Source organism: Leuciscus leuciscus (genome assembly GCF_965113295.1).
Source record: "Leuciscus leuciscus genome assembly, chromosome: 24".
Lineage (NCBI taxonomy): Eukaryota > Metazoa > Chordata > Actinopteri > Cypriniformes > Leuciscidae > Leuciscus > Leuciscus leuciscus.
This window is the reverse complement of record NC_138723.1, coordinates 16349248-16412584: the sequence shown is the minus strand read 5'-3', so window position 1 is coordinate 16412584 and position 63337 is coordinate 16349248. Positions and strand designations below refer to the sequence as shown.

Sequence of the window (63337 nt, the reverse complement as noted above, 5' to 3'; positions counted from 1 at the left end):
TGATCAATTTAATGAGACCTTTCTGAATAAAATTATTTTCAAAATCTATACTGACCCAAAACTTTTGAACGGTAGTGTAAATTAAAAGAAAAAAGTTAAATAGCCTACTTATGTGTAATTCTGAAGTTACAACCAAATCAAAATAAAACCACTATCAACATTCAAATGTGAAACTTACTGCAAGACCACCTAGTGAGAGAATGTCCTTTTAAAACACCCTGGGGAAAAGATATGTTAATGAGCATTTGCTTTCAGTTTCATTTGAAGTTCTTAGAATAAAGATCTACCTTACTGTTACTGACGTTAAAGGAAAATAAAAATCTTGAATTTCACAAGGCTCATTTAGCCCAATGTGAGAAGGAACTGAAATCACAGAGGATGGAGTTTAAGTGAAAAACAAGTGTGAGCTGATTGGAGCTTATATAACTGGGTGAGCAGTTGTTTTTATCCCTCTTGGTTCGTTTGATGTGCTCATTTTGAGCTCAAAGCTTGAAACTCTCAAATGAATGTAGTTTATCACGTAGGCTTTAAGTAACCTGTGCCCAGTTCAGGATTATGATGCAAAGAAGTGAACCTTGTCAGTAAACATTTGACTTTAGTCTTTAAGTAACTTCTAGTCAACATCTGTGAATGGTTCCAATTTCCAATCAAAACTATGCTTTGTTTGGCAAAGATAATATGCTGAACCCCATGATCAAGCGTTTACTCTTCACAGTGATAAAGCAGGAGAGGCATTGATCACATACTTGAAACAGGCCATTAGCTCACTATAGGAAAGAATGCAAAGCTCAGTCAAATAAACAAGCTCATTGACACATTGTTTCTCTTCCATTACTCATTGGTTGTTTTAAGTGAATAATGTGCCACAGATCAGGAAAATAGATTAATTTTAATAGCTTATTTATTCAAATATATCCTGCTGTAAACAGTTAACAGACTGTATGTTTAACATGTGTGTGTGTGTGTGTGTGTCTGACAGCTATCAGTCATACTGATATAGTCTTGCTGATTAGGGTCATCAATACAATTTTGTTATGCAATGATTTATTCGAAAACACCAGACTTATGTTCCTGCAGCAGTCTGATAGGTTGTTTGTAGAGAATAGTTTCATGTTTGTATCAAGGTTTTTAAGTTGATTGAATGTAATGCCTATGAGTAATACCCAGTCACTGTAATACGCACCCTGTCAGTGTGGGTTTAAGGGAACTCTATTCTGGTAAATAGGCTAACAGGAGGGCGACGTGTTTCTAACAGTCTGATTAACACCCGGTATCTCCTGTAACCCGGGTGACCGGGAGTGTACTGATTTTATGACACGAACAAAACAATAAACCGCATATTTCTGGCAAAAAAAATAAATCTTGTAGAGCGGAGGATTCTTCAATTAGGGGAACTTTTATGTCCCCAGGTTATACATTCATGTTAAAAATACTATATTATAAAATAAATAGTTTAGTATTTCAAATAATATTTATTGCACCACCAAAACATTTTATACACTAAAATCAGTATGATTTCCATTTTTAAAAATGTTTTCATCACTAATATTTGGCTTCTCAGGCCTTGTCCCCAACCCAGACTTTAAAACTTATCTGCTCTGAAAATGTGATCAAATGTTATCAGTTCATTAAAAAATCACAATATATGTTTAAACAGTAACTTAAAAAGGCACTTGATGCATAATTCGGGTTCATATCTGTGCAATTTGTGAATATTTTTAACAATTTAGTATTGTCCACAACAATACTGTCATTACCGCGACAGTCTATGATTACAACAAGGATATTTTTGAGGGTAAGACTTGTTTATGGCGTAACCATGGAAATGAAGACTAGCAGGGGAGCACATGTCAGCCATGAAAGAACAGTGATATTTGATGTCTGAAAAAGTAAGTAATTTAATCATGAATTCCTTCTGATCATGGAGTAGACTTATTCAGCGTCATTACCATAAATGCTGTAGCAGCAATATTTTGATAAATATATATATATATATAATCACATGATTTATGTGTATTTAAAGTTCTCTTTGTACTAGCTGTTGAGTGATGTTAGCAAAACCATGACCTAGGATATTTTTTCCCAAAAAAAAATAAATAATGTCATTACCGCAACACGTCATTACCAACACACAACTTATTGTGATGGTAATGACAAGTGATGGTGGTAATGACATGTTCTGTGTCACTATCTATATCATATTATGTGTTTATAAATTAAGTTAAAGAAGCATAATAGTGTGATTTTACAATGAAACTTAAGTGAGATGCCTTACTTCCTAAAACTATTTTTTCTTTTTTCTTTTAACCAGATGGCTCCCAAGAAATCAACTGAAAGGTCTAGAGATTATAGAAAAAAATTGAAGGAAGATCCTGTAAAATATCAGTAGTACATTGACAGAGAAAAGGAAAGATACAAAAGAAGAAAAGAAACAGGAAAGCTTAAAGTAATCTCACAACTTTCAAAACGGGAGCAAAGACAGAAACGCAAACAATAGAGAGTTAACCAAAACAATAAAAGGGCCCACTACAGCCAACGGAGCTTCAAACATAGATGTGCCTCTGATGGTGTGTTTTTTCTTTGAATAGGTGGATGAGTCTTTCATTAGGCTTTTCATGTAGCACCTCAAGATTGAACATAAAACAGTTTTAAAGGTATGTTTGCTGTAAATTAAGCAACGTGGCGGTAATGACATACTGTTCTGGTAATGAAATTAAATATTGTATGGTTTCTTCATGATTGAAATAAACATGTTCAAGTTGATGGTTGTGTCATATTTATATATATCTCCTCACATCTGTCCATTTCTTTCAACAACACTCACCAGAAGTCATTATTTAAGCCTTTACATTTGCTTTATGTATCAGTGCACTTTTCATTAATGTCATTACCAAAACAGTATGTCATTACCGCCACGTTGCTTAATTTACAGCAAACATACCTTTAAAACTGTTTTATGTTCAATCTTGAGGTGCTACATGAAAAGCCTAATGAAATACTCATCCACCTATTCAAAGAAAAAACATCTAAAATTAAAGGAGAACTCTGTAACTCTAGCGAACTCTAGTCACTTCTTCGCTGATTTTCCCTTTTGTTGTCGCATGTTTTCCCCACGAGCTCCCCCTACAGCTGTGGGGGGGCGTATATTTCACAACACAGTCGTAAAAAACTCACTTGCGGCGGCCTCCTCCCCCTCTCTACCGCTGCTCATGTGCGTTTGTTTTGATCGGAGCAAGCCAACTGTATCGCGTGGAGCTATGTCTACCGAGGTGGGTAATCTGGTAATACATCATACATGCGTGTGTGTTTATGTCGAATTGCCGTAAAGCAATTTGTGTTTCGCGCTCGTTCTCGTTCTAGTTCTCGCTTCTCACGAGACTTCCAATTTCACTTTGCCGGGACGGCAGTGCGCAAGTTGCAAGGTTGGTTTTCCGCCTGGGAACGCTGGGGGGAGCGGGGAAAGTCACCAATATCACCAGAACAGGTTGTTTAACCATCCAAATGATTTCTAGACAGTTTTATTAAGTTAAAAAAGTTACCAAGTTCTCCTTTAATTTTCCAGAAATTAAACAAAAGTGTGCTTTGATGAACACAGAAAAACACATTTTGATGGTAAGAACAAGAAGATATATGTAATTGGCTGAATGGATTTTTTTTTGTTTTTTATACGTATTGTTGAAGGTTAACAATGTTTGCAAGATAAATGAGTTTAAATGAGCTCCTTGATACATTCTTTGCATTATGAGACTTTTTGATGTTGTGATGGGAATGACGTTTTGCAGTGCCAGTTGGCAAATAGATATAAAATACTCAAATTACATTTAAGCTCAGCCGTGGCCATTATTATATCTTTACATCAAAGCATGTAAACATTGTCTTGACATAATTCTAACAAAATTCAACCAAATTTCATTCATCAAAATGTAAGATGGCAAAATAGCCCCCAATTGAAGAATCACCCAGCAATGGATTGACGGATTTGTAGCTATGGCTTGTCGGTTAGGCTAAAGCAGAGCCGTTGAAAGGGCTAACGTTACCATTTTATTTTTCCAGTAGATGTGGTTTGTGAGTGAAACAGTATCGTGTATGAAGTAACATTCTTTAAAGTCACTATTTCAGACACTTCGAGCTGTTTTTGTTGACTTCTTAAGATAACACGTTGTTTCTTTGTTTTTGCAGTCTTATCTAGGCCACATTTTGCAATTCATCATAGGCTATCACCTCTTCTCCTCACAGTGACAGAAAAACAAGTTCATAATTACTGTAGGCTACGTTATACACATAGATAGTTTTATGTAGAATAATTACTTGAATAGCTGTAATCAGAGATTGATTCATCTTTATTCACCTTCATATTTCACTTCCCTGCTGTCTGGTCTAATCTGTCGTTTAGGAAATACTCTATAATCAATGAACTCAGTCGAAAAAAATTGATTTCAGCATTTATGATAAAAGGATCCCACCTTTACTGAGGGGGCAAATCTAAAAAACTACTTCCTACACTACGTCAAACCTAAATCACTCGCTCCTTCAAACGCACATCTGCAGGATCACCTGTGGACGGCCCGTGATTTTCCAGTGCAGCGCGAGACTCGCAGCTGATTGGCTGACAGTTATACTCAGCCTCCCGATGTAGCCAATAGAAACGATCTGATGCTTTCCCACATGAAACAGCTATAAATTCGACAGTCGCCCTGAAACAAATTCTCAGAAAGTGCCCGTAACTGCAGGAGAAAGAGAGAGGGGGGAAGCGAGAGCAAAGGCATCAAGGGGGAGATCACTCTGCACTAAAAGGCTACAGAACTTGTTTGCCTTTCTCTCAAAGGTATGTGTTCTTTATTATATTTTATTAATATATTTTGTATTTATATTATAATATTTTATTTTGAACAAATGCAGTATATGACTAGTTGGATTGTTACATTTTAACCCTCTGGTGCTCTTCGCGTGGCGGTTTTTTGTTTGTTTGTTTTTTTCAGTGAAAGGAATGTAGCCTACTATATTTAGTTTGATAATGTTTTTTTATTTATTTTATATTTTTAGGGGATTTTATGGTTCTACATTATATTTACGCACGTTATAATCCATTTATTCACGTTTTGAGCATAGACCTGAAAATTAAATTTCCAACTTAAACTGTCGTAAATATTGAATGTTTTAAAGCACAGACAGCACAGTTTAAATACGACACATGGTAAATTATTGCTGAAGTAAAAAAAGTAAAAAAAAGTGAACCTAAAAAAGTTTCTGAATTTTACGTTTATTGTTATGAAAAATGCACAAAAATACTATTTTTAATTTCTATATGAAATCTATATTTCCAAAAACACGTTTTACTCTAAAACTGAAAGAAAATAAAAGCCATAAATCTAAACAAGTTGTGCTCCAAATTTGAGCTTGAAATCTCAAAAAATAGCTTTCAGTAAGATTTTGTTTGGTTGCAGTAGGCTGGTGAAATTCGTCTCCCATTCATTTTCCGAGGAGCACAAGTGTGACTATTTTTTTCAGGACCATTTAACCTTTTCGAATCATGTTCATGATTTTTTTGTGTGTGTTCACATAGCAAGTGCCAAAACCGTTACCAAGTTTCGTACCATTCCGGTGAAGTAAAAAATTTTTATAAAAAAATAAACGTAAAATTTTCCAGTCAAAAATTACAGAAGAGCACCATAGGGTTTAGGATTATTCTTCCACACACAAAATCAGTTATTTTTCTGTTGCGTTACAAATAGTGATGCCCTTTGAATAATAATGCATGTGTGTTTGATATAGGCCTACAAGTCATAAAATTCAATTTAGGCTACTTTTGCTAAAGCTATCTTTTTGTTATTTTGCATCGAAACATTGTGTTGGGGTCTGTTGTAATGTGAATTTTTAAGTTTTGGCACCCCTCTCTGTCACTATTCTTGCACTGTAATGCAAAAGAGCCAACTGAGTTTGAAAGAAGTGATTTTGAAAGTGATATACATAACAAAGAAGGTGTGAGTCTCTGAAGAGCTCAAAAACTAAAAACTACACTTGAGTCCTTACTAGTGGGTTACCGTTACCTTTTATTATAAATTATGCATTATTCGTGTTAATTATGTTATTATCGGTCTCTGGGAGGTATGAAAAATAGTTACTGATTAGCTAATAACTACCACATTAAACTGATCACTATTACTTACTAATTTGTTAATCAGAGTTTCTTGTTAGTTAATAGTAGTAACTAGAATGTTAATAATACGTTACTCATTTGTTCCTGTGTATTTATTCATTAATGAAGGGAACAGTATTCTAAAGTGTTACCCTAAAAAAAATGCAGACTTATTTATAACAGAATCCTCACATGCAAACCTGGTCATTCCATTAAAACACACTTCTCTCTCTCTTCTTCATCCACAGATTGTGAGGTCTCATCCCACCAGACACTGTCAACCACCCTTTTCCTCTTATCTGTTTGCTTTCCTTCTCCCTGCAGCCATGGCACCCACTCTAGCCACAGCATTTGCCCGCCGCTGGTGGATGGCGGTAACGGCCATTATTGAAAATCTGCTCTTCTCCGCTGTTCTGCTGGGCTGGGGTTCCTTACTCATCATGCTGAAGTCTGAAGGCTTCTATTCATACCTCTGCATGGAACCAGGTAAGAGTCACACACATTCAAAAAGGGTTTATCAATCTGATGCCACAGAACCTTTTCAGAACCACAAAGAATGAGTTTATTTTATGTAAGGGTGTTTGAAGTAACCCAGAAACAAATACACTGCTCTGAAGAAGGAATGACACATCAAGAACAAGAACTCAAGAAACCTGTGCAGCAATTTAGAAGAGTCATTGAGGAACATTTAGTTCACATGCGTTGCAAGTCAAGCTTGTGATATAAAAGAATTGAAAGTAATGCCTGATTATGTTTTGTCTAATGGCCATATTGGCAAATTCCATTATTCCAATCTGATCTTGAAAGCTCACACACTGTGTCTGATAGTACTTGAAGGATCCTACTTTTAAAGTCACGTGTATTGTGCAGTAATCCGTCATGACAGTAGCGTTTTATGTGGTGTAACTGATTGCGCTCTGCAGCAAAACACTTTTGTGCTTAATTTCTCTAAGGAGGAAGAATGACATCTTCCCACAGGAGCCTCACAACCACAGACTTCCATTAAATCAGCTGGTATAGTCATGGTTGCACAGTAAAACACTGGAATGTAGAAGGATTTTCCACAGGGACCCTGACCTAATCAAGTGCACCTTTAAATCGAGAGGCCTACAACCCGTTTGATGTCAATTAAAATGTTTATCTTTTCAGTCAGTTCACCTCAGTCCTACTGGTTGGCTCATAATTGATTGATTGACTGGTTTGGGTATTGATTTGCTTCACAGAACATGTTTTGGTCTTACTGTGTAGTGTGTATGCTGATGACCCTTTTATCACTGTCTTGTTGTTACTCAACCACTTTGGACTAGATTTAATAGAACATGAGGACATTGAAACCTATTTAACCACAAAAGCTAGTTTGAAATTCCCAGGCAGACAAGAAGAAAAGGGGTAGAGGAGGGGCAGAAGACGAGAAAAAGAGTTGTTTGTGAAGGAAACCGTAGGAGGCTTATCGTTTGGGTAGATCTAGGAATACCACTTCTTCTGGGTGGAGTGGTGGGCATCTTACGTGTCTGTCTGTCTGCTTGGCAGGATTTTTTTTTTTTTTGCATGGGAAAGTGCTTATCGTTTCTTTTTGCTGCTGTCATAGAAGTTCCTGTTTTTTGACATTACTCAGCTTATTGCCTGTCCTTTCGGTCAGTCACATTATTGTGGCATAATAAGACTGTCTCAGCGAAAATCGTCAGTGCACAAGACAGTATTCAGCAATCTTAAAGTCCACAGATAAGACTCAAAGAACAGTGTCATGAGGCATTAGTCAGCATTCATTCTTCTTGACCATTTTGAGGGATGCAAAGCATTTGGTTTAGTACACTAACTTTGATTTCCAATCATGTAATCTTTAAAGTTGGCATGATAACAGTTCTTTATCACATTCAAGCTTTCTCTGAAATGAGGTTAGAGACAATTTGTACTGTGTGTCTGTTCCTTACATTTTATCAGATCTGGCCTCTAAACTAATGGCTATGAATGAAAAGAACAACCCCTCCTTGTTTTCAGTCCCTAATCTGTCCACAAATCATTGTATTAAATAATATGTTAAAATGTCTACGTTCCTGTAGGAATGTGTGTTTAGTGTCAGTACTTCGCCATTTCCAAAGTTTTAGGACATTTTAAAGAATTTTTATTAAAAAAACACCCAATTTGGATTTGTATGTGACACTCAGACTCACAAATGCATCACATGGCTGTCAGCCCATCAGAAAAAAGGTGAAGGATCAGATGAAAAATCATATTCAGATTTTCAGATCAGATTTTTCTTTGTGATTGCTATCTTCCCGGGTGTGTCCTGCAATATGCAGCCATTTGCACATTAATGTGGCCTACGTACACCATGTTTGGTGCATCTTTAGCACACACATTAGCATGGTTTAGGAAAGAAGCCAGAACAAGCCTCAGTCTCCTAGCAGTGGAGGTAAAACCCAACCTTTCCTGTATGGCATGAGAAAGTTCACGACCAGGTGCCAAACACGTCAGAACATTCTGCACTGAGTTCTAGAGCATGCTTGGAGTTGGAAACCTCCTCCTTTGTTGTGGAGGGAGGACACGTGTATCATCAGGATGACACTGGCACAATTGAGTGGCTGATTATAGCAAATTCACTGTTCCGACACCAATAACCCACCTAACAAAAAATATTTTCTACGGACGTTTATATAACGTTCTCATTAAATTATGAAAACTTTTTTTTTTTATGTTCTCTGAACATGTTATTAAAGACCAGATCACTTTGAACGTACGTTCCATTAACATTACTGGAGGAACATTTGTCCATAATGTTGAGAGAACCATGTCAGAACATTAGCCAAAGTTTTATGGAAATTCCCTGTTAGTTGTGAATGCCATTGTGATATCTTAAAGTTTTGAAAGACAGGTTTTGTCTAATTAACTCACATGTCTCAAAAGTGTACTTTGTTACCACATTTTGTGTTTTTCAGAGAAACATTCATTTATCACTCATCAGCAGTTAAGATGGAAAAACCGATTAGTATAAGGTCATGTCTGATTATCTACTTTATATGTCTCCAGTGAACCAGCAGCTATTAATTGAGTGTCACCTGGTTCAGTATCAGTAGTTTATATGTATGTATATGCGGTGTGAGATAATGTCGAACAGGATTGTACAATAGTCCAAAAGGACGATTATTAACATTGTTCCTGCAGCAGATCAAAGATAAAGGAAGAGCAAATGTTGAGAGCTTTCTCCTCTCTATCTTTCCCAGCCCTTATCTCAGGTTTTATTGAGACCACAGAATGGTGATTCCTCATTCCAAGCATTTTACTGCTGGGTAAAGGTTTATCTCAGACACTCTGGAGAACAGCTGAAAAGACCAGTTTAGACCAGATGTAATTCCAGGTTGATTTATGCTGGTCTATCCAAGCTGGTCATAAGCAAACATTTTCCAATTAGAAAACCTGGTAGGAACATTATCATAAGTAGGCCTAAATCATTTGAAGTACAAACATATGAAGTACATTTTGTCCATATATACACCATTTTCATTAAGCATGTTAAAGCGATAGTTCACCCAAAAATGAAAATGTTGTCATCATTTGCTTTTCCTCATGTCATTTCAAACCCCTATGACTTTTCCCCTAGTTAACACGAAATAAAGATATTTTGAAGAATGTTGGGGTCCAAACAATATCGGAGCCTATTGACTTTTATTGTATCGTTTGGAACGACATGAGTGAACGAACTTTCCTCAGGCTTCCAGTGTTCTTGTTGCTATAGAACTTTTACATCAACAGACAATTCCAAGTCTTGAGGCATTATTGGGGTGTCCTTACCTTCTGTAACTTTAATTCATGGACTGTTCCATCCATGGTGTTAACAAAAGGCTGAAGAGTGCATAAACCCCAGTCATTAACTTCAAGGACCTATCGAGAGGTATAGAAGTCTGCAGTGCGGCATCTGCGTGGTTGGACAGCCACCAGAATTACAAGTACCTGATGCTTACGTCACAGCATAGGGCTAACAGCAGGGACACACGTGACCAGTTTTTACACCAACATCTGAGTTTTCTCACTCTCTCTCTTTATCCCCATGATTTAGCAGAAATGGTGACCTGATGAGTAGTGAAACTCCAGCGGGTTGTATTTCAGGTCACATTAGCAGTGAGCTGGTTTTTGTAACATTGTAGCTGCTGGTAATAAATTACATGGGTCCCCATTAGCCTCTTATACCTCTCCTCTTCTTCTTCTTTCCTACAGGAAACATCTCAAAGGCAAACTTCTCGTTACCAGCTGTGCCTTCATCACTGTCGAATGATGCAGAGTTTGAATATGATGAGTTCCAGCCTGGAGGGGTGGAGATGGTCCCTCTGAAACATCCAGAGGAACACCTGAGGATGAACGGCTGGCTCATCTGTAAAGAACAGGATGAGATGCTGAATCTGGCCTTCACCGTGGGCTCCTTCCTCCTCAGCGCCATCACACTCCCGCTCGGAATCGTCATGGACAAATACGGTCCACGCAAACTCCGCCTGCTTGGAAGGTAGACGGCATGTGCTTAATTTCCAATATCATTCCTATAACAATCCAATTTTTGAATTAATATATAAATCTTTTGCACTGTGTAATATGGTAAGTGTGTATCCTAAGGTCACATCACAATACAGATGAATGACCAGAACATTTTCCATGATTAATTGACCTCTGAGTGTCAAATCCTCCTTTCCAGTGCCTGCTTTGCCCTCTCATGCCTAATGATCGCTTATGGAGCCAGCAACCCAAATGGTAAGAATGTCCTATATGCAATTTAGTATGAATTTATGTCTTCATACTTATTGAAACAAATAGCAATATGTCAATTTTCCACTAGGAACAGTTAACACCTGCTTGTTTTTTCTAGAACTGTCTGTTCTGATTTTCATCGCTCTGACCTTTAATGGCTTTGGGGGAATGTGTATGACCTTCACTTCACTTACGGTGAGTGTTAACTTATTCATGAATGTACACTTGTGCTTCATTTTTTCCACCTCTTTTGATGTGTTTGAATTTGCTTGTTGCTGGCTAATTAATAGGTTGTAACCGCCATAAACATTGAGGGGGATACGTTCCATATGATATTCAGATTAGCGGTGGCTTTTTCAGTGGTTGATTTTGAAATTGTAACATTTGTTCCCTTCAATCCTGCTACATCCAGGCTAGTTAGAAGTCTCTGTGTCTCTTTTTTCTCAATCTTTTGAGCTTCTCTCAAGCGTGGTGCAGTAAGTTAATCATTAGACCCATTTGTGCATCTTACTTCAGTGTTTTTCCTGCTGACTGGCTTTTGTCACTGCTCTGGCACCATGGCAGCATACAGTACTCCTGATTCAGTGTGCTGACCCTGTAAGATTAGCCTGCGGTTATCATGTGCTCAGAGGAACTATATGACCATGAACTCACAAAAACACTTACACCCAGAGTCCAAAATGTACTTTTTGCCACACCTCTTAATGTCCACAAAATGAGAAAGTTTTAAAACAACACCTGCCCCAAATACTTGCATTACATTGATGGCTTACAGTAATGCCAACATTTTGTTGATGATAATGCGAGTGTTCTTGTTTTGCCGTGTTGCGTCGCCTGCTTGAAGTGTACATGGAGTGGCAAAGTCGCATAACAATTGATTTTGGAGAATATCTTCACACCAGTTCTGTTCTCACAAAACACAACTCTTCCATCACAAAGCTGCTGATCACTCACATTCAAACGCGTTCTTACATAACAGGACACTCGCTGTTGCTCATCCACTTGTTGTCACAGGAACAAGGCATAACTGTGGGCTGGCTGCCCCAGTTTGGCCTCCAATTAGTCATAAAAGAGACTCAGATTCAGCCGGTTCAGACTGGGTGGATCATTCTTCAGTTCTTACAAACCTAGTTATTCCTCTTTTATTGACAATGAGGAACAGAAAGTAAGTGAAGTAAGAAAGAAGTGTGGATTAAGTGTTCAAAATATTTTGGGGCTAAGTTCTCATAGTCTTCTAGTTTTCTAGTCCTCTGTCACTTGCTCTTTCTCTTTCCTCTCTTTCAACCCCCAACCCCCAACCCCTCATTCTCTTGTTATAGTCAGTGCCTCGGAACCTAAACTGATTTCACTGTTGACTTGTGCTTTCATAAGCCCGTAATTGTTTGCTGTCTCTCCTTGCATCCTTCCATTTTTAGAGAAAGACTGTGGGTCAATTGTCTTCATGCTCATAGCAGTCACACAGTAAAAAGATGCTCTGAATAACCACAGTCTGAATATGATTTTTTATATTGCTATCGTTATGGATTATTTATATTATATTGTATTAATCAAATAAAGAAAAAAAGAAAATTTTAAAACAAAAATAAAATAAATTAATGTAAATATATATATATATATATATATATATATATTTATTTATTAAAAATTAAATATAGATCTAAACATGCTTTTTTTTTGCCAGGATTGTTATGGATTATTAAAATGTTATATAATTTTATATAAATTTATTTAACATTTACATTTATTTATATTTAGAATTATATACATTTTAAATGAATAAATAATTTATATATATATATACAGTATACAAAATAAAATCTGTAGTGGATGTGTGTCATGAAACAAACTAGTTTTTATTTAATACCAGCACCCAACAACCTAAAGTTATTTTTAACTAAATGTTATTCATCTGTTTCCATGTTTCCTTCCAGCTGCCCAACATGTTTGGTGACCTGCGTGCCACCTTCATCGCACTCATGATCGGCTCGTATGCTTCCTCGGCTGTCACCTTTCCTGGGATCAAGGTCTGTTAGATTAAACAACAGGGTGAAAACAATGATTGTAATCCTACTTTATGTTCTTAGATAAGATTTGTTCATTGTGCGTTTCTCTTAAAAGGTGATCTATGACATTGGTGTGACCTTCATCACGATTCTGGTGGTCTGGGCGGCCTGTGCAGGACTCGTCTTCATCAACTGCTTCTTCAACTGGCCCCTGGAGCCTTTCCCTGGACCCGAGGACATGGACTACACGTAAGAAACACACATACTAACCCTATCCCACACTCTCATACGCATCAAACATCTACAATATCTCACTCTCATTCTGATTTTTTTCTGTATATCCAGTGTTAAGATCAAGTTCAGTTGGCTGGGATTTGACCATAAGATTACAGGAAAGCAGTTTTATAATCAAGTGACGACAGTGGGCAAGCGTCTTAGCGTGGATAACACTCACAAACAGAAAGAGCTTGCCAGAGAGGGTCAGAAACTGTGTCTGTCCACCATGGACCTGGAACTGCAGTGTGAGACCAAGGAGGAAAGTAAGTGACAATGTTTGAACAAGTCTGACACAAGTAAAGCAAATACACAAATGCAAAGTTTCAATAACAGAGCCATAAATGGGTCGACAGGTCAACAAATAATTTTGACTATCTGTTTTCCTTTTCTTCCTTGCAGCTCAGTCGTTCATGAAGAGTATTTTCAGCCCTCTGTTCATTTTGAGTCTGTTGACCATGTCTGTGACTCAGCTGCGTCTCATCTTCTACATGGGAGCCATGAACAACATCTTGGAGGCCCTCAGCGGAGGAGATCTTAACACAGGTGGATAAGCATTTTGCATATGTCTGGAAAAAAATATATTGCATTTATTTCTAAATGCATTTATTTAGGGTAATTCTGATATGTGAACACAGCAAACAATTTTTTTACTAAGTACAATAATTCAGTAATGTTTGATGCAGTAATAACAAAAACAATAATAATGTGAATGCAGTAAAATTATTATTATAATTATAAATAATTATTATAAAATTAATAATAATAATAATATAAAATTATAAATAATAATAAAAAGAAAAATGATTATGATAATTCAGATACTGAGCGCAGCAAAGAATTCTTTTCTGGATTTTTCTGAAAAAAAAGACTAAACAATTATTTTTAATTATAACCTATAATATAACAATTATCTATAGTATAATATGCCACAGAAAAGAAAATACTTTTTTCTTTTCTGAAAAAACAAACAAACAAAATTTACAATAATACAGAAATGTGAATGCAGCAACAACAAAAAAAATCCTTTCTGGAAAAATTAAAATATATGTATTTTTGTGTTACTATTACAGATTTTTAAAACCATATCACTTTTTTTTTTTTTTGCCAGTTTTGAAATTTTAATTGCCTTCTAATAATTTTTTTAAATTTTATATTTTTGCAGTTGAGAAAATGGAATTGGGTAAGAATCTCAGTAGCGCAGTAGAAACCAGTAGAGCATGTAGTTCCCTAAGCTTGTTGTTCTAACATTTAACCTTCTCCTGTACTCACCTCAAGCGTAACCCACTCCCTGTCCACCTGTGCTCAGGGACTAAATGCATACGCAAGCCTGCAGAGTGCCATAAACTCCCGTTAACCAGAGTAGTTATTAACCAACCTCAGACGTTATCCATTAGACAGTTTTATAATCTCTCTCTCTCTCTCTTGTTCTCTCAGTGAGCCTCTACACCTCAATTTTTGGAGTGATGCAACTCTTGTGCTTGATGACGACGCCGGTCATCGGTCAAATCATGGACTGGAAGCTGAAAGAATGCGATGATGGAGAAATCGATGAAAAACAGCCCAACAAGTAGGTTATAGAACACATTTTAGTGAACTTCGGACATGGATTAATAATGTGTGAAGCTCAAAATGCTAGACAATCAGTGACAGCTGTTTTAAGCGTCTCTGTTCACATGTTTCCAGGGATGAACCCCAGTCCAAACGCAGAGACAAACAGATTCAGAAAGTCACCAATGCCACACGTGCCTTCATCTTCACCAACATCCTCCTCGTCGGCTTTGGCGTCACCTGCCTAATTCCCAATCTCCCACTTCAGGTGTGTGTTATGTGTCTTTGTGTTATGAATAGTCCATATAAATGTATCAATTCAACAATAAGATACAGAATGTGTTCAGAATGGTATACTACCATACTACTCTATTTCTGCAGCATGTGTACTGTTTTTTCAATTTGCATGGAATACCAGAATAACCCACATTGCCAAAATGGGCTGAACACAAAAAAAGCAGAATGTGTGAAGTAGTATATCCCACAATGCAATGCATTTGACTTGACCTTCCATTGCAATTTGATGCACAAACTGGACATAACATCATCCGCAGTTTATAATATCTCTTTCTCTTAAATGATTGGACTGCCAGTAGTTAAGATATTTACACAAAATTTAAATTAATAAAGCAAAATAAATGTTTATTTTCTACTGAAGAAATCCTGCAATATGATGAGGTTGACAACAATCTAGCACAATCCTAGTTGAAACATTTATTGTTCCAAAATGCACTGTTTTTGACATGCTATTTTTTAAATGATGTGCATTGTGGAGTATATAATATGTAGTATTTGTAAATCAGTTAAAATAACACCTTTATCTTTCTTTTTTTTGTAGTATGCTCTGTTGTATACCAGTGTTGTTATCGTTAACTAAGACTAAAATTAAAACTAAAAAACTTTTATAAAACTAAAAATCTTAAAACTAGTTTCTGGTAATAGTAATAAAGCTGAATTTCTTTATATATATATATATATAAATATATATATATATATATATGTATATGTATACGTATATATCGTGGCCACGAAATAAGAATTTATTCTCTCGCTTTGATTATTACATAAACATATGTACATACATGTTACATATTACATAGTGCAAATTGTTACAACGTGGCCCCAATTTAGTAAATCGAGGGCAGAAATTATTATATTGTGCGCATTATATCGTTTACTTCTAAAATATAAACATTATGTAACGCATTACTAAGTAATTAATTACTTTCATTTAATTACAGTTACTTCTGATGTAATTGCATTAAATACTGTATAGACTATAGAACAATCTGTATAAAGCAATAGTGGATTTAACATCATTTTATGTTAAAATGTATGTTTTTAATGTAACTTAAATACTTTGGTCAATTCAAGAATAATAATGCTATTTTATATTATTATTTGAAAGAATAAAAATAACCGATTCATGTCTATTCTTGAAGTTTATATGGGCTTTAGAAAGTAACTAGTAATAAGTAATGCAACTTTTTATGAGAGAGTAATTAGTAAAGTAAGTAGTTAAACTGTTGAAGATGTAATTATTAGCTAGAAATTAATACTTTTTTTTGGTGGCCACGATATACAACCAAATTTGGAAAAGCATACTACTCTTACTATTTCTTCCATGCGGAGTAGTATGCACCAATTTCCCTTGAGTGTCTGCTTAGCTGTACAGCATCTCCCTCTAGTGGCTCAATTATGAAACTACTAGCATGTCAGCTGCCAATTTTACCATATGGAAACAGTCAAATAAACAAGTTAATACTGTTTGATTTTGTCATTTAACCTCATGTCATCTCTCTCCAGATGCTCTCATTTGTCCTTCACACCATCGTCAGAGGCTTCATCCACTCCGCCATCGGAGGACTTTACGCTGCTGTGTGAGTTTATCAGCATGATTATATTCTGCTTGTGATCATTACTTTCAGCATTTAAAGCATATCATATGATAACACAAAATCTATTTGTGTGTCTGCAGGTACCCATCATCTCAGTTTGGCAGTCTGACCGGAATGCAGTCATTGGTTAGCGCTGTGTTCGCTCTACTGCAGCAGCCTTTGTTCATGGCCATGATGGGACCACTCCATGGAGACCCGCTCTGGGTATGAAACAAACAAGAGAGAGCTTTAGTAATACTAAATGGATTAAATGCCCATTAGGCATGTTTTGACCTCCTCTCTATCTTTTTTTTCTGGTGTAGGTGAACGTTGGTCTGCTGGTTCTTAGTATGATGGGCTTCTTGTTACCGCTCTACCTGCTGTACTTCAGGAGTACTCTGCACAAAAAGAGGAAGGAGAAAGAAAATAATGCTAAAATCTATCTGAAAATTAACGGCAGTGACGTACCAGAGGCATTTGTGTAAAAAAGCTCAAGAAAAAAAGCAGATAAAGGGAAAAACAAAGGCATGAGAATATCATCACAGCTACATAAAAACACACACCCGCAGTGACGATTAAACACTATTGTGCGTCTCTTTCTTAGAGGCTTATTGAGTATCTCAATGGATGAAAAGAGGAATGAGAGAGACAGAAAGCAACATGGGAAAGTCGGCATCCCCATTCTTCACCATTTTATTTTAATTCAGATATTTTATATTACGCATTTATACATGTGGTAAAGTTTCAACCCTGACTGTCTCTTCATAATGCAAACTAGGGACATTTCAGTATATGGCATATTAGTATATGGTTTTTATATACACTGTTTCTGCCAACTGGACATTTTTGAGGAAGACTGAGGCCAGCCTGGCCCGCACAGACGGCGTAAGGATGCCAGTTGGCTGTTTCACCCTGAAACGCAGCCAAACACCCCATTCATTTAACTAACCTTCACTGTATTGAGATTTCAATGTAAACCAGTAAAGCCCCACATTTTTTACTGTAATAATAGTGGTGCAATGTAATTGCATTCACTAAAAACCACTTTCAAGAACATGTTTCATTCATAATGATACACAAAGTGCCTTTTTATGAAATAATGTATTTATGAAAATGATCTGATCACTTTTGATCATAGGTACTTTATGAAAGCCACTATGTATTAAGTTTGTACACTATGCACATGAGATGCATACATAAAAGAGGCTGGACTGAACTGCTAATGATCTGCGAGGTGATGGCTGAAAGCTGAGGCGCAGATGTCAGGGCAACAACAGCACTTTAACACATGTCCTTAAAAACCCCTCATGACCCATAATTCCCTTTTTCTGTCTTTCTTTCACTAACATTCCATGATTTCTCATAGTGTGTTGAGAGTCATTTATGTGTCACTGATCGTTAGATCAAGTTATCATGGACCTCTGAAGTAAAATATCGTGTAGAAAGCACAACTTAACTCACAAACGTGCCTTTTGTGCAGTTTACAGTGCAGTAGATGATGATAGCTGACAGGAAGACTCGAGTAAAGGATTCTGTGGAAATGTTTTGGTGTTGTGTGTAATGTATTTATTTCTTAACAGGCCGTATGGACAATGCAGTCTTTGCAAAGGTTGTGTTATTAACTTACATTTCAGTGTTGCAGTGGCTGTTTGTTTGTTTTTTCAAAAACCTTCATGTATTGTTCTATGTGGCATTAATGTTGAAGATTATATTCAATAAAATGTGTAATTATTACATTTGTGCCATTTACTATTTTACAGTGAAAACATTTTAATATTATTATACTATTATATACTAATACTATTATAATAGTACTGTAAAATTAAATATACCTAATTTTAATATACAAAATTAAATATACAAGGTTGTTTTCTGTGATAGAAATATTTTTGTTTGACAGGTGGAAAAAGGTGGGTGGGAGCACTGAAAAAAAATCAGCTTTATTTTCAGTGTTGGGGAAAGTTACTTTTAAAAGTAGTGTTTCAATATTGTTAAAAAAATGCAGTAGCACCTCAATGCAATACACGAGATCCGGGGGGCGGAGTTGGATCCATATATAAGGGGTGGAGATTGGTAGGTTTAGGGGTGGGTTTAGGGATTAAGGGGTGGAGATGGGTAGGTTTAGGGGTAGGTTTATGGATCGGGGGTGGAGTTGGGTAGGTTTAGGTATATGTAAGGTGGGAGGAGTGGGATCTAGATCCGACTCCTCCCCGTGGATTTCATGTTCTGCAGTGAGGACCATCTCAAAAAATGTCAACACTTCAACAATAAAAAAAAAACAGCAGCAAAGACATTGGTTAATAAAGTGAGATTAAATACATAAAGTGTATTTGTATTCAACATATTTAAGCATTGAAGGTTTGTGTCATATTCTGAGTTAGCATTTGACTGTTTTTATTTATTTGAAGGAATACTGAATCTGTTTTTGTGCAAGTGAGATGAGTAAATGCATGCTCACATTTAATCTAGAACTACAGTAACCATCATGTTTACACACAGCACCTCTGAACTTTATTACCGATTTCTCTCAACATGGGGACAGGAGAGCTGTCAGTCAATAAATGGGAAAACAAAGTAGCTTTCGTTACTTATTTGAAAAAAAACAACTTATATTATGTTGTAAATCTAAAAGTAATTAGTGTTACTAAAGTGTAACTTTACTAGTTACATGAAAAAGGCAATCTGATTATGCATCTTGCATTTGTCAGGATTCTGAGAAGGGAGGACACAGATGCAGAATGAACGGGGGTGATATTTATTAACAGAAGACAAAACACAAGATAGGTGAGGCAGGAACACGGTCCAAACAATAGGGCAGGAGAACAGGCTGGTCAGGGATGAGACAACTCCAGGCTCTATGGCAAAGGTGGAACCTTAATGAACCAGAGGCTTGGCATAAGTGAGATGTAACCAGCACTATGCACTAGACTGACTGCCAGTCAGCGACCAAGCAGAGCCGGAACCAACACAAGACACACACATGACAAGACAACAGGAGAGACAACAAGAGATAAAAGCATAACTGACAACTATAAGACTATAAAACCAAATAAAGAAACAAAATAACTGGAGCTATCAAAAAATAAAATAATAATGATAAAAAAGCACCTTGCAAAAAGAAATAAAACAACCTTACAGGGAACCAGAGAGAAAAGAAATACAATTTTAATTAGCAATCAAATAAAAAAACAAGACTTGGGATAACTGAAGCAAAATAAAGATTTGAACTTGACTAAGTAGAATAAAAGAAAAAAACAGAAACTGAAATAAATACAAAACTACAACTTGCTATTTAGAAATGAAATGTAGCACTGACTGACAGGCACCACATCTTTACACACAATGAAAATAAAAAACCATCAAACACATGAGGGAAGGAGCTCAATATAAAGAGAGCAGAGCACATGAGGAACATGTGAACACAATTAGGCCGACAAGGACCAGACAAGGGTGCTTCTCCCCGCTCCATCCATTCTCCATCCAATGACCCGGAAACCGATCGAGCTCAGCCATCTTGAAGGACGTCTCAATTCTCTTAATCGCACCGCGAGGAGGCGAGGATCGAGGATCGAGGAGGCTTCCTGAGGAGTCATGAGCGAGGATACACAGGTGTATCCTTTGCTGAAGAGTTTTATCAACTAAACGTGACGCATCTCCTCTCCCTTCACATCGGTCACAATAATTTTAATTTATACTTTACCTTTGCAGTTTATATAAACCACACATCTCACATATTTCAACAGGGTACCTTGCTTTATTATTATTTATTATGAATTTCTTAAATAACCAACCTAATACAACATAAGGGCAGATCCTTTGAGCGCTGCTGATGACGCTGTGAAGTGACGCTCGAGTGATCAAGTATTCAAATGTATAACCCAGCTGGCAAAAAGTCATCTATTAGATGTTGAATAGACGTAAATCTTCAACGTCTAATTACGACTTTTCAACGTTGAAAATAGGTTGATCTTCAACATCTTAATGGAATATGTAAAACTCTTTCAATTTATTTGAGACAATAATGAACATGGTTTGGTAGTTTGTTTTTCTCCGTTATTTTAGCATGTATAACAGACTTATCCTGTCTTAGATGATCAGTTGAAAACATGTGGTATCTTAGCGGACCGACTTATTTTCAACCATATTTCATTCGATTCCTCCGTCCTCATTTTCTATCCTTGCCTTTCCTCGCATCCTACAGGGGGTGGAGCTGAGACGCGAGGAAAGGAAACTAGGATGCACGAATAAGAATTGAGAAGCACCTGTTGTCTAAACAAGGGGGCATGGAAATGGGAAACAATGAGGCAGGATGAGATGAGCACATGGCCAACACAAACAGAGTCAGAGACGTGTGCTCAGGCACAAGACAAACAAAGAAACATTAAACAAAGACAAAACAGACAAGACAAGGGCAGGACCCTGACAGTGTTCCTTGTATGCCTTACCCCAATACTGTATATTTTTCATCCTGCCTTAATCATGAGATTAATTGTGATTATTTAATTGACAGTCCTAGTGTTTAACAGAAACCAATAAACTAATTTTTGCATAATTTTGTGGAAATATATATATATATATTAGTAATATAGATTTTTTTAGTAGGCTACAATGAGCAATTATTTAATGCAAATATTTTATTTGTCTCAAATAAAACAAATAAAATGTGTCTCTCCATAGTCTCTTCATATTTTTCTCAAATTCTATAAATGAGTCTAAATGAATGAATAAATAAAATGACATGCCATTATCCCTTCATCGTCATATTTGGGCGTCCTTAAAGGGATAGAACACACACACACACACACACACACACACACACACACACACACACACACACACACACACACACACACACACACACACACACACACACACACAAACGGTCCCTAGAATTAACTAGCATTAAAATGTTTGCTGAAAGTCTATGTATGACATTAAACGAGAATGATGATCTGACTCCTTATTAAAATTATAAATCAGATTTTAAAATGCTCAATTAGGATTAGCTACTAGTCCACTGCAGAAACAAATAGCCTACACTGGATCAGGTTTTGAAATACTATAAATAAACAGTGTGAACGGGAGACACAGTCTGTGCTTTGAGAAATGTTTCGTTGGACGGCAAATCAGAACTACATGAAAATAATCGGATGGTGGGATCTGTCTCCAGATGTGCTATAAATAGACTGCACCAGTTTATCGTTACATAATTTGTGACAGATTGTAATTTGACTGGTATAGACATGCGACCACCAGCTGTTACATCACAAAAGCGACCACTTCAAAGTCAGACCATCCATCAACGGTCGTCCCAGTTATAAACAAATACATATAAATAAATAAATAAATAAATAATATTTACATTAAAGCTGACCACGATTACCCCCTCCTCTGTGACGACATCACTCCTATGTCACGGCATCAGGGGTTGTCGTTAACGCCCCCCTCGGCCCTGATCAGGAAGTGAATCTGTGGGAAATAGAAAAACGGTCCCTAGAATGACATAGAAGCGGGTGAGGTGGGGTAGACCGAGACACCGGGACTAACGCAGGACTCGACACCAATTTGGATTCATCCAGGTGCAAAACGACGTAATCGCTGAAAGGCATAAAGCACCGGAGAAAATGCTCATTAAAGAATTGTAAGTGCAGCGTTATTTTTGATCTGATTGTAATGAGAGCATCCTCTGTTCATGCAGCGCAGGTACCAGAGGCCATGGCGACATTGTAAACTTGACTTTCTGACAGTTCACATTTAAAGCCCTTGATCGCAATTATTTTTCAGGCATTTAATATACAAATGGATTTGGTGATATTTATAATTTTACCTTGGCCTACAATACACTTTATGTGTTTAAAACGTGTCTGTGACGCTTTGGCTGGAGCAATTAAAACGTTTTCCCTTGATAATAATAATCATTAATCAATAAAACGCTTTTAAGAGGATTTTTTGGAACAAATATATCATCGGGTGAGTTTAATTGTTTCTTCATTGTGTTATTGATACGCTCGTGAAGGTGAAACGGACCGAATTGAGCACACCGCGTTCCGATATTAAATGGCGCCTGTGTATTTATACTAATACTTTCAGAAATATCCTGTTCATTCATCACCATGTGGCAATGCGATAGGCCTATGCCATATTCACATTTTCAGAACAACTGGATCCGTTCACCTTGCGCATGTTTCATTGAACCGCGCGACTAACTACTTGATAATACTCACACCCTCAGTCCCCCGTCATTCACCTTTGAAATATTAATAACCTTTAACTGCCCACAAACAGAAGGCACCGTCAGAAAGGTCACTGAAACCATATGAGGCTCTCTATTCATCTCAAAACTGTGCAGTGCGTATATCACATATTTTCTGATGTCCCTGGTAAAAAAAAAGAAAAGAAAAAAAGAACAAAAAAAACTCAACCTGGTCTGTTTGTTGGTTTTAGATGGGTTTTGGTTAGTGTGTGAATTGTTCAATGACTTTAAAATAATTTCTGTCAGTAATTTTCTGGGAGCCAGGTTTGTTTTGGCGCCCCTATCGTCAAACTATTGTAAAGACGTTTTCAACAAACAGGCGATTTTGTTATACATTTATGAGATGTAAAACCACTGTAATAAAGTGTAAAACATTACAGTAATTTGGTATGACGATTTACATAGCGATCGAGCCGATTTACATAACGATTGAGCAGCTGTTGCTATGGTTACTCGCGCAAAGCTGAATTCTGTTCGCGTGCGTTTGTATACTATATAGCACATTCTGAGTAAACTTCTATGGTGACTGTGTAAACCTAGGGCACGTGCCGTTCATCTGGTTATAAGCTGGGAGTTGCTGACCAGTTAACACAAGCAAACCATCTTTTTCCTGTCAGCAGGGAAGGCTACGTTTTAAAATGAAAAAGGAAATGGTTTTAAAGCGGACACAAACGCAGTGCACATCAGGTTTATCCTAATGTTTGTCCTTCTGAAATAGCTGCTACCTTTTTCTCTTAAATTCCACTGTCGAGGTGTTCTTTCGTGCTGGAAAGCACACACACACGTCTTCGGGATGACTCAGACACGAGCTGAATCCCTACAACGCGACGCATGTAACAAGGACGCACCGCTGTATTATCATCATCTGTCATACACAGGCATCTCTCTGACGTCACTTTCAACCACGTCATGGAGGTTTTGAGAAATAGAGAGGGCTTCGTAGAGAACGAGATGTCTATAATATGAGATGTTATATATATATATATATATATATATATATATATATATATATATATATATATATATAAAATGCAGCATATTGGTTTACAGGATCATGAAATATAGTTTCAATTTTCATATTTTGGAAAATAGCCTACCGCAGTAACAACCAAATAATAATAATTGGCATGTTTATTAAGAGGAGCAGGTTCTCTTGGCTCTAAAGTCAAGTGGATGCTTGTAGACCTCAGGTCCCTCAGGGTTTGCGGTCCATGGTACTTGATGCTTTCAATAATGCACTAAAAAATTACTTTCAACACTAAAAATACCCTTGGGTGAAGAATTAGACCACTGAAATTGGAATGTGGTTTGAGTTTGAGTTTTGATCAGTTGTATTTAATGCAGATTACTGTCATATTTAAAATTCAAGCTCCATTATTATACATGCAGCTTTTATGACCTCATATTTGAGAGATTCATTAAATATTTGTTGTTTTAAATCAACAGTCGCGATAGTCTTTTTCTAGTGACAGGTTGTCCCGCCCTCATGCCAGTAGAGATGTTGCCTAAAGAAGTTATTTTGATTACGAGGCCACATGGGCACATTTAAAAAATAAATAAAGAATGATGTGCACAGATAAATCATTTATAATAAATACATCAATATTCCATAAAAAGACTTGTACATTTTTATTTCATGGTGACTTTAAAAATAATTTGTCACACCACACTAAATGACACTAGTGAAGGTAAAAATGGTGATAAACTTAAAACAATTATAGGTTATGAGATTCCGTTATAAATGATCCATGGACATATTATACTTCCACTACCTACATTTAAGGATTTTTGCTTTTATTAGACATCAGTAGTTTGTGTTGGCTATGTGAGCTAAAGCAGTGACCTCTTTTTCTGTGTCTCTTACTCACTTTCCTCTGATCCAGTTTACCTCCAGGATCCAGACACAATGTCTGCTGGGTCTACTGATCTTATCTGTCATAAAATACCTTTTTAGTCACTCATGCCTCAACGTCATGGCAATTTTACAGATTATATGGGCGTTTCTTCAACTATGATCACTTCTGGCTTGTGGAATTTTAGAAAATAAACTCTCTTAAAACACTTTTCACTATAGTTTAATTAGTCTCACTAACAATATCCAACATATACGTACATTCATCACTTTGTCATTTTCTTTCCTGAAAATTTTGTACTAAGGCTAATTTATAGCTTTTATGTATCCTAAATACACACAATTAAATAAAATGTTTACACTTTTGACTTTATTCAACAAAATTATAGCTTGACCTGAAATTATGTTCATAAAAACTTTACTAGTGGAAAAATAGTTGGTTGTGGTAAATGATGCCACAACTGCGGGATAGTTGTAATTTGTGTAAAAAAAAAAAAAAATTTCACACAATAAATATCAAAAAGTTTTATGATAGTTTAACTTTAGATCATCAGTTTTAATGCAATGATTCATATTTTCATAATGGATTTCCATGGTTTAAGATTTAAAGTCTGGCTTTAGGACAAGTGTGACATAAAATGTATAAAACGCATTAGAAAAGTTCCACAATATATTAAGAAAAAATTTACCTTCATAAAGGAAAAACATCATATATAAAATATCACATTATTATGTCCTCATCTCTGGCTGAATGCAGTTTATTTTAGCTATATAGTAAAGTAGAGAAGCTGACCTTTTCTCTGAATATTGAATTTCAGAATCTATTTGTAAACTTGATTGTCTTGTTACTGAAACAATAAGTAAAGCCTTTCTTATACAGCGAAATGCAGTCATGCAGGCAAAGGCATTTATAATGCAGAAAGTAGCCAGGGTGTCATCGAGTACATGAGACACCGAATCCACCATGGTGACCGATAGTCCCTGTTCAGGACACAGGCAACGCTCCGGAGGGCAAGGTGACTCCTGCTATTAGCAGATGCTAACAGAAAACAGTAAAACACACCTGTGCGACCACAGCGTTTGATAAATGGGGAGACTTCACACTGAGTTTATGAAGCATCTGGTCAGGACAAACTTCATAATCAATATTTTTTACTTGTTTTCAAGGAAAAATATAAAAATCATCATAACCATATATATTCTCATCATCGTATGAACTTCTAGCCAAAGATCTTGTTGTACATGTCACCATGAAATAAAATTGACCATTTAAATTTTTTTTATGGAATATTGCGGTATTTTTTATAAGTGATTTAACCGTGCAGAGTGTGCACATCATTATTTATTTTAATACATGTGGCCTCATGATCTTTAATCAAAATAACTTCCCGTCCCTCTTGAGGCAACGTCTCTTCTCTTCTCTGATGACGTGTTTACTGGCGCGAGGGCTGGACAACCTGTCACTCATATGACATCACAGCAATAGAGTGCTCCACATAGGGTTTTTTAAGAAGTCTTTGTTAAAATCATGAATTGAGAAATCAAAAATTTTCATTGATCTTTTGACATATAAGAAGTCATTGTACTATAAAAAATTCCTGTAAGTTTCAACTTCCTCAAAAAAAAAAAAAAAAAAGCTTTTATTGATACCGTACTTAGACAACTACTCGTTTCGGATTTTGTCACATTATTTCCACGTAGTGTGACCAAAGATCAACGCCTACTTCTACATCATTGCCTCTTTAGCCCCGCCCACCAATTCATGCATGTCATGTAGTTAGTAGTGCTGCCTTCACTTGCTATCAGAATTTTCATAAATACAAATTTCCTAGTTAAAAAATGGACATGAACACCCTCTCAAGTCGTGTTTACCACTGGGAAGCTCTGGGAAAATTCCCAAGTTCCCGAGTTGGGTGTTCCCTAAACTTTAAACATGGCGGAGGGGAGAACGATTGTTGCTGTGACTGGTTTTCTTTATTCGTTTTTTCCACAACAGCTACATCGCCTTGTCTTGTCGTTAAAGTAGAGTCAGTAAGACGCTGTTCGTTTGTTCGCTTCATTTTACTGCAAATTCATTTTTATACAAGGCACAGTTCGACGCAGGCTTTTCAGAGAGAAAAGATGATGCAGTGCCAACTACATTGGATCCGACAGTAATGTCGCAACACACAAGTGTGAGTAACAGTGTTTTCACCATGTGTCACTATTGCTTTGGCTGATACAGATCGTTTGATATGTACTGAGTATTTAAACTGTAGCTCCGCAGTCACACTGTGAATTGTTTGATTTGTTGTTCTTCCCTTTACTTCGGCATTTATGGGGTTAATGCAAATGACAATGTAGGCCTATACGTTTTCACTTTATCAAAAAGGATAAACTATGACTAGACTATAAGAATGACAGTGTGGAAATCAATGGTACATTCATTCATAATTCCATTTACACGAAACACTGTAAGTCATCTTTTGTCAATTATAAATGTGGTAACTCTAAGTACTTACTTTAATATGCAAAACAGTTAAACAATCATAGCAGTGGGCGTTTACTTCCAAGTCTTGAACAGAGTGTTCGAAAGAGAGGTTCAAAAACAGGATAAAAAAATTGCTTATTACTTCTAAATTAGGATGTTTTTTGATGTAAAAATCTTGATAACATTATAAGTGGATATCGGAGAATATTCTCTCTATTTTTTTTTTTTTAATTGCAGTTCATGACACCTTTAAAGCGTAAGAACCAATTCATCCAGCAACGAGGGGAATCATAACTTTGCAAACTTTGATTTAAAGCAAAAAAGTATATGAAAATAGTACACAAATACAAAGGTACAAGACTGTGTACTTAACGGCTTTGGTGAGCGAAGGAACTACAATCCCATGAAGCATCGAGAACAGCATAATCAAATATAAAACTACTCATTTAAAAATGTTGACTGTATATATATGTTTATATATATATATATATATATATATATATATATATAAACATTTTAAGAAATATGTATAAACAAATATGACACTTTTGAGAGCGTAGGGAGATTACATCATTCGTAGTGAATGGGGCGGAGCTTAAGAGCTCATTTGGCATGTTTTGCTTGTAGCGAGACTCTGATTGGTAGAATTTTCTGTACAGAATCATGGGTAATATAGTTTGTCACCACATATTCTGATGTTAAACATGATCATTTTTAAAATAAATTGAAATAAACGGAGCAATTCCATTAGGGTCCTCACACCATCGGTGCTCGGGCCCTATATGCAGGCCGACGGCTTTAACAAAAGCATATAGGCCTACTACCATTGATTAACAACCTCGTAGCTCACTGTAGGGTTGTCTTGAAAGGTTTATAGGTTATCGTTAAAAATCCATTTTCTTATGGAGAAAATTAATGGACTTTTTATTTCAGTAACCCGACTGTTGCACTCTATAGCAAACCACAGCGATCCAACGATCCAGTAAATTTCCGATAGACTAAATCAAGTTCAGTCCTACATTTTTCCCATCTTGTTCGAAAAGCTGATTCATTTCAAATATATGTCACAATAGGAAAAGACTATCACAACTTCCGTTTCATTTTCCGACTTTAAAGGTAAACCTAGTCCTTGACCTCCTAACAAGCTCATGCTTCCTGTCAGAGAACGCCTCATAAGTCTGATGTAGACAGTCCTGAGGTGTGTGCGTTCATGTCATAAGGCAAATAATGAGAGAGCTCTGCTGGAATGGAGCGCAGTAGTGGTATTGTCTTACTCCTGAGAAGTATTGATTATATATGCAAGCTGCACAGAGTTTGGTACGCCGCCAACTACCATCCAGACACAGTGCACAGATATTGGAGATGCTTTTAGGTTTGCTAATATGAACAGATTCATTTTGTATTATGATACTTTAGGCCACTATATATAACATTTGTTGAAGAGACAAAACTGTACATTTCTTGTCTATTACCACCCACTGCTACTTATACCAATGACGTAAATAAGCGCTGTTACAATGCTTTGTAAAGCTGCTTTGAAACAATCTATATTGTTAAAAGCGCTATATAAATGAAGGTGACTTGATCTATATTTTGACAATCTATATACTTGATCTATATACTTGACAATAGTTAAATATGTGGGAGAGCGTTGCTATAGTGTGATGACATTGTATTGCAATAGGTAGCACTTCAAAGTCAATACCAAATCAAAACTAGTTAGCACATTATTTGTAATTGAAATGGTTTAATGATGATAATATGGTTATGGTTACACTTAAAATAGTTACATTAAAAAATTGCCTTGAAACGGAGGGTATATAACACAATTGGGATTTTTCTAAACACTGTTTTCTACTGTGCATTGAAAATTATTCTGATCTTTATTGGTGACCAAATCAACTGTCAAAAATCTAGTCAAAATAGCAAATTATATATACAGTATATACTGTATACATATATACATACGTGTGTATAACAGTTGTAATATTTTTCACAATATCACTGTTTTAAAAGCTTTCAAAAACATATGGGGATGTTGCAGTAGTAGATATATTTGAAGGAATTGTCAAAATAATGGCAGAAGCAAAAAGCATCCTATAAATTTCTAGAAATGTTTTAGAGATGTAACCACATGATAAAGCAAACATGCTCATTATTGTTTAATTGTTTTTCTTTCTCTTTTGCAGTCGAGTGATCCTGCCGATTTCTGTGGAGGAGGTAAGTGCAAATTTAGTGTGTGTATGTGAGTGTGTTTGTGTACAGCACGCTGTGAACGCTGGTAATGACACTGATCTCAAACATTGTTTTGGTATGTGTGTGCGGTATCAATCGCTGATTTGCATGTGTTGAGTTCGGATGACTCAGTCTTAGCTCGTTTTGACAACAGAAGAGTCACGATGTAGTTTCGTGATGCTTTCCATGTGCACTAAGCCACAGATCACAGTCGTTCAGTCACTTATGAGTCATTTATCTCAGCAAGAGGATGAATCTTTCTTCTCTCATGCTGTTTGATACCATCCCGTGCAGAACCACTAATCATCACTTCTCTTAGTGTGTGCCAGCATTAATAACTGTGCTTTTGGCCTAGTCAGCAATTCTCACACTTTGCTTCCTCTCTGTCTCTCATTCTTTCCTCAGCCCAATTCAGACTGAGCATTCCCTGTCTCCCAGTCTCCTCATTTCCCATGATCCTCTAGCATGTCATTCTATTCAGTGATCTGGTCGTGAATATCTAATGAGTTACCGGATACCAACTCCTTCTGCCTCTCTTTCTCTCTCAGCTTTTCTCCTCGTCTAGCCTCATGCACATTTGTGATGTGTACATTTTTTTAATTCAGATTTCACTTTTATGTTTCGGTTGCCAAAAGAAGTGCCAACCGCCAAGAGTGGTGCAGGTATGACGTCAGAACCTGGAAGTCTAATTCACCGCAGGCTCCTTTGAGATTTTCCTATGGGCTTTTATAGTCAGGTTTTTCCATTTATAAGTAAAATAAAGCCGTCAAAGAACAAAATGTCAAATTATGTTTACCACAGGCTTAATTTTACACATAAATCCATTATAAAACCCCATAGGAAAATCTTGAAGGAACCAGCGGTGAATTGGTCTTCCGAGTTCTGATGTCATACCTGCACCACTCTATTATCAGTTATTTTATACATAAAATGTGCTGCATGTAATTTTTGCACCACAAACGGCACCAATCAAAATTGCAGTCTGTTTGGCTGAACAATGGTTGACGGGAGTGTGGATGATGGAGATCACTGTTTTGACAGGTTTTTCAAATATTACACACTGTACCTTTAAGATCCAGTCAGATGATTAATCATCTTATCACATACAGTAAAGCACCTCAACTGCTTTTAGACTACCTGACTCCAGCAGTTTATGTCTCTTTAAATCATTTCCTAGTAATCTACTGGTATCTTTGGAGCTAAATGTGCAGGTGGGATCTGTCCTGGGGGACAAACCCTCTCTCTGGGCTAGATTAAGCAAATTAAAGGGCTGCTTCAACCTTGTGAGGCCCCTCTTTTCATCTGCTCTGGTTTTTACATACCTCAGCATATTCCGCAAAAAAGTACTGTCAGCCAAGATCCATTTTGATTATAGTATAATTAGTTCTGTCACATAAAATATGTATAGGACGAGACATTTTAATTTAAGTCCTGTCAAGTCAGAGCCTCCTCCTAGAACCCAGTGGGAGTTTAAAAGGTTAAAAAAGACTTTTGCATTGCATTGATTTCATTAAGACAGCACAATTAAATGGATGTTGAGCAGATTGGATTCAAATTGAGTTGAATGAACCGAGGGTGGGTGAACATATCTAGTTTCACTCTTTCATCATCATTTTAATTGATTAGTCTTATGTGTTTATTTTACCTATTTTACCCAATGTGTAAGCCTTGCATATTCTAGTTAAAAATGCCCGCTCTCACAATAAAAATAACATAGATTGAGTAACTTACATTTTAGGACCAATATTCTCAGTGTATTTTAGATTAGCCAATGTAACAGTCCAAAATAAAGTCCAAGCAGAAGCGTTGTGTTCCTCAGCAACACGCAGTGTTGTTTTGTCCCTCATATAATCAATTTTAAAACGAATCAGTTGAGTGAATGATTCAATTACTTATTTGTTTCTCTCCTAAATGAATCAGCATTTTGAACAAATCGTTTGACTGAATAATTCAAACTCATTCATAAAGACAACTTCTGGCACTACTAACTAAAATAAACAAATAATGTGACTACATTTTATTTTATAATAAAACCATTTGTTTTATTTATTTCTCTTAAAATATGTTTATTTTTATTTGTAATGGAGGATTGATGAAGACATTTAAATGAAAAATATTAGAGAAATTGAGATTTTTTTAGATTGTTTGAGTAGAAAATATCAAGGATGAGATCTTGAATCCACATTTCAAGAACAAAGAATCATGATATTATATTAATTTGGCCTCTTGCTGCAAATTTAGACCATCTGTACCCCCCATCTTTATAAAATTCCCAGAATCACCACTGGTTATTAGTCTTTATGGTTGCGGATACAAATAAACGACAATGACTGGCACATTCTTTTGAGCACTGAGAGCAGCTCTTGTCAGATAAGCTCACATGAATTAAAGCCTTGATCCTTCATCTGCCTTCAGGAGCCTTAAAGACACGTTTTATTTGGCGGATGTTGTTTAAAGCAAGAGGGCAAAGTACTATTCCTGGAGTCCATTCATTCAGCAGGGAATGATGGATTAAGGACGCTTACTTGCTTAAGGGGGCAGCTGGGCAGTTTATGCCTCCTTGTGACACTCCCTCATTTCCACTCTTTTTTCCTCTTCCTTGTTTAGAATCATACACACACACAAACACCATAAGCTGTCTGTCAGTGTAGACATGCTGGCGCGTGAGAAATCCTTTCTGTCTGTTATCCTGTCGATTAGTCTGAGCTCACATCTTCTAGCCTGTCCATCACCATCAGTGGACTATAATCAGGGCTTAACCAGACTTTCTTATAGTCCACACATATCACATGCTGTTCATTCAAAAAGATTACAGTTTTATGCAATGTCACTTTAAAAATAGATATATGGCACACAAATACGAAAAATAGCACATCCGCTGCAGATGAGACCCTGTCCGATGCTGTGTGTGTGTGTGTGTGGTCTGCAGAGTGAGTGGGATGATGGTGTGTGATGTAGGTTGGATTTTCATAGAGTGCTGCAAAGTGACGCATACTGCTACTGGCCTCTGATTGGTTGAGAGGAGGAGAGGAGAGCCGAAGTCTCTGATTGGCAGAGGAATGATGACACTGCATATAGAGAACCACAGTCTACACAGGGAGCATGAAACCTATAAATCTATCTATCTATCTATCTATCTATCTATCTATCTATCTATCTATCTATCTATCTATCTATCTATCTATCTATCTATCTATCTATCTATCTATCTATCTATCTATCTATCTATCTATCTATCTGTCTGTCTGTCTGTCTGTCTATCATCAGTATGTATGTCTGTCTATCTATCATCTGTATGTATGTCTGTCTAATGAGTGTCACCTCCTTCACCTCCTTCTCTTTCTTCTCACCATTTCTCTCCTCTATCTTGCATTCTATAACTGGTATTGGCAATCTTCTCTGTGTCGTCATTTTCTTTCTCCTGTTCTCTCTCACACATACACTTATGTGTGAGGGTGGTGTGTTTAGGGATGAATACCCGCATTTAGACAGTCAGGCTGTTTCTAGGTAAGATTCTGAAGGTGTTTTAGGCTGAATCTCTGCTGCTGGCTCAGCTCAGACTCTAAGTGGAGGCTGCGGACATTGAGCATGTGTGTCAGGACAGTAAATCTCTCAGTTTAACACATCTACCTCACAGTAGACCCATTTTACTAAACAATATCTGCAGATTTTCTCTTTTTATATTGTCATGACCATTCAAATTTGGGGGCATGTGCCAAGTGTATATTGTGAATGTTTTTTTTTTTTATGATTTATTTTATTTATGCAGTTTTATAATTAAGCTGCAAATGTATTGTAGGAAATGGCAGAGGGGACCCTAGTTGGAAAACAAAGTAATATATTTTATATTTTTAAACCATAGATGCAGAAAGTCCCACTATATTTATGTATGAAATTAGCCTGGGTTTCCCCATGCTGCCTTGAGCAGCGTGATTTTATTCACGCTGCTAGGCAGCCTGGATACCATGGACCAGATTTTCGCCTCAGCAAGGGGACCAATCACAGAATGGGGAGGGAGCAGCAAGACGATGATGACGTCTATGCGACACACTGAAGTAGGGGTGTGCGATATCATACCGTCCACGATAATACCGGTATAAATTTGTGTAAAAAAAAGTGTCATATCGCGATATCACTGATATAGCGACGCAATGACGTATGGCACATTACGTTCCCAGCACGCACAATAAAAACACCTGTCTGAGCGTGAGAGCAGCAAGTCAGCCTCCAATGATGATTTAGTACCTAAAAAGGAGCTACTTCAATAGTATTTTAATAATTCCCGCAGGTCTACCACTTATAATGCGGGAAATTCCACCGCAAACATTGATTTTACCAACCGCGTGAGTGTTCAGCGGTGCCGCGTCTTCTCTCTCTCGCTCTCAAAATGGGTTGCACAAGTCAAGCTTCAATACCACACTCTTGTGTTTAGCAGTCAGGACATGACGGAATTGTCTTTTGTCACTTGCATCGTAACTAAAGTTTATCATTTTCACTTCTTTTTAAGTCTTATCAGTTTAAACATTTGCGATTTTAAACTATTTAGTACTTTTGCGCGCTCTCTGAGAGATGTTTACTCTGCGTGCACACATACAGTAAAGCCGTCTCACAAACAGCTTGCGAGTAACAAAAGTTATTTTTCGTGGATTATATCGCTTTAACGGGGGACAAAACACGCAAAATTGTGGCTCGATGGTGTTTTAAGCCCCCAATGGCTCCTTCCAGGCAGCTAACCCTAACCTCAACCTTAAACCTACCCATCCCCTCGCTGCCTGGAAGGCGCCGTTGGGGGCTTAAAGGGATAGTTCACTTTGAAATAAATTTTTGGTATGTTTTAGCTTACCTCAAGGGCATCCAAGATGTAGGTGTCTTTTTTTCCGCATTAGTTTCAATTTTGATATTTTTAGGTCAAACCGTTCTTGTCTGTCAGTCATATAATGCAGGTCTATGGTCACTGTCTCAAAGAGCATGCACAGAGTCCAAATTAAAACAATTCCCCGTCGTCCAAATTAAACAATTCTTGTCTACGGCAGTTCATTGGAACGAATGTCTTTAAGGCGACATCTAGTGTATATATCTATGCACCAGTCTGCGTACACGTCAGCTCGGATCACTTGGACATGGCTGTGTATAAGTGGTAAAAACGATATAAATACTGTTCGTTTTCTCACACAAACCGCTCGTTTCGTGTCTTAGGCCATCAATGTGTACTTACGATGGGGAATTGTTTAATTTGGACGACGGGGAATTGTTTTAATTTGGACTCTGTGCATGCTCTTTGAGACAGTATCCCTTTAAAACACCAAACACCAAAATTGTGTAAAAATTCCGGTCATGGTTAGTATATTTGTAAACAGTCGGTTATGTCTGAAATAACCATAAAACGCGAGTGACAGTGTGACGGAGAGTAAAACAGTAATGGATCCGGGCACTAGCTCTAAAAGTGACAGCAGCCATATGTGTCTGTCATTAATGTTGTCATCAAAACAACAAAAGATAGCTTTCAATGTAAGGAATCAGAAATAATAGCCTATGTATTTAATTTAGTCAGGACTCAGGACAAGTGTTATTTTACATTTGATTACCTTATTCAGTTTCTGTAGTATTTCTGAATAGTGTTAGACCTACCCAAAAACTTTTCTCTTTATTTGTATCTTTATTATTTTGTATAGATTTTTTGCTACTTTTTTCAATTTAATTCAAAGACTGAAATCAAGCTTCCTTGTGTTGTGTAAACTCTTAAAAACAACATTACCCAATTGTAAAAACACAAGGAGTGAGCAAACATTTAGGGGAGATAAATGTAATAAAAAAAAATTGTCTACATTTTTTTTTTTTTTTTGTCATAAATATCATTATCGCAAATATTCTTGAAATATCGTGATATAATTTTGTGGCTATATCGCCCACCCCTACACCGAAGCAGTTTGTTTATATCTAAACATGGCAGCAGACGCGAAGTTACCTTTCGATGCAGCCTTAGATAGTGTTCTAAGTAGTTTAGTCTTCTTCAGCCATCGTCTTCTTCCTCGTCGAATTTCTGTCGCTCTACATACGTCATCTGGTATTTTTTTCATTTTCATTTCATTTATTAAGATCCCCATTAGCGCCTGAAATATCAGTTGCTATTCTTCCTGGGGTCTCCTCTTCATTACATCACAAATTTACATAATTCATCATTTTGTACATTATTCACACACACACACACACACACACACACACACACACACACACACACACACACACACACACACACACACACACACACACACACACACACACACACACACACACACACACACACACACACACACACACACACACACACACACACACACACACACACACACACACACACACACACACACACACACACATCATCTACAATAGCCCAATGCAATTAAGTAAAAAAAAAAAAAAAAAAAAAAATTGCTATACATTTGAACATATAATCCTTAAATAGCTCTCCAATACAAACTATAAAACATCTTTCCATATTACCATACTCTTCCAACATCATGACTCTTGTGTGAACATAAACAAATTTAATTTCTTTTTAAAACAATTTCTATTATTTTCCAACAACAAAAATCCTGGTAATCCATTCCATGCAACCATGGCCCGATAAAAAACTGCTCTCTGAAACTGATTAGTTCTTACTTGAGGCAAAGCAAATTGCATTCCAGTCATTTGTCTTGTGCAGTAATTATGTTGATCAGCAAAAAATGTCAATTTTCTGTAAATTATTTCAGGAATTTTTGTTTCAATGATATTATAAATAAATGATAAAAGAAAATATTTTAATCTATATTTTACAGTTAACCATGCCAAATTATTATGCATTGTGATTATATTAGTTGTATATGGACAACCCAAAAAGATACGTGCCACTTTATTCTGTGCGACTTGCAATTTGTATAAATTATTTTCATTGGTATTTGACCAAACAACTGACGCGTAGTCTAAATGAGCTAATACTAAAGATTGGGCTAATCGTTTAGTCAGCCATTTGGGAATACATTTCTTACAGTATCTAATCATTCCCATACTACGACCCATTCTTTGCAATATTTTATTTATTTGGCTATTCGAAGACAGTGAGCTATCCACAATTACACCCAATAGATGAATTTCTTCTACTTGCTGAATCACATTTCCTCCTATATCTAAGTGCAATGTTAATGATGGCTTAAGAAAATATTTTGACCCAAGTATCATACATTTTGTTTTACCTGCATTAATAAGTAATTTATTGTCAGTAATCCATTGTATAACCAAGTCTAACTCCATATTTAACATAATATTCAGTTGATCTATATCTCTTGCTGATTGACACAATGTTGTGTCATCTGCATACATTGCCATGGTTGCATGTTTAATTACAAGTGGAAAATCATTTGTGAAAACAGAAAATAAAAGGGGTCCTAAACAACTGCCTTGGGGCACCCCACAACTCATTTCTTCCACCTCAGAGTAGCTACCATTAAAGTAAACTGTGTACTCACGTTTTCTAAGATAGCTTTCAATCCATCTAACAGCAGTTGGTTCAAATCCATAACAAACTAACTTTTTTAATAAAATATTATGGTCTCTAGAACATCAAAGGCTGCGCTTAGATCTAAAAATACTGTGCCCACTAAATTCTTATTATCAATTTCCTGTAGCCAATAGTCAGTTAACTGAGTGAGTGCTGTTGTTGTGGAATGACCCATTTTATAAGCATGCTGATGCAATCTGGTATAATTGAAACGATTGGCTATGAGCTACGTACAGGCGCATTTGATAGACATTCGTAGCGCCCAATAAACGGCTCTGGGCATTCATAAACCACGCCTCAAATACGAGAAAATGAACATGTGGTTGCCAGACCACGTCTCAATGAGAAAGAGGTCTGACGTTAGCCAGACTAGTATGAAATAGTGTTTGGGGGCTATTACGTGGATTAATGTTGGAACTGGAACTCCGCCCCCCTAGAAAAAATCGAAAATGCTTTAGCTATGTCTAAATCTCCAGTTCAGTCGCATCTTTTGCAGATCATCTGCTTTAAATGGAAAATTAGTGTCATTAGTATCATCAGCACTTTAACGACATGTTGTGTTATGGAAATCAGTCAGAAGGCTAATTATATGATTCTGACGCAAAACGTACTTCATACACCGAAAATTATAACTTTTGTTGAGAAAGTGAGTCAGATGTTGATACATTAACTACTCTGGGGTGCGTATCCCATAATGCATTGTTAGCCAACTACAGTATGGTTGCAAGTTCCGTCGTTATCAGCATAGTTCAACGAGTCTTTGTTTCCCGAAAACATTGTTTTCCAGCATCGCAAAGTTGTGTGGTTCAACAGCTCTTGACCTGTGATTAGAAGCATATTTTCTTGTTTGCATGACATGTGGACTTAATAAATCCTTGTCTTGAGCAAAACAAGCAAGCTGACATTCAGTGCAATCTGTAACTTTTATTTAGAATACATACAAATGTAATTTACATCTTTTAGTTTGTCAAGAGATTTAAAGCACCATTTTTGAAGAGTGTGCATGTGTGAACGTGCTCTACCACGTAAGAACGAGTCTATTATTGAATCTGGAAATAGAGCAAAATAACTGAGAAAAATTTGAAATAGTTCTCAGATACCATGTCCTCAATTTATAGCAAAACATCTAGCATTAATTCGATCTCAACAGATTCATTAAAAGTAGTTATTACTCCACCAACTGTATGATCGCCTTTTAACCAACATTGTTAATCGACCAATTTGCGACAGTATGGTTTCGGGAAACAGTCGTGACTAGCTAGTTGATTTCTTCAGCGATGCAACATGGTAGTTAAAGGTGCTGAAACAATGATCTCCGATATTTGAATTTGTACTGCAGTACCTATTTCAACCACTAGTAAACCACTACAGATTGCACCTTTAAAGGGGAACTTGGCAACTATTTCAACTTAATAAATCCGTTTAGAAATCATTTGGATGGTTAAATAACCTGTTCTGGTGAGAATGGTGACTTTCCCCGCACCCCCCAGCGTTCCCTGGCGGAAAACCAACCTTGCAACATGGGGACTAACATCCCGGTAAGTTGGAAATAGGAAGTCTCGTGAGAAGCGAGAACAAGCGAGAAACACAAACTGCTTTACGGCAATTCAACATAAACACACACGCCATATGATACTGTGTATGATGTATTACCCACCTCGGTAGACATAGCTCCACACGATAAAGTTTGCCGGCTCCCATAATAACAAATGCACATGAGCAGTGGTAGAAAGGGGGAGGAGGGTGCTGCAAGTGAGATTTTTTTACTACAGGGTTGTAAAAATATACGGCCCACAGCTGTAGGGGGAGCTCGTTGAGAAAACACGCGACAACAAAAGTGAAAATCAGCGAAGAAATGGCTAGAGTTGCCATGTTCCCCATAAATATCCATATAAGGCTAGATGTCTTAAGGCGGAGTCTCGAACGGCATCACCGGCGGCCGTCTTGTTACAGGGAAGCTTTCTGGCGAGCTCTGTGGTAGGCTATCTGAAGTAAGGTGAGTGATCAGCACGAACACAAATCCTCTTATCTCGCTGAAATCTTGACGGATTTACAAACGGTTTGGTTTCTTACAAACGTTATTAACGTGGCTTTAATTCTGAACGCTGGAACATGTTGAAATTGCAGATTTTCTTAATTATTCATATGTATGCAGTGTCATAACTACATCTCTGACGTTTATAACAAACCAAACCGTTTGAAAATCGGTAGAAAATTTAGCAAGTTATGGTTATTTAAAAGTTCATGCACCATTAAAACACAATGTTACGAGTGAGCGAGCTCCCTGTGGCAAGATGGCCGCCGTGTGCGGACGTCGACCTCCATTGGCCAGCAGCACGGACGAGACATCTAGCCTTTATTATATGATATCTATGATGTTCCCCTTTAAGCAGCGAGTTGCGTCGTTGTATGGGAAACACACCCCTGATGGATTCAGTTCAGTGTAGGATTGAAACCGCTTACATGTATTTTTGAACTATTCATTAAGTCACTTGGAGTCATCCGCTCAGGATTTTATCAGATTACACTGGTCGTGCTGTATGGATTCAATAAAAATAACCAGTTCATAAGAGTCATTTGTTCAGGAATTGGACTAAACTGTTCGCTTAGATTGTATGTTCGTTTTTTTTTTTTGTGCACAAGATGTTTCTTGCAGTTATTTTGCTGTATTTTTATTGCATCACATTCAATGCAGACTGCAAACTTGCATTCCCTTATCATTCATCTGTGTCTGTGCTTATTTGCAAAGTCTTTTTGCAGTTTTTACTCGGTATGGTGCTGCATTGCATGTGTGTGTGTATGTGTGTTTATATTCTAACTATATTCTCTACAGGATAATATGTGATTAAGATATGAAAGAGGCCATTGTTCTTTGACCAATCTGTTTATCAGCATAGATTAACAGAAGAGGAGAGAGAGAGAGAGAGAGAGAGAGAGAGAGAGAGAGAGAGAGAGATAAACAGGAGAAACCAGGATTAATATATGACAGTGTTCAAATATAAATGAAATATAACTCAGATTGTGGAATGTATGTATTTCTCTGTCTTACAGTATCAGGTCGGGCAGCTGTACTCCGTAGCGGAGGCCAGTAAGAACGAGACAGGTGGAGGAGAGGGTGTGGAGGTGTTGAAGAACGAACCCTACGAGAAAGATGGCGAGAAGGGACAGTACACACACAAAATCTACCACCTGCAGAGGTACTCACACTTACACACACCCAGACACATAAGTGTATTAATAAAATGTGCTAGATTCATGTTAAAATAAAAAAATAATGCACTAAAAAAACAGGTTCATCGTTTAGACATCCTTGCATCATTCCAATAAACCAGTATACTGTAACCAGTATGATCTTTCACAAGTTTAGCAAAATATCCTGGATAGTTTGTCATTTTGTGGGGTTAGGTTAGGTGCGCAACTTTACCTCCTAGGGTTGCCTAGTTTCGCTAGAGAAACCAAAAAAAACCAGTTCTAGAAAAACAAGCCTAAAATAAGCAACTCCTGGTTTTGGGTTGTGGGACATACACACGTCACACCGTCTGCATAGGGATTCCCTTTAAAAGGGATTTTGTTCCAGTTTTCTATTATGTTCTGCCAAAAACACAGATCGCTTTTATTCTTTAAACCGTTTCTAGTCCCATTCAAAAACTTCCTTCTACTTTCCTGGCATGTTATTCAAACTGGAATTACATGCCAGGAAAGTAAAAGTTCAGTAAATGATGTTTTCATTAACAAAGTTCGGGAGGACCACGTTGAGATAAACTGTTCAACAACAGTTTTTTTTTTTTACTGTACATAATATACGCATATTTTATACTATATCTGATTATAAGTAAGTGTGAACTCGTGAACGTAATCTTTAAATGCATGCAGCTCTGGCACGAATAAGAGCACCATCTCAGTGGAAAAGTGCGCAGACTTACATACCTTTGTCACCACAGCGCTTGCTCAAACAATAAAGTAATCATCAGGGCCGCTGCTGGCTAAATTGATGCCCTAAGCAAAATTGTATTGTTTATAGTTCTGATGTAAACACTGATCTCTACAGGAGCGATCAAAATCAAATCTTTAAATAAAGATTATATCAATTATATCAACAATATACAATAAAGTGTCACAGGTTTGTGAACATGCCTGAATGCATGGAATTCATCTTGGGCTTTTTTTTCTTTTTCGCCTCTTTTGTCTCTTTCTGGTGTAAGGGCTTTTTTTTTTTTTGAGCAACAGAGTCGGTGCCCTACGTATAGGGAGTATAGGGAGCGGCGGTACTTGTAGTCTTATATTTTGTCCTATGAGTGCCAACCATTAACAATCCCAAATACGCAACTGTATTCTGGAAAGAAGCCCAAAAAAACACAACATGCGACTGCCAAAATCTATAAGCGACTATAGAGAGCCTAAGTCCCTCCCCTCCGCTTCCGGCTCATGGGACCTTATTTCGGAAAAAATATGTATGGTAGTCAATGGCGAGAGACAACTTATCTTTTTATTCCGTCTGAACTGTGCCCTGAATTACACATATGATGTTTGTCAATTTAAAAGATAATTATGAAAGTCAAGAAAGTCGCAGTTTGTCATAAAACAGAAGAGTAACATTTAGTTTTATGTGAAAATCGCTCAATGAACTACATCTCTCGTCTCGCACTATGTACATATGTGTGCAGTCTGGTACAAAACACTCAGGCATGACGGCGTAACGTTACGATTATAACTTATGTCTTATAACGTAAGACTATAGAAAAAATGACAGACGTTAGCTTCAGTAAAGTTAGCTTCATTCATTGAGAGAAAAGGTATAACGTCACATGTGCGCCTTTTGGGTTTGTAGTCTTTGTAATTACGTATTTTCACAGTCTTATACCTCAACAGTTTTACATCAAACTGCGACTTTCTTGACTTTAAAATGTATCTTTTAAATTGACAAACATCATATGTGTAATTCAGGGCACAATTCAAACGAGATCAAAATATTTGTTGTCTCTCGCCATTGACTACCATACAATATTTTTCTGAAATAAGGTCCAATGGTGGTCCACCGGAAGGGGAGGGACTTAGGCTTTCTATAAGTATGAGTGAAAAAAAAAAAAAAAGCCCACAGTTGCTTATAAGCACTTGGCAACTCTGGACACTCCCTTTGTCTGTTATTGGTCAGAATAACAGACAGCCCCACCCCAAACACTCACCATTGGTTGAGCCACTGTTGCTATGTTCATCTGGTTAAATTCCTCAAACAAACAGAGCAATTGGTTGTAGAAAGTATTTGAACAAAAAAGAAACACATTTCACTTTAAATGTGGTATTTGTAAAAACTAAAAAAAAAATCTACATCTCATTTGCATTTTTGCTTTTTCAGTAAAGTTCCATCGTTTGTACGAATGCTTGCACCAGCATCAGCGCTGAACATTCATGAGAAAGCTTGGAACGCCTACCCATACTGTCGCACAGGTAACACTAACACACACACACACACGCGCGCACACACACACACACACACACACACACGCGCGCGCACACACACACACACACACACACACACACACACACACACACACACACACACACACACACACACACACACACACACACACACACACACACACACACACACACACACACACACACACAAGCCTACATTTCTTTTCATGTGCTCTTTGTTCCTCTTGCTTTCTTATTATTATGCCTTCCTATCTGTTTCTCTCTGTTTCTTGGGTACTGAATAATTCACTGTTTGAGCTGAGAAGGAGTGGGGTTACAGCACAGGAAACTGAGATTATACTGACACATTCCCTTCACATCATTCTCACAGCCACATACATGGCAGACTCCCCATTTGCTGAAGTCTGTTGAAGATATTTGTAAATGTTGTTGCAGTGCTACAGTTTTGCTTTTGAGTAAACTGTAAAGAGTTGATATGGCAAGTATTGAGACATTTTTTTAATAATTTAATAGTATTTAAAATATCGAATAACAAATTATTTGTCTGATATCTTTTTTGGCCAGTTGTCCTCTAAATCTGTAAGTTGTTAGAAAGAAAAAAAAAAGCTGTCCAGCTGTAACCATCTGTCAATGTCAAGGTGTCTACAGATACAGTAACATTGTAGTGTGTCAGTGGTTTTCAATTAAGCTCCAGCTTTTACATTTCCTTCACAGGAAAGGTCCAAACATCTGTTTCAGGAATCAATATGAAATTTCAGAAATATTCAATGCAAAAGTTGGCAACCTTTAATACCTTGTGTAATAATAGGAAATAATACATCTTAAAGTTGCCATGAAATTGTAGTAGTGAGGGATCTTTTCTTCCGTGTTGTGACGTACATCTGAGTGTAAAGTTGAGGAAATCAAGTTCAAATTCAAGATCAATACATTCTGATAAAGAAATTTTGTCAAAACTTTCTACAAATGAAACATGCATGGATTAAATGTTTACAATAAGATCAATAACATGCATTTATAGGGTCTAGTTAAATGTAATGCAGACTTTTAGTATTTATAATTGTCTATTCAAGCCTGCTTTCAAATATAGAATCACAAATAAAAAATAATAAAAAATACCAAACTGACATTTTCATCAAAAACAGATTTTTTTTGCATTTGTGTTAACAATTTCTTTACAATGCAACAATATCTTTAATGAGTTGATTTATTGTTTCTCTCTAATTTATTGATTTATTGTGACTGAAACCAACAAATTGATTATGAAAAATTGTGGGACCAATCTTGAGTTTTGTTATGGATATTATTTGCAGTGTTTTTGCTTCCAGGTTGAATTCATATGGACTAAGATGAGATTAAATAAAATTAGGAATGGTCTTAAATGAGACGTGCTGTTTTCTTGTACAGAAATGGTCTAATTTATTTAATCTTTCTTTTCTAATGCTTGTCCTGCATCACTTCAGTAATCACTGTAAGTATGCACTGTTCACAAGTATACACACACTTAAGACTTTTTCTAGTACAACCTGTCATGTGACTGAACAAACATGTTAAACATGTAGATGTATAGCACAAGCTCATACAAACACTCACTGTTTGAGTGAAAGACAAGACAGTAACTTTAGCTGCAGTGAAATGAGAGAGGACGCACGTCAATGCAGTCAGTCTAAAGTCTGTTGATCAGTTATAGTTTTATCAGTTTGTTCATTGATTATCTCTGTCTTAGAATGAGTATATGAAAGAAAACTTCCTCATTAAGATCGAGACGTGGCACAAACCTGACATGGGACAGCAGGATAATGTAAGTATTGTAATGCATGATGTTTGTGTGAATGCCACAGTTATGTGTAAAACCTGACACTCATGTTTTCTAACATGATTGTTGCGTTCATCTGTATAGGTTCACGGTTTAGACCCAGACACCTGGAAGAAGGTAGATGTGGTGTACATAGACATCGCTGACCGGAGTCAGGTGGAGCCAAAGGTGAGCTTCACTTAGATAAAATAGTTACCTTCTCCAGTTACTTTCTAATATGATCAGTGTCATCTCTCTGTAGGACTATAAACCAGAAGAAGACCCCACTAAGTTTAAGTCTGTAAAAACTGGAAGAGGGCCGCTTGGTCCGGATTGGAAGGTATCTATAAGCATCCTTAATGACTGTGTACTGGTATACAATTTGTGTAAATGTGCATGCTTGATGTATGAGTGGGAAGCTTAATAATGGGAGATTATGTACTAATGCTTAATGGATTTTGAATCTGTGTAGAAAGAACTACCTAAAAAGACAGACTGCCCACACATGTGTGCCTACAAACTGGTTACTGTCAAGTTCAAGTGGTGGGGCCTGCAAAACAAAGTGGAAAACTTTATTCAAAAGGTAAGTGCGTGAAACATCTTCATTATGTGATTCATATTGTATCATATTTTCTATAAGGACTTATTTTGGCCTGTCAAATAGGCTTTGTTCAGATTGGCAGAATTTGTTTTGCTTTATCTTACTCAAATGTATTTATATTTGTTATAACCTGATCCAAACCACATTGCTATGCACTGCCAATGAAAGGTTTTGGGGTCAGTAAGATTTTTTAAATACTTTTATTCTGTAAGAATAGTTATTTAATTGATCGAAAGTGACAGTAAAGATATTTATAAATATATATATATATATAAAACAAAAAAAGTTATTTTTAAACTGTAATAATATTTAACAATATTACTGTTTTTACAGTTTTTTTTATTTTTAATCAAATAATACTGAATACTGACCCCAAACGTTTGAATGGAAATGTATGGGTTGAAATCCGTTTTTGGGGCATTTCGGTAAGGATAGTCAAATTCAGAGAGAAAAAGTAATTGTCCACATATACAAATACCATCATAAAATTACAGTTACCACTAACTTATATACCAAGCATGTTCTCCAATTCCTGATAAACTTTCTAACTTTTTTTAATTATTACTATGGAAGTAAAATCGGTTGTGATCGCCATTTCATGTTGACTTTAAATTGGCATTTCATGGCATCTTGTGAACTTCAGTTAGAACTACACAAAATTCACCTTCCAAAATTAACTTTGTACCTCTTTCTTCCTTTAGCAAGAGAAGCGCTTGTTCACTAATTTCCACCGGCAGCTGTTCTGTTGGATTGATAAATGGATCGAGCTGAACATGGACGACATCCGCAGAATGGAGGAAGACACCAGGAGGCAACTGGATGAGGTAAGATGAGATGCCCTCCAGCAGAATTACATTTACACTGTCTTTGTCCACTATAAAATCATCCCTGATCTCTGTTGCTCAGTTTGAACTAGCCTTTATATGGTAATGATGAAAGCCAGTTACCCTAATGAGCAAATTGCTCTGAAATATTTTTGTTGTAGAATTTAACAGAAGAGTACAGACAATTGAATTCAATTGTTGTGAGATTGAGTTTTTGTTTATGTTCTGTTGTCACATTCGGCCCGCCACACATTTTCCCACAGTACAAAGACAATAGCGTGTAACAAGGCAGATGAATAATTGAATGTAGGTCATAATGAGGTCCAGTCGCTTTGAACAAAAGGGGGAGCAGAATGAAGCAGGTCACGGTTCAGCGCTCTCAGGTGCCGTCCAGGGAATGAGTGACGTCATGTATTGGCGGCATCCCTAGTTTCTCACACTTTAAAGGACTATCCCAGAAATCAGTGTCTCCTCCTCGACTCCCACAAGCGTTCTGTAATCTGTAAATCGATATGACAAATCAGGATAAGCCCTTCCTGAATTAAATCTCTTCCACAAGGAGTATTTCACTTAGTAAGCACACATGCATCTTTCTCCATTGCTGTCTTTCAGATGAGAGTGAAGGATCCAGTGAAAGGAATGGTGGCTCTTGAAGACTGAGGCTGCTCTGTTTCTGAATGCTGCTGTTCATAAAGGTAATTCATGATCTTTAGCGCCCCCTAACGTCATTTATCTAGCACAGCAATTGAGAGCTGAAAAATAATGTCATATTTCCTAGTTTATGGACTCAGTAAACTGACATGTTTGCGCTAATATACTATAATACTAACATGAATTATGTTGCAGTTTACATGGTATGTACAGTGTGCACATTTTGTGTATGCCTAGAATACTCCCACAGTGCATTGCACTTGAACTTTCATTGCCATTGTGATGCATGGACCGGATGTAATTACAGTCACAATCTCTATTTTGACTTATTGTTTGATTGAACAAAAATGAAAATAATTTTTAAAAAGGATGTAAGAAATTTTTTAAATGAACGTATGTATTTTCAAGTTGATAACCGTATGCCGCTTACATGGATTGTGATAAAGGTCATGTTCTCATGTACAACAATGCAAAATAGTACTGTTTGAAACAATAATGGTGGAATAATAATATCCCTTTTATTTTTGAACATTTATTTATGATATCTATATATGGTATATGTAAATTATTTTAAACTTACAGTTCTAAAGTTTGGGGTTGAGGTCTCTTATTGTCATTTATTTTATAAAAATATGGTAAATACTGTAATATTGTGAAATATCATTACACTTAAAAATAACTGTTTTCTATTTTAAAATGTAATTTATTCCTGTGATGCAAAGCTGAATTTTCAGCATCATTACTCATCAGTCTTCAGTGTCACATGATCCTTCAGAAATCATTCTAGTATGCTGATTTGATGCTCAAGAAACATTTATCATTATTATCAATGTTGAAAACAGTTGTGCTGTATAATGTTTTTTTTAAATCAATTTAATGCTTCCTTTTTGAGTAAAAGTATTAATTTCTTAAAAACTACAGTTTAAAAGTATTGACTCCAAACTTTTAACAGTAGTACTGGACAGTATTTAGTAAGTAGCATATCAGTAACATAACTGAACTTAACTGTGGTGTCTAACTTTTAAAGTAATTGAATTCTCTTGTTTTCTCTCTCTCTCCTGTCATTGAATCTCTCTCAGTTTAGGCGGAGACCAGCAGCATCTCTTCCCTCAATCAAATCAAAGCAACTTGTCTTTTTAATCGTAATCGGTCCTTCATCCAGCCCTATTCGTGGCCGTTTGTCCTGAGTATCCTCCATTTCCTCCTTTCAGTCTGACAATGGAGCACATTGACTAGTTAAATAAGCTATTACTTGTCTGGTTCAAAAGTCATGCCCACTTTATGAAGTCTACCTACTTTATACTTATTACAGGGACGATCAGCAGTTCGTCATTTATGATGTCAAATCTTTATATTTAAATCTGGAGCTCGAAAGAATTGTGTTTTAAGATGAGTTTAATGTTAAGCAGATGATATTTGTGTGTGCATATATATATATATATATATATATATATATATATATATATTATATTCAGAATATCTATTGGCAGTGGAGTTATTGTGACAGGTGTACAAACAGGGTTTTTAAGTGATTGTTCTCCTATTTTTTTTTGCGGACCAAGACGGTTTTTTTTTTCTGTTTTGTTTTAATCAAGTAGTGAATTGTTTTTGTTGCTCTGTTTTAATTTTATTCTACCCACTTTTAAATCTATTTACCAGCTGATCCAAGCTGTAAGTGTGTCTCTTTATAGTATAGTAGCCTACTGTAGTGTACAATCACAGTCCATTCATCCTGACCCTTATTTGTAACATGCATTGTGGATTCGTCTTGACTGGCAGCTGCTTGGTCACGTTAAAGCTTCAGACTGCAAGTACAGTTCATATGTTAACGCAAAACAGATGGTTTATTATAATCAGCTCAGCATTGCTACATCAAACAGTATCACATTCTTGAAATAAGAAGTTAAAAGTGTTGTTTGTTTGTTAATCAGTCAATATGAATGGTTTTCATTGTCCTCTCTTCTCATGCATAATTGCCTTGTGTGTGATAATGTGCTATTTTGCTCAAGTTATTTTATTTATTTATTTTAATAAAAGAACAGGTGTACAGTAGGCGTAGCTCGCCCTCTCTCAGCTGTTTTTGATTGGTTTACAACATCAGCTTCCGCCCTCTTTAGTCAGTGTCTCGACCGTATTGAAAAGAACTTGAAGAGGTGACGCTTAACCTTGACATGTTTCATAAAAGGTTTATTTATTGAAACCTCATTAATACTATTAGAGAAAATGTTACTTTTCCTGACTATTCTGTCACTACCAGAAGTGGTGCTCAAGGAGGATATTCATAAATGTATTATTTTTTTCCGTCTCACCTTTATTTTTTATTGAAGGATTGATTTTCTTACTTCCCCTTTTATATCTTATCGTGAGGATAAAGATGCATTTATCCAGATATTAGCAATAATACCTCCTTTCACAAAACCTTCCAATCAACATATAGCCTACATGATGTGAGATAGTGACTTTAGGAGTGTATAGTCAACCCCCTCAGAATGTTGCGTCCTAGGACTTTAATACAAATATACTCTCACTTCCATTTGCTCCTAGTTTTATTGATATGGAATCGGCTAAGGAAGTTGAAATGGGTTGCGTATGGGTTTTTAAATCAGTCTTTTCTTAGTAACGTAATGTGTGTATGGATGTATGTGTGTTTGAAGTTCTCAGTGTTTCTTGTTTTCGCGTGAGGGGCATCCAACATGTAACTAAAACAAAAGGTTTACACCCTTGTGTTTCTTTCAGCCAATGCTCAGGACCCATGATGTAAGATCGTCACACCTAAATTCCCTCTGACAGAATTAAACCCATAGAATTATGTCGAATTCTTAGGAAGTGAATGCAGGTAAACATTTACCGTCATAATACAACCACCGATACACCAGAACTGTGTTGGTCCTGAGTCTAATCAAAGTGATGTATGGATGTATGTATTAAATTGTATATAGTATATAAATAAATGTAGATGAACACATAAAATATATATAAATATAAATATAGTTTAGACTATCCTGCCAGGCTACAGCCTTCCATCAAGCAGAGCTAGCAGTTTAGTAATGGCTGGATGTTATCTGGGTGAAGTTACTGTGTTCTCTTTTTTTAAGATAAATTTGAACAAATTGTTGCATTTTATGCTGGTGTAGGGAATTATAAACTAGATTATAAGTGATTTGAACAATTTATAACAGAATCTTCAGATAACCCCGCCCATCACTGTCGCTGGCTCCGCCCCTCGCCGCTACTCTTTGGCAGGATGGTGTCTAAATATGTTTTCATTCATTGATTGTTGTTGTATTTTTGCTGTGAGCTGTAGAAATCTCCCACTTTCAAATTGCTTTCAAAGCTTACACTGTGAACGAAGCCACATTTATGACCTTTGTGCTTGAGAAAAGGCCCTTTTTGGGGGGTTTTGGTTGCCATTCTTCTCTCAAGAGACTCGATTGAAACTTGATCAGTCCAAGTTGGTGTTTGAATGACAGGTGGCTTATAAAAGGGAATTATCCACATGAACTGTTCATCAACAGTTGTTACCATTATGTGAGGCAGATTGTGATAAACAGGACTTTTTCATAGATATGTTATTGTTAGATTTCACAATTTGTTGTCGAAATTAAAACCCAATGATTCTATAGAAATACAAAAAAAAAATTATGAATTTGTTTTCTTTCACCTCACCCTGTCATGTTATTTATTTTTATGTATTTATTTATTTTACTGTGAATTTGTGCCTTTTGTCATCTTATCTTCCAATAAAACTACATTGGAGATGTGAAAAAAATAAATAAACTTTTAAAAAGTAGTGTTTCACTGGTTTACATGTTTTTCATATATATATATATATATATATATATATATATATATATATATATATATATATATATATATATATTTCAGCTGTTACCCTAGTGGTTAGTGGACGTTCTGAGCTGTGGTTGCTCATACAGGTGACATGAGTTTGAGTCTGGCTTGCAACATTTTCCTATCTTTCTCCCTTCATTTATTGTCCTCATGCAAAACAAAACTATTTCTTCATAATTTCCATAGTAAACATGTCTAGTTATGTAACCTAACCCATTCAATGACCCCACTCAGGACAAACATACATAAACAAGGATGGGGGTCACTGAAAACCCTCCCTTCATTCAGTGAAACTTCATTCAGCCTAATCAGGATTTAAACAGATGAAGCCAGATTAAACTAACCCCTGCTTATGAGGCCTTCAGAAATAGGAATGTGTTTGATTCAGACACTTGGATTGCATTTTCACAGTAGTTATATGTGACGTTTAATTGTTTATGATGTAGTGAAATACTCTATATAGGCCTACCGATATTTGTATTGCATTTTCACAGTTACAGTTATATGACATGTTTAATTGTTTATGAACTGATTAATAGTACTTGATACAATGAGGTAAATCGATTAGTTCAGCTTTGAGATCATCAAAGAAAGCAATCTCTGGTCTCTATAAGTCAGCTTTGAAAGCTGACTCAACGGCTGTCATGTTTATAACAAATAAATCTTTATAGTCAAGATAATTCTTTATTTACAGACAAAGAGAGAGTATAAAACTCATCCCTTCCTTAAATCATTGTGTCTGTATAAACCATCATGGTATAGAGTCTAAAAGCAAGTTCATTAATTATAAATGGTTTATGTTAAAATCGCTGTAACTCTTTTAAAGGCCTCTGTGATGTATAACAATAACTCATAATATTAGACTAACTGTTCATGCAGATAATAGAAAGGGCAAAGATTTTACATTTATGTTGTAGGCTATAGTCAACAGAGAACCCTCTGTTTTCACCTAATCAAAAGGATTGCGATATATAACGCACAGTTTAGACACAGTCGAGTCTTTCATAACTTAGCTAAACCTTTTAGGCTTTTTATATGATGAAACAATAAGTACTGTGGCTTTAAGAGGTTTCTGTGAGTTAGTGAGGAAGCCAAGGGGTGTAAACACAAACCCCAAACTCTCACACTGTATCCCATAGCACCTGTTAAGCACGGAGTAGATCATTCAAGACACCCGCAGAATCTGACAAGACCGAGGCTGAAAGGTATTTTTGTTGTTGTTTTTCTGTGCGCGAGGATGCCTTTGATTTTCTTTGGCTTATTCTTTAGAGTTACTTAGTAAGGACTTTGATTAATTTTGATTTCGTGACGGTATAACGTTACTTTAGAGGAGCTTAGTTTAGCTAGTTGTCGTAATATTTTAATAAATATCCCAAATTTGAAGTTTATTCGAGGGCTGTTTGAATCCTATATCCCACTTTTTCATAGTGACAAGCTGTAGGCTATGACAAACAGCAAAATTCGTTGTTACAAAGAATAACGTTAGATAAAAGGGACCAAATAAACAAAAGGGAGAAATTAAATTAGTCTGTAAGAATGTGTTACGCTTAACATGTTTTGTTGTTGTTGTTGAAAAACGACCTTTATGCCATTACAATAACCATTCTATTATTATTAAGAATGCTAATCATAATAATAATAAAATCATTTTATTGATGCGCCTTTCATGACATTCAAATGACACCTACAGTAGCCCAGTCAAACTAAGAAAGCTAGGCAAAGCAAAAACGCGAGTCAAACAAAAGTAACGTTAGCTTATGTCCTTAAAATATTTCCAGCGCTATCAAACAACATTTCAGTGATCATAAAAGTATATCAGTCTACACCTAGTTAGTCTTAGTAAGGCCACACTGATCTATATAAAATTACATTATATAGATCAGTGCTAGCAAATGAATCGCGAATGCAACTCATTTTAGCTTGAGGTAACCATAGCAACAGTAATTACAGCGCTTTCCGTTATAAATGTAATTATTTATCGCTTTATAATTGGTTTTCATATCACACATATATAATCAACATATTTTTGTTTCTTTGAAAAGCCGTTATGCTTGGACGCAACAAAAGAAAATTATTTTCTCAAGTTCTTCAGCCTTTTTAAAAGATTTTTTTTTACTTTAGGAACCCACACAAATAACAAAATGCGTTATTTTTATTTTATTTATAAAAACATAGTCATCATAGAAAATGTGTATAATATGAACTGCATTTGTTTTTAATGGGGAATATGAGCATCCAATCAGTTAACCTCCAGATTTTAATTTCATCATTTTAAAAAGCTTTTCAGCTTGAATAAAACAGGATTAACTCTTTTAGATTAGATTAATGTTTGAATTATGCATGCGTGTTTATATGTTTTTTTTTTTTTTTGTGCACAGATCTGATTATGAACGCACAAAATATTGGATCCAAAGGTGGACATCAGGCTTTCAGGTAACACCGTCCTTGATCAATGAAATGAACCCCTCTCTTCACTTCAGAATAAACAAGAATGAGATGAAAGAAATGAGGCAGAGAGACGGACAGGAAGTGAAAGGAGTTCAAAGTGTAAAGTTTGGTAAATGTAGATTTAATGTCCATCATTACTATTTGTTTCTTCTTGCATGGAACCAAATTATGAATGTTTGTGTTTCGTTCAAATGTTTCACAATTTGTCACAAGACCAGTTGCTTTGTCCTTATGTGCCTGCTCTCTCTCTCTCTCTCTCTCTCTCTCTCTCTCTCTCTCTCTCTCTCTCTCTCTCTCTCTCTCTCTCTCTCTCTCTCTCTCTCTCTCTCTCTCTCTCTCTCTCTCTCTCTCTCTCTGCTGAATGCTTCCTTGCCCCTAAGAATTTGCATGTGACTGCATTATAGAGCAACAAGGTGGAAAGATAGTTAGCCTGCATTTGAGAATTTTGTTGGTTTGTACTAATTTGGTGCTTTGTACAAATTCCCTGATTTAAGCAGGGAAAAACATAAGGTGTTCAGATGAGCACAAATGGGCAAAGATGTTGGCAACTGAATACTGAACAGACTTTATTTTTAAAATATGTTTTATTAGTACAATATTTATTTGCTATTAATTTATAAATATTTAATTTATAATATACTTTTTCAACATGAACACCAATACTATGAGTCAGAAAAAGTTTGCTTTTGGCATTAAACTAAAGAGATGACCACATTTTAAAAGCAGTGTGATAACTGTGTTTATCAGATAATATGGAATGCAATCTCTCACATTGTAGGGGAATTTGTTAATAGGCAAGAAGGTTAATTCAACTCCAATAGAGTTCAAATTAAACTCCAAGTAAAATCTCACTCCTCCAGAGTTTACTTAAAACTACACGTTTGATACCAAAGTTTGTCTTTATGTTCTCACATTTTCAACCCTTTCCCCATATCTTTGGGAAAATTTGTTATCTTAGTTTTTTTCTTGTAGGGTCCAAGAAATATTCACAGCGTTGAGGCCAATACTTAAATAAACCGGATTAGCATCTGTCGACATTCACTTGCGTCGCTCAAGACTTGCAACAATACACACAGTGATTTGGAGATCAGGTCTGCTAGTGATTTTTGCATTTCGTATTCCTGGCCTCATTCACGTGGCTCTCCGCTGCTCCAGATTACAGTTCCTAATCCCAAACACTCTCCAAAACGCATGCTTTCACTCACACTCGTTCATTCAGGCAACAGGATGCAATGAGAACATTTAGCAAAAAGGGTTTCATTTACTGCAACCGCTAACTACTTGATTTCTGAAGGATTTCTGAGGCTTTCTGGGGGAAAAGGAGAATGATTTGAGAATGAGAACTGTTTCTGAGAGGAAATTATAGATTTAAGCATTGGAACTACAGAATGTGGATTCTGCATCAGCTAAGCCTAAACCAGCTCTTGGATATATGGAGTTTCTTGGACATCTAAAGCTAAGAAAAAACAACCAGTAGGATAGAGAATCAAAGAATAAATCAACTCACTTCAGATGAACTCTTGGTTTGCATAACCAGGCCTCAGATTATCAGTTGTATTGGAAGAATAGCAAAAAGATGTCGGACACATTTGACTTCCCACGTGTGCGCTCTGACAGTATGTCCTCCATGGCATCTCAGTCTACTTCAGCACGGCTGATTCTTCGCCAGCGGCTCGCTCAGTTGCTCACTTGCTTGGAGGATCTCAGCTCAGATGATGAGGCAAACGAGGAAGTGTCCCGTACGCTGGACGAAGCCTTTCACCTATGTGGACGATACACAAACAGAGAGTCGTTCAGGTGTATTGAGTCACTGACTTGGGTTCAAATCTGAAAATAAGTTTTAGATAGACTTCTGTTGGAGGGATAGAAGGTGGATTTTGTCATTTGTAGGTTGTTTGCCAGCAAGTTCTCTGAATGTTTATCTTATATATTTGATCCTTTTCCACAAGTTTTTCTCAGATATGCAATTCAGAGTTGATTTCATTCATTAGTTCATTCCTAGGCTGTGTTTGATTTCACTTTTAGACATACATTAGCAAACTTACCTAAGCTTCCCTAAGCACCTCGATCCCTTGATTTTGACTGAGGGAGCAAGATACGTACACTTCAGGCAGATCCATAGACCACAATGCAACACGATTGTGACGTCACAGCAGATCACGCTTAAACTCTACACAACTCTAGTGTGTGATATTGGAGTTATTTTGACATTTAACCGCATATTCTGGCTAACCTTAAGCTGATTGTTATAGTTTATTGTATTTTGATCATTTTCACTTGTATAATTTTTGTTATATTTTCTCCAACAGGCCAAGCTTACATACAGGCCTATAGAATGTTGCGTTGAAAAGGGGAGACCGAGGGAAGTTAGCGAGGGAAGGGCATAAAAAATTGGACTTAAACACAGCCGTTTTCAGTTTCTATCTTCTTCTATTGTTCAGGCTGCACATGGTCACGTGGAATGTTAGCACAGCAGAGCCACCAGCTGATGTGAGGACATTACTGCAGCTCGACTCTCAGCCGGCCACTGACCTCTATGTGATTGGGTGAGTTACTGTCATGTGAATCACATGATCACAATATACTTAAAAAAGGTTGTCAATTTTAAATGTTAACTAACTGATATTTACACTACCATTCAAAAATGTGGGTTGGCAAGTCTCTTATGCTCACCAAGGCTGCATTTATTTGATTAAAAAAGATTGTGAAATATTTGATGTTTTAATAATTGTTTTCTATTTTAAAATGTAATTTATTCCTGTGATGGCAGAGCTGAATTTTCCAAATGCATTTATCCAAAGCGACTTACAATATATATTACAGATTACAGTTTATATGTAATCTATCACATCATATATACAGTGATGTGACTTAATATAAGCAGATGTGTTTGTGTTTCAGTCTACAGGAAGTGAAAGCCACTCCAGTGCAGTATGTCTCTGATCTCATTGTTGAGGATTCATGGAGCCTCCTCTTCATGGATACTTTGGCACCAATGGGATATATCAAGGTACAGCATAAATAAGTAACTGTGTGTGTGTCTTAGCATTGCAAGCTCAGTTTAGAGAGTGTGGAAGACAGAGAAGTGTTTGAGTGTCCTTACATATGTTTATATGCAGTTGCAACTGTTACAATATCAGAAATACAGAATCAGGATGAGCCGTCTCCTCATTAAGCTTGTTAAGCTCCATTGTTCTCTGCAGGCCATGAACACACTAGAGGTATTGTTTCACGCTAGCATGTGTAACGTAAGCACAGATTTGATGTGAGCCCGTCCCATTCTGCCTTCAATGACTAATTAGCTCTGATTTTGAAAACTGAATTCCACTTCACCAAAAAACATCCCAGGAATTTCCAGGCAGTACCAATCTCCTTATTTTCTCTCTGCAATGTATCAAGGACTTCATTCTCTCCATTCTAAGCTTAAATACGTTTCCTCGGTTTTGTGGAGGTCGAAGCCGTGTGTGACGTTTGTGTTGAGAAGTGCGCTGAAGCTCTGACATATGAAAAGAGCTTTAACTTTTTGCTGTCCTCAGGTGACTTCAGTGAGGATGCAGGGTTTGCTGCTGATATTGTTTGCAAAGCAGGCCCATCTGCCTTTCATCAGAGACATCCAAAGTACATACACCCGCACTGGCCTGTTTGGATACTGGGTACAGTACAGCCTTTACATCCTGACATTTCACAGACACTTTCTGTCATACACTGATTTCCTATTGATTCCTATGATTTTTTCCTATGAAGTCGGTAAAAAAATGTTTTGTGTGTTTCTGAAAGAAGCTCTGATGCTCACCATTTATTTGATCAAAAAAATACTGTGAAATATTATTACAAATTTCAAATTACTGTTTTATATTTTAATATATTTAAAATATATTTATTCCTGTGATGGCAAAGCTGAATTTTCAGCACAATTTATCAAGCCTTCAGTGTCACATGATCCTTAAAAATCATTCTAAAATGCTGATTTGCTGCTCATGTAACATTTTTCTTATTATTAACAATGTTAAAAACTGTTGAAAGGTAGTATTATATAATATATATACTGTGTAAAAAAATTGTTTTAAATCACCTAAACCTATCCTTTTAAATATATGAATATGCAAGTATGAACAGGGAGTCTGATATAATATATAGCTGGACTAATATAGTATTGTTGATTCTTGCAGGGAAATAAGGGTGGTGTTTCTGTGCGTTTCTCATTTTACGGTCACATGCTGTGTTTTCTGAACTGTCATCTGGCGGCTCATATGAACTACGCCCTGCAACGCATGGATGAGTTTGAATATATACTGGACACGCAAGATTTCGATATGTACAACACACCGAATGTGCTAGACCACAAGTCAGTGCTAACTTGGATTAAAGTTGCTCATGTTGATGCATCCGAAAATACAACGTGGTTCTCATAATGCTGTTGTTTCTTCTCCCAGGGTGGTCTTCTGGTTTGGTGATCTGAACTTCCGTATCGCTGACCATGGGATGCACTTTCTCCGTTCCTCGATCAACAATGGCCGTTTTAACTTGCTGTGGGACAAAGATCAGGTCAGGCAAACACACAATCAAAGATAAATACATGCAAATACACACTTTTCTGAAGTCCTATACCCAAACCCAGTGAGCTGCCTACATAGACAGCATTTTTAGGCACCATAGACTCACTCCAGATGTTAAATGCTGTCCTAAACAGTTTTGCATTTCATTTACATTTTTTTTATGTTAACATACACTACACAGAAGTTTTTGACTGTTGCATTTACGTAGCATCATGTCTGGCGTTTTCACTGCTCTGCCTCACGTTTTTAGACGCAAAAACATATTCTGTGTGAATCACAGGCACAGAAAAGGCAATTACAGAACCCACGGCTTTGAATTTGGCAGACTAAGTCAAGGGAAATGCTGGTTATAAATATATGTGCTAAGTATCACGTCATTAGCTTAGCATCTTGCAAATGTCGAATTGTATTGAAAACAAGAGACAAGTGTTAGAAACTGTTAATTTAACATGTATTATCCTATTCTATTCTATTCTGTCTCTTAGTTGACCATGATGAAGAAGAAAGAACCTATCCTTCAGGAGTTTGAAGAGGGACCATTGCGCTTTAAACCCACATACAAATTTGACCGTTTCTCTGAGACTTACGATACAAGGTATCACTTACACACTACACATCATTAACATAATACAAACACACTATTTCCAATGCATGAAAGTAGAAACAGTGTCAGATCTCCATTTCCTGAGAGTCTAACGTGTTGTCTTAGAAGAAAATCATTATCATTCTTTCTCCACACAGAGCACCGAAGACATGGTTTGGCTTTACGTAAGATTTGATAAGCAAAATTTGTGTTTGTTGCATGCTATGTCTACCTTAACCTATTACCCAGAATTCCTCTCACATCACATCCCGTAAAACACTGCACTTCTCTTACTTAACATTCATTCCTCATATACTCTCCCCTCATGTTTCAGTAAGCATTTCATGTTCATGCAAATGTATTGTGATTGGTGTTTTATGGTATTTAGCACAGATATTTCCCTCATTTAAGCTCTCATCTGTTGGCTAAATTGTAATATGGATAGTGAAATATGTTCGGGAATTTATGTTTAGCTGTGTCTGTAATGGAAGCAGAGGTAGTTTGTATATCAAACCTTTGAATTTTTTTCAAAATTACTAGTCAAGGTGTGAAAGAAGTGAAATGTAGGAAATCATTTATACACCAACGACTCCATCCGTTCAGTGTCCACCCAGCCCTTCCTACAGACTCATCTCATTTAACACATGACCACATATCCATGTCAGTGTGTCATTGGGCTTCTAAAAGCTGTCTTGGAGAACAGTTTTTTGTACTTGTCATATGGGCTCCTCAATCACTGTGTAGAACGCATGTTTCACTCTGATATGCTGGTGTTTGACGCATTTGCATGTTTCATATTGTAGAATTACAGTAGATCACAGCATATCAGTCATATGTCTGCATGTACACAACTGCAGCTCACTGCAAGGACACACTATATCCCAGCCGCTTCAACAATGACAATAATAATACATGTTTCTTGAGCACAAAATCAGCATATTAGAATAATTTCTGAAGGATCGTGTGACACTTATGATTGGAGTAATGGCTGGTGAAAATTCAGCTTTGCCATCACAGGAATAAAATAGTGTATATGTATATAAAATATACATTTTGAAATATAAACAAGTATTTTAAATTCGAATAATATTTCACAATATTACGTTTATACTGGATTTTTGATCAAAATAGACTATAATAAAGTTAAGTTCTCCAAGACTACAACCTCACTCAGCATTTACATTAATATTAGTTTTTTTTTTATTATAATAGTTGTATATTTACATTCCCTCCCTCTCTCTCTCTCTCTCTTTCTTTTTTTTTTTTTTTTGCATGGGTAAATGATTAGTGGTAAAAAGCGGAAGCCTGCCTGGACAGATCGTATCTTGTGGAGGATAAAACCCAAAGCTGTAGAGACAGAGGATGAGAATAGTTCGACAACATCATCAGTTGACGATGATGAGTATCCTGTTAAGGTGATGCAGGACATGTACACCTCTGATGCCTCATACGGGGTCAGTGACCACAAACCCGTCATTGGGACCTTCAATCTGGAGGTATGAATTATGTATTTCCGGAATATTTAATCAATAAGATGACACTGGGCTTCACTATGAATTAAATCGAAGTAAACAAGCTTATAGTAATCATTAATAATAATAATAATATCTTCTTTTCAATGCACATGACATTTAGTCCAAAAATATAATGTATCTCTCTTTGATCTCATCATGCAGATGAGGAAAAAGGTGGAGACGCCTCTAGTCACACTGACAGTGGACGGACACTGGAGTGCAGATGAAGATGCAATATTCACCTACACCATCCTGGAAAACTTTGAATCCTCAACCTGGGACTGGATCGGACTGTACAAGGTGAGAGGAAGAGAAAGAGAGAGAGAGAGAGAAAAAAATAGGTTGATGGATGAACAAAAACACAGAAAGAGACAAAAAGGAGATCTGTATCACAAAGCGGGTCACTAACTAGAGGTGATTTATATCTTTGCATGCAGATTGGCTTCAAAAGTGCCTCCGATTACTCCACCTTCGCCTGGGTCAAAGATGATGAAGTGGCTGCCAATGGTGAAGTTGTGACGGTATGGCAGACAAAGTTCTGGTAAAACTTTGGAATACTTTTCCGTCATTAATGAATAACTACAGAAACAAGTGAGCAACACGCTATTAACATTCTAGTAACTACTATTAACTAACAAGAAACTCTGATTATCAATTAGTAAGTAATAGCCCTCAGTTGAATGTCGTAAGTTTCATACCTCCCAGAGAACTACAAAGAACTACAATATACAGGTTCATAATTAAAATAATGTATAATGTATCATTAATTTTAAAGTGAAGTAATAACCCACTAGTAATGACTCAAGTATTACCAAATCCTTCAGAAGGAATTACTAGTTATTTGGATCGGTATTCTTAAATGAAAAGCATAACTCCTTTATATTGACTGAAGACGTTGTAAGCTTTAGAAGTTTAAAGTGTTACCAAACCCATCAGAAGGAATTACCATCCAAAACCTTACAAAAACTTCAAAACCTTACATTGACTTCAGTAATTACAAGGGAGTTATCATGCTTTTCACTTTAGAATACTGATCCAAATAATTAGTAATTCCTTTAGAAGGATGCAGTTATCCTTGAGTCATTACTATCCAAAACCTTACAAAAAACCCCTCAAAAGCTTACATTGACTTCAGCCATTACTAGAGAGTTATCATGTTTTTCACTTTAGAATACTGATCCAAATAATTAATGATTCCTTCTGAAGGAAACATGAGTCATGACCTTCACTTTAGAATGAATTATACATAATGCATTATTCACATTAATTATTAACCTGTATATAGTAGTTCTTAGTAGTTCTCTGGGAGGTATGAAAAACATAGTAGTTGCTTATTAGCTAATAGTGAACTACCACATTCAACTTAGCGCTATTACTTACTAATTCATTAATCAAGTTTCTTGTTAGTTAATAGTAGTTACTAGAATGCTAATAGCGCGTTACTCATGTGTTCATGTATAGTTTTTCATTAATGATGGAACAGTATTCCTGGAAAGTGTAGCTGATGACTGTTTGTAAGTTATAAAATAATGACTGCTTACAAATTCCTAATGGATTTTTATTACTTTTACAGTCACACTTAAAATTAAAAATGTTAAAACGTTGTTTAAAACGGCATGATCGGTCTAACATGAGTGTTGCACTTCCTGTTTAAGGTCCATATTAAAAATGAGCTCCCCCTGCTGGCAGGGGATTATGTTCTGGGCTATTACAGCACCAACATGCAAACCCTCATTGCTTTTAGTCCAACTTTCCAGGTGAGTTTCCGCAAACACATACCTCTGTGTTAACGTTATGCTATACCTCTTTACTCACCTGCTTTGTGTCTGGTTTCAGATTCTAGAGTCTAAACGAGCTGTAAAGGTTCCTGAGAACATCAACGGACATGAGAAATAACTGGAATATCTTCTAACATGTGGGGCATATGTAAAAATTACAGCAGGAGATCTGATTTTGGATTATATGCTTCCTCCTTGTGTGAACAGACTTTGTTCAGTTTGGTTTTAAAAGGTAGAGCTGATTCTGAAACAGTCTGATATGAGTGTGGTTTAAAACTGAAGTCTTTAAAATTTCCCAAAACAAACATTTTTAACACCAGTTTAGTCAATGAACACACTGCTCTTTTCTTGTCTGTGTTTACCCATGGCTCTCCTCAAATGGCTGAATCTGTTATATAAGCTCTAGAAAACATGCACACATATTGTACTCTTATAGTAATGAGAGTTCTTTATAGTACCTGTACCTGCCACTAGAGCTCAATAAAGTCAATTACAGAGGCGGACATGGAATCCATGCCTGCAAACTCATTAGAAAGCTCTTGATTTCTACAGAATTGGACCACGCAAAGATTGACACATTTGACATTTCCCAAACCTTGCATGATTTATTATACATTTTTTCTTTCTTTCTTTTTGCAAATTTGAAACTAACAGGATTGTAGAACTAGTAAGAGTGTAACTCTCATAATTTCATATATTTAATGCCAAAATCAGCAGATAAATTGTGAAAAAGTCCTATTATTTTACAGTAAATTAAGTTCTACAAAATACAGTTATTAATTTTGGATCATTGTATCATACATTAAATGCATGATGTTTCATTAATTTTGCCCATTATACCTGAAATTGATTTCAGTACCTTACATTGGTTTTATTGTACATTGGTGAAGTGTGCTGCTCTTTATACAGTGTTTCATTGTGTCTTACAGTGTGTGCCTTAATTACAGTGCCTGTATGTTAGTGGATTTTCAGTACCTATATAACAAAAAAGTAATTCACCATCCGACTGTTAAAATGCCATTATGTTTAAGCTCTGTCCCTCTTATGACTCGTATTAGTACTAAATTTGTCTGTACGTGTCGTTTATGTGAGCAAGATAACTTCTTATTGTCTACATTTTTCCATTTGTGACATGCCTGACCTATATTTTACTTTAAATAGGCTATTACAATCTGTCCTCGTAGTTCAGTTAGTGTAACTGACTATATTTATTAAAGTGGAACGAGTTGATTTGACCCTTTATGATTTGTTAAAAATATTATGTTTTTGTAATCAAGCAGTTGAACACAACAATGTTATTGGGATTGCAAGCAATTTCATTAAAATATGAAGGTCTGATTTTCTGTCTGCCTCATAGACTAACACTGTAAATGCATATCTGTCTCAATATTTTGAGGTAACTTGTTGTTAACCTGGAATATTCCTTTAAGGTCTAGCACACTCTTTTGAGTCTTAATTACATAGCTCACATTAATCAATGGGACATGAAGCGTTATTTTGTGTCAGCCAACAAAATCGAATCTCTAGAGTGACAACCGAACAAACAATCTTTTCAATCTACAGTACACTGCCCATTCAAAAATATGTTTGGCAACAATTATTTTAATTGATGGAGTGTGTAGCTTTTCATTTCTTAAACAACCGTGTAGGAAGACACATCATGGCCATATTCCAAGATGACGAAGCCAAGATTCATCAAGCTCAAATTGTGAAAGAATGTTTGGGAGGGAGCATGAAGAATCATTTTTACACCTCTGAGTCCAGACCTTGATGCACCTCTTAATGGAAATGCCATCACAACATTTATTTCCATCAAGAGGTGCATCATTTTTTGGTCAAGATCTTGTATCACGGCAATAATGATCCAATCATAGACTCCTAAGAATTTGGCTATTAAATCCATTTCATAATTAAAAAAAGTCAGACCTCACCATCAGTGTTATTTCCCCTACTGAGATGTATTTTTTGTAGTTCACTCTAGGGGGTGCTGTTTACTTATTGTCTTTTTCATAACGCACTGTTTTTGTGAAATTCACGCTCGAATGATATGCCATTCAGACAGTATACACTAATACTCACAAAATATTACATCAACCAGTTAGGCGCAGTACTCAGAACTGGAAATATTGTGTGGTTTTACCTCCAGGAGCATTTTCGTGGATAATTACAGCAATAAATCTGTCTGAGGCACCTGCACAGCTCTTTGAGGAGGGGGTCTTCAGCACGTCAGCGAGAGAACAAAGAATCCGCTAAAACACGCTGTGAGTCAGCCGGTGATCATGAGCTAAGAGACAATGGCACTGGAACAATTATTTTTGGTGCCGACAGTAAATCTATATTTGGGATAGTAAACTCAAAAACATCCGCAGAGGCCTTTTAAAGAC

At 36.4% G+C, this 63337-nt stretch overlaps 3 protein-coding genes across 4 annotated transcripts; all 3 read left to right on the top strand.

The window, feature by feature from the left end:
- The first annotated feature begins 4679 nt into the window (after positions 1-4679).
- slc43a2b (solute carrier family 43 member 2b) lies at positions 4680-18308 on the top strand. The gene is made up of 14 exons (XM_082157501.1): positions 4680-4825; positions 6385-6622; positions 10349-10631; positions 10818-10873; positions 10989-11065; positions 12802-12894; positions 12989-13122; positions 13219-13412; positions 13549-13692; positions 14584-14716; positions 14833-14965; positions 16504-16577; positions 16676-16799; positions 16898-18308. The coding sequence occupies exons 2-14, from the start codon at positions 6463-6465 to the stop codon at positions 17057-17059; spliced, it is 1767 nt and encodes a 588-aa protein (XP_082013627.1). The 5' UTR covers positions 4680-4825; positions 6385-6462; the 3' UTR covers positions 17060-18308.
- Positions 18309-22021: 3713 nt separating this feature from the next.
- Positions 22022-49997, top strand: pitpnab (phosphatidylinositol transfer protein, alpha b). Its single transcript, XM_082157557.1, has 12 exons — positions 22022-22215; positions 29339-29369; positions 39973-40118; positions 42275-42366; positions 43818-43825; positions 44081-44155; positions 44255-44338; positions 44412-44489; positions 44622-44732; positions 45452-45574; positions 46187-46269; positions 47305-49997. The coding sequence occupies exons 1-11, from the start codon at positions 22199-22201 to the stop codon at positions 46232-46234; spliced, it is 813 nt and encodes a 270-aa protein (XP_082013683.1). The 5' UTR covers positions 22022-22198; the 3' UTR covers positions 46235-46269; positions 47305-49997.
- A 1188-nt stretch (positions 49998-51185) lies between these two features.
- Positions 51186-62324, top strand: inpp5kb (inositol polyphosphate-5-phosphatase Kb). 2 transcript variants are annotated; one of them, XM_082157504.1, is made up of 14 exons: positions 51186-51279; positions 52453-52507; positions 54964-55068; positions 55424-55532; positions 56059-56175; positions 56692-56867; positions 56956-57067; positions 57564-57673; positions 57820-57846; positions 58950-59157; positions 59338-59475; positions 59613-59696; positions 60831-60932; positions 61012-62324. In XM_082157504.1, exons 2-14 carry the CDS (start codon positions 52461-52463, stop codon positions 61069-61071), a joined length of 1395 nt encoding a protein of 464 aa, XP_082013630.1. In that variant the 5' UTR covers positions 51186-51279; positions 52453-52460; the 3' UTR covers positions 61072-62324. The 2 variants fall into 2 exon arrangements, with proteins under 2 accessions (XP_082013630.1, XP_082013631.1); XM_082157505.1 differs by lacking the exon at positions 57820-57846.
- Positions 62325-63337: the final 1013 nt, after the last annotated feature.

What these genes read in the sequence shown, in the direction of transcription:
- pitpnab (XM_082157557.1), top strand. An exon ending in TGCCGATTTCTGTGGAGGAG is followed by an intron (nt 29,370 to 39,972) that starts GTAAGTGCAAAT and finishes TCTGTCTTACAG; the next exon opens with TATCAGGTCGGGCAGCTGTA. An exon ending in TGGAAAACTTTATTCAAAAG is followed by an intron (nt 44,733 to 45,451) that starts GTAAGTGCGTGA and finishes TTCTTCCTTTAG; the next exon opens with CAAGAGAAGCGCTTGTTCAC.
- inpp5kb (XM_082157504.1), top strand. Translation starts at nt 52,461, where the DNA reads ATGAACGCACAAAATATTGGATCCAAAGGTGGACATCAGGCTTTCAG. An exon ending in CCGAATGTGCTAGACCACAA is followed by an intron (nt 56,868 to 56,955) that starts GTCAGTGCTAAC and finishes TTCTTCTCCCAG; the next exon opens with GGTGGTCTTCTGGTTTGGTG. An exon ending in TCTGAGACTTACGATACAAG is followed by an intron (nt 57,674 to 57,819) that starts GTATCACTTACA and finishes TTCTCCACACAG; the next exon opens with AGCACCGAAGACATGGTTTG.
- slc43a2b (XM_082157501.1), top strand. Translation starts at nt 6,463, where the DNA reads ATGGCACCCACTCTAGCCACAGCATTTGCCCGCCGCTGGTGGATGGCG. An exon ending in TCACCTTTCCTGGGATCAAG is followed by an intron (nt 12,895 to 12,988) that starts GTCTGTTAGATT and finishes TTCTCTTAAAAG; the next exon opens with GTGATCTATGACATTGGTGT. An exon ending in GGAGGACTTTACGCTGCTGT is followed by an intron (nt 16,578 to 16,675) that starts GTGAGTTTATCA and finishes GTGTGTCTGCAG; the next exon opens with GTACCCATCATCTCAGTTTG.